The sequence below is a fragment of the Motacilla alba genome, chromosome 2 (assembly GCF_015832195.1).
Source record: "Motacilla alba alba isolate MOTALB_02 chromosome 2, Motacilla_alba_V1.0_pri, whole genome shotgun sequence".
Taxonomy (NCBI): Eukaryota; Metazoa; Chordata; class Aves; order Passeriformes; family Motacillidae; genus Motacilla; species Motacilla alba.
Window position 1 is genome coordinate 124,201,447 of NC_052017.1, and position 72,089 is coordinate 124,273,535.

A 72,089-nucleotide genomic window follows, 5' to 3' on the forward strand; every position below is an offset into this window, starting at 1 on the left:
GACTGCATTTTTTCTATTAAGCTGTGTTGCAGCAGCTTACTACAGAGAAAATTTTAGTTTTCAGCTTGAATGATGACTTTGATATAAATATGAAATGACTAGAAAAAACATCCTTTAGTGATCCTCAGCATTGCTTGATGTATATTTTTCTTGACTTCTCTAATCTTATAAGAATATCTTATGGAAAAGGGTTTTTCTATAATTTTTTTTTCTCAACTAAATGTCCATTTGACAGATGAAATAGTTAATTCCAAGCATATGGGACAATGACCTTGATGATTAGAGGTTTTCAAAACATATCAGAAAAAAATCATAAATAAATTCAAATAATTTAATTGTAGGCATGTGTTGGTCACTGAAACTTGAGTGCAAGGTTTTTGGAACTACACACAGATAATCTATTTATTCATACAGACACATACATCTTCTTCCCCTTAATTTTCTTTTATTTTCACTCAGCCATGCTGGTCTCTTGCTATTCTTTCCCTATTTATTATTCCAAGGAGTTGAGAGGTCTTGTACTCTGTGGAAAGTATCCTTAAAGATCTGTCAGCTCTATTCTTCTCCCTTATTTCTGAGGGCAGTTTCCCAGGGTTTCCTATTGACTAACTCCTTGAAGACCTGGAATTTTGCTTTCTGAAAGGTCTGGTTGCTGAGTTTACTTTTCACTTGACCTCAGGTCTGTGAAACACAGCAGTGCTTGACCACTGTGGCTTCATCCTTTGTACTTTTGCTCAGATCATAGGAAGGACAAAATTGGCCAGTAAAGAGAAACAAAGCAACTCTCATTCTTACTCTTCCATAAAGGCTATTTTCTTTTAGAGAGACCATGGGGATGCTTCAGCTAGGAAAGCAAGGCTTTCAACACAACTTTTGGAGTCTCACCACTGTCATCATTGCAAAGGACAAAAAAACTGAAGAGAGCTGGAGACTGTAGAATCTTAAAAAAGATTGTCAAATAGGTGAGGCAATCAAGAACAAAATTAGGTTCTTATGATATATTTTATGATTCACATTTCACTTGCTAATTCATTTACTGGGGAAAAAAAAAGGTGTATTCTTAATACGATTATATAATGATCATGGAAGACAAATTACATGACTAACATTTTGCATCACAAACGATGCATAGAGCTTTGATGGTGTTAAATATTCAGAAAATAAAATCATGCTGTCAGCTCAAATAAGGAGTAAACATATGCTTTAGGCAAAAACAACATAGAGGACATAGTGATGTAAAGGCTATAGAAATAAGACATTAGTTATACTGATGAAGTAAAACCAGCAACGGCTTAATCATAGTCATTTTAATCTGAACCCTCTCTGTACTTTTTTCTGTCTGAAGAGAATTTTCTTGGTAAATTCATTTGAAAACACTAAAATTCACAAGACAGGAATATTTATGTCATAGTAAAGTTAATATAGCAAGTGATTTTTAAGAGATATACTACATAGTGTTTAAATTTATTTTATATATATACAGCATCTTTATTGCATCCTTGAATCTGTGATTTTTGCAGTCAAGAATGGAGATTAGCCTCTTCTTATCATGGAAGGATAAGATTTAAAGGACCATGGTAGGTCATCTTGTTTAAACTCCCTGCTCAAGCAGGGTCATCCCAGAGCATGTGGCACAGGATTTTGTCCAGGTTCTTGAATATCTCCAATGAGGTAGACCCCAGAGCCTCTCTGAGCAGCCTGTTCCAGTGCATGGTCACTCACACAGTAAAGAAGTTCTTCCACATTTGGGGTACAACTTCCTGTGCATTAGTGTCTGCCCATTGACTCTCATCCTTTGGTTTGGCACCATTGAGAACAGCCTGGCTCCAGCCTCTGGAAACCCTCCCTTCAGATACTGATAGACATTGGTACTCTCTAAGTCATATCTTCTTAAGGCTCAACAGGCCCAGCTCTCTCAGCCTTGCCTCATAAATGAGGTGTTCCCATCCCCTCATCATCTTCATAGCCCTCTGCTGGGCCTTCCTCAGGAGCTCCATATCTCTCTTGTACTGGGGAGCCCAGAACTGCATACAGCACTCCAGATTTGGCCTCACTAGGACTGAGCAGAGGGGCAGGATCACCTGCCTCAATCATGTGCCCTTTCTAAAGCTCCCCAGGACACCACTGGCCTTCTTTCCCACAAGGACACATTGCTGGCTCATAGACAGCTTGCTGTCCACCAGGACTCCCAGGTGTCTTCTTTGATGATCTACTTTTCAGCAGGTTGGCCCCCAGCCTGTTCTGGTGCCTGAAGTTATACCTCCCCAGATGCAGGACCCTGCACTTGCCCTTGTTTCAGGATATTCCTCTCTGTCCATGTCTACAACGTTTGAGGTCCTGAACAGTGGCACAGCATTCTGGGCTATCAGCCACTCCTCCTTGTTTTGTATCATCAGCAAACTTGCCAAGGAGACATCTGCCCCTTCATCCGACTTACTAATGAACAAATGATACGATACTGGGGCCTAGTATTGAACCTTGGGGGCCACCACTAGTGACAGGCCCCCCACTAAACCCTGTGCTATAACCCTCTGGGATCTGCCATTCAGCCAGTTCTCAAACCACCCCTCTGTCCACTCATCCAGTCCATACTTCCTGAATTTGCCTGTAAGGATGGAGTGAGAGACAGTGTCAAAAGAGAGATGTTGAGAGACATTGCTGAAGTTGAGGTAGACAATATCCACTGCTCTCCCCTTATCCATCCAGGTTGTAATTTCATCGTAGAATTAAATCAGTGAGGTTGGTCAAGCATGATATATCTTTAGTGAATCCATGCTGACTACTCCCGATCACCTTCTTGTCATCCATGTTGATAGAGAAGGCCTCCAGAGAGATGTGCTCCATCACCTTTCCAGGGTTAGAGGTGATGCTGACAGGACACTAGTTCCCTTGTTCCCCCTTCTTGCTATATTTGAAGACCAGGGTGATGTTTGCTTTCCACCAGTCCCAGACACCTCTCCTGATCACTACAACCTTTCAAAGATGATCATGACTGGCAGAGCTATGGTGTTTCCACTAGCTCTCTCTGCTCTTGTGGATGCATCTCTGCAAACAGTTCCTCCTGTCTGTTTCTCATACTGCGTGTGTCGCTGTACAGCTTCATAGCAGTATTTGATTGCATCAATATCCCAGTAGGAATGCAGAGATATCCCATAGTGTTGTAAGCCTTCTTTTGTTATAGGTCTCCCCTTCCCACACCTAATCTCTGCCTAGCCTGACCCTGTTCCCAACCCCCTTCAAATCTAGATTAAAGATCTCTCAATAAGCCTTCATAACTAGTGCATGACCCCTTCATTTTCCAACTCCTTTCTTTGTTATTGTACATATAGATCAAGAAGTGATTCATTACTTCAAGAATTACAATGAACAACAAAGATATAAGGCTTTTAAAGAATATATTTTAATGAAAACTTCTGCATTCCAAAATTTGATCATTTCATATGTACTAGGACAGACTATGCTAAAATGTTTAGAGACTACAATACCCCCAAATTACACATTCATTGCTTTCAATACTGGGCTTTTTAATATATTAGTTTTTCAGCATAGTAGATCTACTCACTAAGCAAAGGAAAAATGTTTTTTGCATCAGGCATTGGTCTCTGTTGGAATCAAGGAGTTATTATTGCATGGTATAAACACAAATAAACATCTGTTTCTTTTGTCCTCATACAAGTAATTAACACAAAATCAGGAAGCACATTTCTCACTGGAGGAAATCTTGCAACCTTTATATGAATGAGATTTGCATTCTGACATTGCAGTGCTGTTTTCTAAAATTCCAGATAGAAAAACCTTGCACCAAAACCAGAACAAAATGCACAAGTTATAAGCTCCCTTAGATTATATATTGGCATGTCTTATCATAAATTATCAAAATATCATTGCACATTGAAAGAGACTCCTCTAAGTGCTACAACCCATCTCTTTAGAAATTCTCATAATATTTCAGAATTTAACAGATATCAGAGTATTACTAGGGTCAATCTTTCTCCATTTTCCCCTTTTTTAGTGTTCTTCCCTGGATAAGGGATTACTTCAGAGATGCCCAGCACCTCTTATGAAATGCCTGGCTTTGTCTTTGAGATGTAGAGCCTGTGCTTAATGTGGTGCAATGCCCATTGTAAAATTAGAGAGAGAAAAACAGATAGATTTTGCTACAGCTGTAGGTGACAACAGTTCTTTTTTACTAACATCTCACATACCTCGTCTATCATAGCTAGATGGGTTTTGGAAATATGTAAGCTATAGTGAAGAATCTAGTGAAGTAAATGAAAGAAAATTCAATTGGTTTTAAGACATCTTGGAGTGGGAAATAGAGAATGGCATCATATATTTAGGCAGGTGTTCCTAATACCAGTTTGAAAGCACAGAAGAATATATGGCACAGACAGTGAATTTACATGGCTAAACAGAAATCTAGTGATGGAGTAGAGACCTCCTTTGAGCCCACCCTCTACTCTCATTCATCCGTTCTCTCCCCTCCTGCGAATGTACGGACACAACATGAAGGAAGCTTCTGCCTTGTTTTCTGTGAAGTCGCAGACTTAGTGCTTGTTCACAAAATGCCTCGAAGTATTGCAACATTACCAGGATTTTGATGGAGATGCTAATAGATACAACTGACCTGAAAATTAGTATTTTGAAAAATTTCTTTCTTAGCAAGCAGTCCATTAGTTCACCTCTTTCAGGTAACCTCAAATACCTTTTGAACTTTGAACTTGTTTAACAACACATGACATGAGAGAAGTCAGAAAGGAGGGTTATTTTATACATGTAATGAAAATCAAAATAGTGTAATGCAAAATGAGAAAAAAATTATGATTACACACAAAATTATTATGAATAATAATTCATAATAGTGAAGATAGTATGTGATATTATCAAAAAGTTTATACACTATCAAAAATAATAAGTACAAATTATTACAGTATAAACAATTGATCAAATTCACATTATCTGTCCTAAGTAATCAAACTCATGCAAAATTAATGAGAAACTTATGTTTTTGTACATTGAATAATTGTAAAATCTTTTGATATTTATCATTGTAAATTTTATACTTTAATGTGAATCTTCATAATTTTTAGTAATACCAATAGAGATGGAAAAAAAAATTACTTTGATAAAGTAACTCCTTTCCAGCTTAAAAAAAAAATCCCAACAATGATAGTTTGGAATATCTGTCTGAGTATAGCTTGTGAATTCTCACTATTTCTGTCAATGCATTAAAATAACAGCCTAGTGAAATATAGTTGGCTTTGAACAGAAAGTCTAGTCTTTGTGGATGGATATTATAAGATGTGTCTACATAAACAGGAATAGGGGACAGCTGTTAACCAAATTTGTTTTTACCTGGTGCTTCAAAGTACATTGCAGGCCAGTCAAGCAGAGAGATCTTCAAACAGAAGTTTTGTTTTTCTTAACCAGCTCACAGAAATTTGTGTGGGAGAAAAGAAATGAGCACTTTTCATAGCAGGAGCTATAGAATAGAATATTTTCAGTTGGAAGGGCTGTAGCAGTGGCATAGATTAGGAAAAATGTTCTGACTTAGAAGTATTCTGTTACTCTAAGCAGAATCAAGCAGTACTACTTCCAAACAATTACGTCAGTAGTTACTCTAATTCTGATTATTCCGTGCAGAATTTTGTATTACCATTTTGCTCTGAGCAGATAACATCTAAATTCAAAATGGAAATTCAAAATTTTTGCATATTTTGAGTTTCTGTTAATAATGAAGCAATAGTAGTAGTTTTGGGAATTGTGTCCCTTAATCTCAGTGGAATGTCAGCTGTAGTGGTTATTTTCTACTATCATTATTTAAGTTTCAGCTTTAGATTAAAGTTCAATGAACGATGCTAGAGAAGTGAAGACTTATTTATGAAATAAAATGGCAAAACTAAAAAGAGCTGTAACTAACCTTGACGACACTAGAGATGGATCACAATTAAAGCTTTTCACTCTAAGGAAACTTGAATGATAAATTTTTATGAAGAAAATTTGCAAAGAATGCTTTCAAAAATCTACAAATATACAAGTTGATTGGAGTAGGAAAGAGGCATTAAATAAAGAAGCACATAGAAGAAATACCATTTTTCCCAGTGTCTAGAAAAGCTGTAAGTTGTGTTTTCCAACAGGCTGGTTATCACACATAGTATTATTTAAGAACCCCATACTTCAAAGCCAAAGTTCATAAAGCTTAGCTAGACATTCAAATATAAACAAACCTCTCCTATCCCTGAGTTGTACTTTGAAAAGCACAGAGAGCTGTTTTCTTCTACCGTAGGTCATCATGCCATTAGCCTTCTCTCTTGACAAGTTGAAGCTTAGGTATCTATAGACCCTTCAGACACGTACCAGAGGCACAATGGAGTACAAATTAACTTCCACCAGCTGAGCCTTGGCTTAGCTGCTGATCCATTAGGATAGCCACATGCTCTGGCAACAAGAGGAAAATGTATCTATCCCCATGAAAATTCTTGCTAATACCAAGATCAGAAATAATGAAATTATTCTTCAATATTAGTTCTTTATTACAAATTTTAAAAATCCTTAATTTACTGGCTCATTTCGTGAGGTCATAGGATCAAGTTTGAAGTAATTTTTTCAGTAGCATATTTTTTTGTCTGACTGTATATTAGGCAATAAACTATATCTTCCAATATATCCAGGTTTTGCTATAACAGGAAAACAGAAGGAAAAAAGTGGGGAAAATGCACATAATGTAAGAAAAATGCTTTTTTTTTTTAACTACCAAGTATTGTCAAGTACAAACAATAAGCATGTTGAGAGGTCCTAATGGCCCTAAACAGCCTCACCTGGACCTGCACCCACTTCCCTGCCCATGGGCTCAGTCTCATTCTCACAGGTTTTTTTTCAGCCGTACTGTAAATAGACCTCTGTTCAGCCTGTTCCCTCTCATTTTTGCCTTGTTGATCAGATTTTCTGGGTTGACATCAGGTCTTTTTTTGTCACCTTACTTATGATCATTGTGTTGTTGGCAGGACTTGTTTCTGTCACCAGCCCTGCTGTCCTCACCTTCCTTGAGCACAGCAGGGCCTTACAGGAGGGGGCACTGTCCTTCCCTGTACTGGTGTCACTCAGCTCCCTGTCTCTGATGCACAGGAAAGATGCTGCTCCCTGACAATAAACTGTTGTACCTTTCCTGGGAGGTTTCAAGAATTAGCAAGGTTTGATTTTAACCAATATTGACATTCTTTGAAAGCTTCTCTGAAAATAATAGTTCCTATCTGCGATTATTCTATATGGTGTGATTGCAATGTCTTTGAAGTGTTGTACTTGGCTATTATATTTCCTTTTGAAAATCGGCAAAGTTTGTATTAGGACAAGAATATTAATATGACAAAAACATTAGTATGAATTACAGAGAGATGGTGGAGAAGAGTGAGGGATGGGAAGAAAAAATGAAGAAGAGGAGGAATGGATTAGTTAGTAGGTCATAGGTGCCTATAAAAATTGGGTAAGTGGGAACAAACAAGATGGGGTAGAATTATTTAAAATTACTAAAGGTGGTAAAATCAAGAGTAATAACATGAAACTCAGACAGGAAATAATAATTTACATATTAATAAAAAATTGTGATTGTGAGGTCCATTAGAAAAAGGATTAATTTGCTGAAGAATATGGTTCTGTTAATATTTCCTAAGGTGTCAATGAGACTAACATAACACTTTACCACATTGCAAAGGAAATCTTTTTACAGAAGAGTGAAATTAAGATAGAATTGATTTGCAAACTACTCTTCTGTTGTAGTATAACCATGGATATTTTGCTCAAGAAAATGAAAGTAAAGCTTCTTTGGTTTTGGTTTGTTTTTGGTTTTTTTTTCCAATGTATTTGTTCTAAAATCCATTTCCTGATTAATATGATTCTGTGACACTTTTTATAGTACACAGCTCCTATATTTTGTGTTTTATGATCCCTCTTGGATATTATTTCTAAATATTTTATGATAGTAATTGTAGATTATCTTCCGGCATCTGTTTTTCACTTAAGAAAATTAGAACTATATTCAGTTCAAGTCAGTACACAGAAATCTGACTTTCTTTTCTCCCTACTTTTGTTTCTTTTAATTTTGGAAATTAAATGTGAATCTCCAACACTTTTATAAATATATAATAATTTACTGTTTAGATCAGAAATAAATATACTTGAATACTTTAAGTTTTACCTTCTTATCAATGCCATGATGACTTGTTTTGTGAATCTGTTTAGCAGCTCAAGTAGTAAAATTTTTAACGATATTTTGTGAATATACTGCTTCATATTGAAATGTTCCCTTGGTTTAGAAAGTGCAAGCCTGTGCTAACTTTACTGAGGTTAACTTGGAAACTAAATGATGTGTTAATCATGCATTAACTTCTGAATTATGTTCCTCTTTTAATTCAATAAATGTATGTTTTCCTTAAATATTACCTAAATTCTTAAATTAAGGTGCTTGATTCTTTCAAGAAATCATTACAGTAGTGTTTCTCTGGAAGAGAGAAGACCATAATAAAGCATGGAAAACAATGCTTTCAGTTAGAAAAGTAGAATGCCTTGAGAAGATTTTTTCAAACTCAAGAAGGTGTGAATTAACCTATCAATGGCCCCTGGTGAGTAGGCTATAAAGAAGCAGTGCAATGAGGTACAGAGGGATCCTAGAATTTCTGTTAGTATTTGGTTTGAAAAGAAGAACTATCAGAAAGGACTAAAGGGTCAAAGTTTCGTAACAGTACCAGCATATCATCATCATCAGAAATACTGCATCTGGGTTTGTAATGCTTCAAGAAGTCACATAAACCAAACTATTTGGAATTCATACATTATGGCGTATGGGAAAGTGCTGCTGAAATACTCCAGGAATGGTTCCCAAACACTTAATTAATTCAGTCTGTTGGAAAACTTTGGTAGAAAAAAATTCAGTGCAATTTGCCAGTTGCATCTGATGAAATGTCCCTAATACCATGAAAAATTCAAGTACTGACTTTGCTCATCTACGTTTTCTTAACTAAACTAAAGTTACCTTGTATTCAGATACCCAGCTTTAATAGACTAGCTGATTCATGGTAATATATTAATGTGCTCATGATATTTCACATGGAATCTGAGCCTTAATAGCAACAAAGAGTAAAAAAAATAAAACATTGATTTTAGGCAAAAGACATGCTTATCAAGCAAAACATACTACTGATGATAAAAAAATATATTAAAACTTTATATAAGACTCAAAGATATGCGACCTAGTCTTTTTCAGAGTGCTAGAACCATCTTACCAGGAGAGAGGTTATGGCAAAAAGCCTGCCACAATTAAAGCGCTGGAGGACTCTCTCAAGCTCATGGTGCAATTCTTAGGACTGTCCTGTGCAGGGCCAGGAGTTGGCCTTGATGTTCCTTGTAGGCCCTTTCCAATTCAGGATATTGTATGATGTATATCAGACCAGAGAATTACTCTTTTTTTTTCTATTTATATTCCCTAAGAAGAAATGTGTCAGAAAGCAGCTATCAGAATATTAATAAAATAATTAGGTCATATGACTTGTCTGCATGTGTGTGAATGAATTGAAAATGTAACCCAATTCAGACCTGTAGGATAATTAAAGTACCTAGTGCATGGGCTTTACTGGAGATCTTGGAAAGAAAAAAACGGACTGGTTGTCGTCCTGATTTTGACTGGAACAGAGCTGATTTTCTTCTCTGTAGCTGTGTTTTGTATTCAGTATGAGAATAAAGTGATAACACACTGATGTTTTGTCTGTTGCTAAGTGGTGCTTGCCCTAAGTCCATAGTTTTCCAGGTTTTCATGCTCTGCCAGTGAGTAGGTGCACAAGAAGATGGGAACGAGCATGGCCAGGACAGCTGAGCTGAACTGGCCATAGGGATATTCCACAGAATGTCATCCTTCGTATGTAAACTGGCAGGGAGTTACTGGGAAGTGGGGGGTTACCAGTCAGCAGGTGGTTACAATTGTAATGTGCCTCACTTATTTCTCTTGAGATTTATTTCCCTTTCCTCTTTTCAAATTTTTTTTTGTTACTACTACTAATAATAATTTTGTTTCAGGTGTTAAACTCATCTTAACCCACTAGTTCTATTTTTTTTCTTTCTTGATTCTCCTCCCCAACTCATTGGTAGGAGAAGGGAGTGAGCAGCTGCATGGAACTTAGCTCTAACAGCTGGGGTTAAAATGTGGCAGATGTTTGCAGGTGGTGTCATAAAGAATCAGTTCTGGAAACATCTTGAAAATGTCAGTGATGATCAAACTTTGAAAGTACAATAAAGTGTATTTATGACATGAATTTTGAATCATCTATACATAGCAAGATGAGATAACCTATCTTGGAAGCTGCAGTAATAAGATTGAAGTAGATTGTGAAAGGGTAAAGTTCAAAGTTTATATATTTGAGATTATTAATGAGAATTCAGAATGGACCTACAATCTAATCCCTTGAAGGTAAGGAAAAATATAATTAATCACAAAAGCAATACAGCTATGAATGAGGAAAATATGAGAACAAAAGACAAATAATTGCCAGTAAAAACAAAAGACAAATAATTGCCAGTAAAAGAACAAAAGACAAATAATTGCCAGTAAAAATGGTGAAACATTATTTTGGAAGAGAGCTGTTTTGCTTCTCTTTCTAAATAAGTCAAATAACAAATTTTGACTGAAACTTCTGTCACTGCTGCACTGCAAGGCAGAAAAGGTCTTAATCAAAATGACAAAATAAGGCTAGAAAGGGAGCAGAAAATGTATAACACAGAGGTCTCTCAACTGGGAATACAAGAACACAGTACTCATAAATTCAAGTTTACATCCTAAGAAGGAAAACATTATTGGTTGTAAATTTGGTTTTGTAATGTTCTGAACAATGAACTCTATTACAAGAGTGATATGTATCCTAAAATGGGTCTGCACTGGGCTATTGGCTGATCTCTGAGTTTACATATTTTTTTGTCCTTTGACATAATTTTTAGCTGTTACTTTGATAACTATATGAAACAGTAAAGTTAACTCAAAAATATTGTTAAAATGTAAAAAATCATCTACCTTTAAAAATTATTCCGTACTAACCTCATTATTCTTGAGTGCTATGAAATCAGATTTGTGTCATAAATATAGAATTCATGAAGAGAAAAGATCTATTAAAGAGCAAATCATCCAGATTCTGAAATACAATACTGTCATCTGAGACAGATGTGTTTAAATATCTCATTTCAATTTGTTTAAACTGCACTGCCAGTATATGAATGAATAAATCCATGAGCAAATAAAATAATGAGGGAATTTTCTTCCGTAAGATCAAAATCACTAGGTGTGAAATAAAGACTCTTACTTCCTAAAATACTTTTTTTTTACCTCAGTAGTATGTATGTATAACATTTTTATTACAGTAAAACCTATATTTCACCGTAGTGCAGTACATGTCAAAATTTATACAAAATTAGCTCATAAAATCCTTTCAAGTCATATGTTATTTTTGGTAGTGTTCAGATGTTCTGTGAGACAGAAATAAGCAAGAATCAGGAGTTTGTCATCACTAATAAATAAGTCTCTTCCTGAATATAAATAAGAAAAGGTTTTGTTCTGTTTTATATAACAGCAAACAACTTTTTGGAAGTCTGCCAGTTTCCAAATTGATTACAATTAAGTATTTTAAACTCTAGAAAGCAGGGTCTCATTTAAGGTTGTGTTTGTGTGAGTGCATAAAGCCAGAGCCAGATTTCAGTTTTGCTAGATTGCTTAGAAAATAGCAATATTTAAATGTGATTGTGCATAACTAGCAGTTTTTCAGTTTACGTAGATCAATGTGGACCAAATCCTGACATCAACACTCTGGAAAAATATTCACTAAAGTCATAAAGTGGGAGAATGTTGTGGTAGATTGTGGCACAATGAGAGAATCTATGGGAAGTTATAGCAGGCACTAGAGGTAGTTAGAACAATGAACTCCTTGAACTCCAAGGATGGAGATGAGATTAAATTTTGATATTCAATGCCATGACAGGTTATGAAGTTAGGTCGTTAACTATTAACCCTCAGAAATGAGTACTGACCTTACTACTAAGCGTGGGTTCACTATTCTGTTAATGAGCATAACTGTACTGATCTCCTTGGCTACTTGATGAGTGCAAGAATTATAATATTGCAAAATATTTTATAAAGAAATCTATTAAAATTAAATACTGTTTTTATAATTTTCATAACTAACCTATTTTAAAGTCTGCATTCAATTTTAAGAATTAATCTAAAACTGTACAATTTGAAAATTCACTTCTAGTAGTACTATTCTGCTAAACAAATGGACATTGATGACATTAACTAGATAAACAATGCCATATATCAAGTAAGCTTTGAAGAAGTGCTGCTCTTTCTACCCATTTAATCCTCTGAAATTCAGAGAATATAAGATTTTATGTGATTTTCCTAGGAAAAAATATATAGGTACTTCAGCTTTCCAAAATCTGCTCTGATTATAAATACTTCATAAGTAAATATACTGCAAGGTATTTAATCAATATATGGCAGAGAAGAATGGTTTCATACAGACAGCTATAGACAACTTTCAATAGTGACAAGTTTTCATTTATCATGTTTCCTTTTATAGACTACTCTTCTGTCAGCAGGAGGTTCAAATTCAAAGTTTTCTTGTTGCTTTAAGGTCTCAGACTAAAACTGTGAGATATTCTTAGGCTGTTTATATACAAATAAGCAACAATTACGAAGAAGCAAAATTATTCCAGAGCTCTGCTGTAGCTATGACAACCACCTTCTACTGTACTTCATTTAGATAAATAAATCCAACAGCTAATAAGAATGAGTTTTAACATATTTTATTCATGACAGAATTTCTCGAATGCTATTTTCTTGCAAAATATATATACAAAAAATGTATTACATCTCCATTAAGAGAAAGGTTTCTACCAGAAATACTGTGTTCTCTAACTCAATGTTCAATTTTAGCTCCTGCATATGAAGTTAAAAATGCATTGTGTCTTTGTTCTTTATTTTACTTAGTGGGAAAAATGGACTTTGGCAAGAATCTTAGTTCTAGTGAAACAAATCTTTCAAAGTAGCTCACCAACTTGCCTTTGGTATATCAATCTCCTCTATCTTCTGATATAACTTTTACATACATATTTTATATATATTCACGGCCCAGAGAGGCAAAAAACAGAGCAATTTATAAATTTAGAAATTTAAAAATATGCAGTGAAATCAGGTCTCTGTTAGTGCTGTTCAGTGCCAGTTTATGCCTATTTACTTCAGCATTGCCATCATCCCACTTATACATGTCAAAAATCCTTTTCCTTTTGTTCATACAGATTCCTCCCTGATGCCACGGAGAAATTAATCCCTGAAGGATATTTACTCAACAGAAAACTCTCTTACAAAAAAAAAAAAAAAAATGGATAGCATGTGTCAGTTTCAGACAAGACCTAAGTTTAGATTCCTAACTTGGGTCAATGGAAACGATTCCCCATAAATACTCTCAGAAGAAGAACATAGTTCACTACTCTTAATCACCTGAAAGTCTCTGAAATTGCAAACTTTTTTCTTTAAAGATTTATTCATTAAATGTGGAAATACTTTTGAAACTCAAGGCTGTGAACCACACTGAAATCAGAAGGCAACTTTCCCATTGACTATAACATACATTAAACTGTCAATTGATAATTTTTTCCTATTTTTTTAATATTGGCTTATTATCTCAGAATCTATGGCATAGGTAGAAAAAGAGTGTTTATATAATACTGAAGTACAAAAAAACCTCTTGTTCTCAAACAGAAAAATAATTAGATATTTTTTATGTGCCGCCAAAGATGCATGTGAATTATTGTTTGAAAATGTATCATTACAGAGCACACTAGAATGAATATGAATAATCGAACTTTACAAATCTTCATGAGAAGATCAGGAAAAAAATTTTAAAATATTACTTTGAAGTGAAATGAAGTTCTGAAACTCTCAATTCCTCACACCATTAACTCAAACAGGCTTTGACATAGAATGCATGGTAAATATATGACTTACTGTGCCTTAATTGTTTGGAGTTTTGTATCAGGAGTCTAGGTGGGCAAATCATAAAGCACAAAGTTTATAACTAAACATCTCTTAAATTTTTCTTGTCTGCCATCTCCAAGAAAGGCAGTATTATCTCAAAACACGACCTAAATAAAATATATGACTTTTTAAATAATGTTCAGTTGCTTTGAAGCAGGATTGAGTGTCATCCATTCTTCATCTGATGGCTTTTCATATTGTAAATTAAATAAACATTAAATACCCCAGCAAGCTTTGCGAAAGCACCCATAGTGCTAAATCGTTTATTGTATTCCTGTGTTTGTTTTGGGTGACATAGAGATAGTTTTATTCACACTAACTAATGTGGGGCTTTGTTTTGATTTTTTGCTAAAAAAATGCATTGGTAATACAGGGGCATCTTCACAATCACTGATCTTACACAGTGGCAAGGCCTAATTAAATATATGTTACTTTTAAAAGAATACCAAATTTCAGGTAACACATACCTGAAATATTTTTATATCATTCCCAGTTCTTTTTTTTTTTTTTTGGAAAAAAAGGAAATGTATATGATAATATGATAGTTGCACTAATAGTCTTTAACATTCAGCTAGAGTAAATCTAGTAAGGATTTCACATTCTTTAGACCACCAGAAAATCATTGTTTAATACAGTGGTATACTTATTTTTTAAATTACCTGGCTTTGTACTAGAAAAATCATCTGTTCCAAACTCCAAACTCCTAATTGCTGAAATCATGTTGGTTTTGTGTGAATATTGCAAGACACTGAAAAGAAATCTCAAGTTTCCATAGCAATTGTTCTGTGCCACAAAAGAATAAACTGGTCAGAATTTTTTTTTTCAGGCAAATTGAATGTACTATTCAGTCATTAACAGTTTTCATCATTTAGGGAACTGAGAGAAACATTTTTTTTTTCCTTAATGCAGCCCTCCTTCCAAGAAATACTGAGCTATTTCACTTTGATATTTCAGTCCACGGCAATTCAGAACACTCTTCATCTCCATTTTCTTTTAGATGCAGAGTTCTTGTTTTGAAAATAACAATCTTATTTTTAGTTTTGTTTTTCTGAAATTTAATATGTTCTCTGTATAGATATAAACATATATAAAAACAAGAATGCAGATGTATGTGTTGTAAAAATGTATAAATATGAACTGAAAATAAACATCAACTTTTAATTACAAACATGTTTCACAAGGCTGCTAATTTGTAATTTGTTGTTTAAATATAGACCTTTTTAACTATTCTAAAACCTGCTTGAATGATCTAGTTATACAACAGCTGAAGTAGCTGACATATTTGAGCAGAGTTCTCAGTTGTAAAACTGCTATCAAGAGAGTTTTGTGAGAGCACCTCAAACTTTTGTTTTGAATACCTTTTCTCCACATTGGAACTGAAAATATTTTAAGGTTTTTCAGGAGGATGTGTTAACAGAGAGATATGAAGTATTTGCAGTCATTTTCAATGAACATGATATCCAGAGCAGTGAATTTATGATGCTACTCTTTAATTTATGATTGCAAGAAAAATAACAAATAATTCTATGCTATTCATTATTATTTGTAAACATCTCTAAACATAAGGTCTGCTTTACTGCTATTACATTGATGTTTTGGTCAATACCATTTGTCTAACTTCTAGATAGAACCTGTGACAAGTACGTATCTATGAAATCTCTAGGAAATATGTGCACAGTGCTCAGGTTAGAGGGTTACTGCTACCCCTGATACCCCTTTGCCAGGTCTGCCTAATCAACAGAAGAGATATATTCTCAACTAAACTGTTGAAACTTCAACTAATGTCCCTGCTATATACTTATCAGATATTGGGCACAGAGATATGTTTAATTTATTATTCTTTCACACCTAATTAAAGTCATGAGTTAGTATACGCAACAGAATATTTCCTGTCAGAGGAGTTAATTTGAATACAGGAAGTGACATAATCTGACATGTGATTTATCTGCAAATTCTCAACACATTCTGAAGGAGACTGTTTTAAATGCTCACTTTAAATAATCTGTCTTTGTCACCAATCTGTCCATGCTCAAAATTATTGGGTTTTGTGAGCAAAATAAGTATGTTTCAAACAAATGCATGAAAGTACAATCTGATATCATGCTACTTGGAAAGAGTTTACTCTTTGTTGTGAATAGGAAATCTCAGTTACTAAGTCAGTAGCTTAAAGAAGTGCATACATACCATTGTGTGTTTTCAAGGAGTTTTCTGAGGAAATGATTCTCTGTCATCCAATTATGTCTTTGTGATATTTTCTTTAGTTTTTTAGGAGAAGTTTTGTCAAATGCATCACAATAACATTAATAAAATGAAATTTAATTGCACACCAATTACCCAAAAATACCTGATTAAGCAAAATTTCTAAGCAAATGCTTAAGATATTTAACGGAGATGGCATTATCATTTCTGGACCAGAAAATGGAGATGTCAGTTATATGAAAGGGTTTACCGTACCTCATAAATGTATTCCTATGACAGAATTCACTTAAATACATTCTATGTAGAGGAAAACAGTAATGAATGTGAAATGTATAATTACAATTTGGACCTTATGGAATTGAAATTAGGCAGTATGCAAAAGCCACCTGGCACTGAGACTATGTACACTTGCTATTGCTATCTTGAAAATGCTTACTGTAAAGAAAAATTGCCAGTTTAACACCAGGGACACACCTGTATGGACATAAGTCTAGTGAGAACTGGTGCCATTGGACAGCTGGGAGATTATTCACAAAGAACAGCTTGTCAGAAGGCAATAGAGATAAATTAAAAGGAAAGAAAAGGCCACTTTGTTCCACTTATTGTTGAATACTGACTGAATTCATGACATGCATGAACTCAAAATCTGGCCTATAAACAGTAAAAAAGGGTTGTCAAAAAAGATGGGCTCTCCTCAGGTCTACTAGCAAAATTTTGAGAAAGCAGAGACCAGGACCTCATCTTTTCTTTATCCCTCCCAAAGACTATCCCTGGATTTTCTCATGAGAAAGAACTGCTGGAGTTTCTGCTGAAGCATGAGGAAAAAGGTGAACTACCAGAGAGGTCTCAAGGAATATTCAAATTTTATTGGTTCATATTTTCAAATTTACTAAGACTTGGAAACTTTGCAAATGCCAGACATAAAAATGTCTTCAAGGCAGATTTTGAATATCTGAAGTTCAGAAGCATTCTCAGAAGCATGCTAATATTGGCTTTGGGCAGAAATTTTTATGAATATTCTTCTAAGAGTTCTAGCCCATAGCCTAGCAATATTAACTGTTGCCTGGGAAATAATGAAGAAGAGATACAGGAAGTCTGAATTCAGTGACAAAATATCAATGCATGCAAGAAATAAAAATTAGTTTACAAATAATGGCAAAAAAGCCGATGCAGACACAAACAAAAGTCTTTAGAGCTGTGCAAAACTTGTCAGAATTTTTTTTAAGAGGCAGCTGTTTCTTAGAAAATATGATGTATGAATTCCAAACAAAGGATCAGCTTTCAAAGCTTACTGAAGTCCCACTAGGATATGGATCATTCCATGAACTAAGTAAGATTACTGTTAGGAGAAAGGTCAGCCCCTAAAGGACTATCTGTACAAGACTGTGTTAGCACAGTAAAGCCTCTGCAGTTCAGTGACTGCTCACAGAACCAAGTATTTCTGTAAGGTCTTAGTTTGTGAAATGTCTGGAAGTCTAAGATCTGGCATATACATGCAGTTCCATTAATTTATGCATTTTTTTATAACTCTAGTGATTGATAATTTGTGTTGTTGTATTGTGACATGTTTGAAAATGAATGGAGGTCCAACATCTTTTCCTCAATAAAAATCTCAACAGATATATGTGAGCTATTGCTGAGCACTTATTTACTTTCATAGTCAGTGCCTTGTTGGAGTATAACTTAGACTGTAAATTGCTCTAAGATATCTTCAATATGAAAGATGCTTTATAAATCCAAATTGCAATCTGCTTCTGCTCAAATGAACATAAATATTAAATCTGTGTATGGTAATGCATATGCTATAAAATTATATTGATCCTGTTTATATTTGGGTTAACTTACTTCTGACATCAATCTGAAAAGAAATGTCCCTGAAGTTGTTCCATAAAACTGCCATACAGTGTCAAAAGTAACTAGCTCAGACCCTGACTGGATGCTCCATCTTCTTTTCAACCTAATTGATATTGGGAAGGAAGCTCTGAGGAAGTAGGAGAATGATACCTGTTCTGTGAAACAGGATTCGTGATAGCTTTACAAACTAGCAAACACAGATTTGGAGTTTTCAGAGTAGAAGATGATTATAGCTTTCACATAGCTTTCTTAAATTCACTTGACATTAAAAGCAAGAAACAATTTGTACAGAAGCTTTTAGAACCTACTGATTTAAACAGAGTCTATTAATGGTTGCAAGAAACCTGGTAGCCACTGATGATAGTTCTAGGAAGTAGTGTGCTTAGGAAGGAGGTATTAGAGTTGGAGTCAAATCTGCATTGGTTATGTATTTAATTCTGACTATTTAGGCAATAGGAACCACTTTTTGTATTTAACGTGTTACCAAGTAAGCTGATTTGGATTAAAAATTGCTTTTTCTAAACAGATTTTCATTCAGAGGCAGGAGGAGTGTCAAAAAATAGCTGTGGACAATTTCCATAAACCACACTAATCATTTGGGGTTTTTACTGTTTGCTAGTGTGTTTTAATGTGGGGAAAGGTTAAAGTTAATGGTTTTTGCAGCATTACAATAATGTACAAATTACAAATATAACAGCTCTTGTAGTCTAGCAGAGCCTCGCTATTGAAGATCTTAAGCAAAACTTAATAAGTCTGTGACTCTCCTGCTTATTAAATATGTATATGCTTTTCAGAGGTTCCTAAAATCTTTTAGGACAATGCTAAATTTAAATGTTGAAGACTAAGTGAAATGCAGCACCTACAAGTGCAAAAGTAGAAAGGACAGCATTGAAATATCTTGGCTTAGTCACATCCAAAATTTTTGCCTCTGGTAATCCTGAAGATACATAAATATTGCCTTAATTAATTATATTATGGTTTCACAATTTCCCTGCATTATCAACCACAATGCTTATATGCATGTTCACAGTCTAGTTTAAGTCTGAAGAAATCAAATTGACTTAGTTTCCAGGAGGGGTGAGAGCCGTGGAGACAATACTGACTAGCAATATTTTCCTCCTCTTTCAGCACTTACAAACAGAATGAACTCAAACAGTAATTTATTGTCTGCCATGATTTAGGAACAGCACTCCCACTTCAGTGTTCCCACTAATTTGAAAACCATGAACTGCTCCCCTCCTCCCCCCACCTCTGATGGAAGGCAAAAAGCAGAGATTGTAGGTTGAGGTAAAAAAAAAAATACTGGAAACAGCAATGAGATAAGAAAACAAACACTAACAGCAACACTAATAACAAAAATGTACAGAGAGAGGGTTATTTGCATGCAAAAACGTTCACCAAGCCCTGGAAAATAAACTGTGGGCAGACCATCTGCAAAACACTCTTTTCCCTGACAGGAAGCCATGCCCACCTACCTCCAGGAACCCAGAGTCTCTTGCTTGCATCCCCCCTTACTTGCAGTGATGATGTGAGGTGGGATAGAATAACAACCTAGGCATGCCCACTTTTCTCCAGGCTTCACTTCCTCATGGCCTACAGTGATAAATTTGACTCTGTCCTTGCTAGAACCAGGACATCGTCTTGACCTGCCTTACTGATCCATAGCGCTCACACTTTTTAGGCCACAATGTCTTGCATATACTTCTCTGGCTTCCTGCCCCACACTGTAACGAGAGTCACAGGTACAGCTCTTTCCCAACATCTTAGCTGGTGGGGGTGCCAGCAGAGAAACTGCTCTAGGGCACCAAGGAAAACAATATATATGTCAAAATGCAGCTAAGAGCATAAATACATCAACAGCTCCTGTGCTTGTAAATTTAAAAGCATAATGTCTAATCTGTAAATGCCAGAATAGAGATGCACTGGATGTTCAAATTTAAGGCCATCTCTTTGGAAAGCTCTGAGTACAAATGTCCTTTTTTTGAAGACTTTTATTCAAGCTAGAGCATAAAATTTTGCATCAAATCATGGGGCACTCAGCACAACATCCTACTTTCTCTCCTCTCTCAGTTTAAATGGACTCCCTTAGATGTCATAGAGGTTAGCAGTGGCAATCAAGCCTTACATGGGAACCTGGGGATATAATTATGTAGAAATCATTCAGTAGAAATTACATCTCTGCGTTCATTCTTGCTAAAGGACAATTTTGACTTGTTTGAAAACAGGCCGAGGTCAAAGGAGTAGTCATCTCTCTTGAACTACTGTTTTGGCGAACTCCAACATGAGTTCAGACCATTTTATCAAATCAGTAAAGGTATGGTTAACATAATGAAGTCCTGATGAGAACACCTTTCTAAACCTTAGGGTTATGGCAGCTGCATAAAGAAAGGGATAAAATGGTTTTTCTCTTGCAGTATTGAGGACATGGATGCTCTTAGGTTCTGTCAGTGAGAAGTGAAGGAGGTGTGGTCATTTCATCTCTCTTCCCTAGTAAATGTGTTTTCCCATTCTTTTCATTGCCTAGGAGAGGAAGGAAAGGGAGGGAGACAACAGGGCTGTAGAAGTGGAGAAGACTTAGTTTCTTGTTTTATCTGAACATTTTTTCACATGCCAGCAAAGGAGAATGGACATTTGGTAGAGACTGGTTAAGGAACACATGGAGTGGGGATAGAAATAAAACAAAGTCAGCGCATGGAATGAAAGATACTTTGCTCTACTACAGACTCAGGGATTAGGAATTAGCTACCAATGAATGAAGTAGCTGATTGAGACTTGCCAAACATCTTTTCATGGGAGCATGTGAGGAGAAAGACAAGCATGAAAGGAGGAAAAGTTCTGAAAATTATTTGGTTCAGGTTTCCATTTTTGTTTTGATTTTGATAATTTTACTTTTAGGGCTTTGGGTTGTCTTTTTTTTTTATTTTGAGTTTCTTTTGTTCAATTTTTGGGGGGGCTTTTGTTTATTTGTGATTTTTTGTTTGGTTGGGTTTTTTTTTGTTTTCTGTTGGTTTGGGGTTTTTGTTTATTTGTGTTTTTTGTTTGGTTTTAACAGAGATATTAATACATATCAATATTTGTATGTATTGAAAGCACCACAGTGAGAGTTCCCATGTCCTAATTAAACAGACTTAAAGCACAGACAAGTTTAGGAATCAAAACTAGTTGTAGAGGAAGCCAGACTCTCCAAAGCTACTGCAAGACAGCAACACTTCTGCCATCTTGAATACGAGGAGATACACATAAAACTCCTACAAGATCCCACTTACGGATGCAAGCACCAGGTAGGAATTTTAATGAGCCGTGAATGATTTTGGGTAGTTTGTAGATGAATTCTAGTGATTCATTAATGATAGTTTATCTGCAGTGTCTTCTTCAGTCTGGTCATGTTTGTTAGATCTTGGCCATGTGTCCAAGCTAACAGCCAAGCATATCTTAACTAGTTTGATAAGCTGTAGGGAGAGAATGAATTATTAAACAATGGCAGTGGCATTGTAAGACACACTGCTTTTCTAGAATGTCGTAACACAATGGGTATATTCACTTCTCACTGCTGTCTGAAGTTATCACAAATTTATTGAAAAAATTACAGTGAATTACATTAGGAAATACTATCAGTATGTAGACTGATCACATAGTGATCTACAGCACAATAATGTTAAGTCTATAATTCGTGTTCTATATCTGGAATGTTAGTCCCTTGATGATGGCTTTTTATAAAGTAACTTAGAATTTGATGACTCATTTACCCCCATCCTCTCTAGTTTTTCTATATATAGTGGACATAGACCAGTAGAAATGTTCATACCACTTTTATAAAATTAGCTTAGTGACTATTCATGTACATTTTTAGCTTTCTCCTTTTGGAACTTGGCTCAAATAATTAACCTTAACAATATGTTATGGTGCTCTATTATTATTATTAATTGTTGTTTGAAAAGGAAGCCATTTCACCTAGGCAATCCTATTTATGGATTATGGTAACTGAAATCACCCAATGACAGACAAAAAAACCCAGATTTTATTTCATTTGATTAAAGTCAGGAGGATGCTGAAGCTACAAAGATAAGTGGCCCACTGCTAATTGTGGCTGTAACAGGTTAATTTTATCTTCTCTTAATCAGGTATTTGCTCAAGATTTGTCTCATTTGTCATGCATCAGAACAAAGATAGTGTTAATTCCATACTAGAAATCATTTAGTCTTTGGGGGAATATTTTAATAGACCTCCAAAGATACTGTTTGTCTTCTGATGTGTAATACATACTAAGTAATTATGAGTACAAAAATTGGTCGTGATGGAAGCTGACATGTCTTCATGTCTCTTGATGGAGATGACTTGTTAGAGACTCAAATATCTTGTCCCCAGTTAGCACTGAGCTGAAGTAAATGTATTTACATTTATATATAAATACATTTAGGCACATTAAGAATTAAGAGCAGTTGGCTAGAAGCATTACATCAATCATACTATGGTCAAATCCTCCCCTGATTTACACCCATCACTCTTATGCAGAGGATTCACTGTGTGCAAACATGGTGCTGTTTCATCCTCTGCTAACAAGTGAATGAAATGATCAATCTTGTAACTGTTGTCAAGAATGATGAATTTATAAGCACTAAATGTTATATCACCCTTATTGCAGTTTTGTAGGTGCATGCATCAGGACTAGTCACAGAATTGGCCTCTAAAACCAGCATGAGTCTATTTAGATTCCTCTGTTGTCTCACTCATTTCAAACTAGTTTGGTAAAATAAGGATTTAGGATTTAAGGAAATCAGTGATAACTGTTAACATCAAACAGCACCAACCATCTCTACTGATTCTTCCTGAGCTTTAATACATTGGCAGTTTCTTTCCCTCCTGTGGTGCAGGGGGTCAGGGAATGTTGGTTACAGTCTCTACTGCTCCTTCCTCCTCAGGGGAAGGACTCCTCTCACTTTAGCTTTGCTCCAGCATAATATCCCTCCCACAGGAGACTGTCCTCCGTGAACTTCTCCAGTGTGAATCCTTTCCACAGGCTGCAGCTCTTTGTGCAGTCTTTCAGCGTGGGGGTCACAAGTTCTGTCAGCAGACTGGATCCGATGTAGGTTCTTCTTTCCTTGGGCCCTCAGTTCCTGTCAGGACCCTGTTCTAGGATGAACTTCCAATGGGGTCACGGTCTCCTTTGGGTATCCTTCTGCTCTGGCTTGGGGTTCTCCATGAGCTGCGGGCGGATCTCTGCTCCACTGTGGAACTTTATGGGCTTCAGGGGCACAGCTTCTTCATCATGGTCTGCTCCATGAGCCACAGAGGAATCCCATCTCCAGTGCCAGGAGCACCTCCTGCCCCTCTATGTGCACTGACCTTGGTGTCTGCCGAGTTTTTCTCTCACATACTCTCATCTTCTCTCCTGCCTGTAGTTGCTCTTGTGCAGCAAATTTTTCTCCTACTTGATACATTATCCCAGAGGTCCTACCTCTGTCACTGAGAGCTCAGCCTTGGCCACTGGCAGGTCCATCTGGGAGCTGGCTGGCACCATCTCTGGCACATAGGGGAAGCTTCTGGGTACTTTTTACAGAAGCAACACCTGTTGCCTTCCCCCATGACCTGAACCTTGCCTTGCAAACACAATGCATTAACAAACTGCCCTTTAGGTCCAGTGAGTCTGAGGAGCGCTACTCCACAACTTTCAAACTTTATCAGTCAAAATAATGTAGGCTGTGGCAGAAGAATGTATAAAACTAGCCCAAACATGATATCATGAATGGGGAAGGAAAAATTCCCACCTGGAGCATGATTTTCTGCCAGTGAATGCCTCAGTGTGCTGGTGAAACCTTGGAACTGGCCCCTTCTGTCCCATTCTGCTAACTCTAGACTGAAACTACCAGCAATAGAAGTCTGGGAATAGGAAGAATCTAACATTATATACAAGGCTTAGAAACTTTGAACCCTTTTGTTATATTTTTAACTATTTTTAATGAGTTATCTAGATCTTAGTTGAGTTATTTAGACTATTGTACTGCTAAAATACTAACTGGAGTAAGAAAATTTTAGCTCCATCTATATGTGTGTTTCCTTTTTCTCACGATAAGATTTTGAGAGCAAAAACTATTTCAGCCTCAAAGGTTACTTCTCCAAAGGCTGAAAATCCTAGAGATGTTTAGTATAGGTTGAATAGGGAATATTGTTTGAGAAATGTGAAAAGAGATTTCCTTACACACACTTGTAGGTTTGAGTTCATCAAGTAGTGCAGTGTGCAGAGAGAGATGTGGGTTAGAACATCTGATGGAAATTTAGAAAGAACTCTTTTTTTAGGAATAGTGTTTCCATACCACCGAGAACATGGTTTTTTATTCTGCCAGTGCATAATGGCTTACACAAGCCCCAAAGAAACCTCTCCAATCTTTGAATCCTATCCCCTGTAGGCAGTCATGTAATATAGATATAGAAGGATGCTCAGGAATAATTTCACAAAACACTCTCATAAATAAATTGAAGACCCTCAGTACAGAAATCTAAAATGCTTTAGAGTACACAGAAGACAGCAGAAACACAAAACAGTCTGAGCAAATGTCCTGTTTATTACCAGTGTAAAATGAATGTCCTATGTAACTGTTTGTTGAGCTGCTTGGGTGTTCAGATCCTATTTCTACCATAAAGAGTAGATTGATCCAAAAAGAGGTTATTTTGGAATTCCTAAAAACCTCAGTCTTCTTTATAGTGAAATCAGAATATATTTCTTCAAAGAAGGAGATATGTTTTCCTTTTCAGTATAGATATGACAACATAATCCCATGAGTGGCTTTAAGCCACTGCTTTGTCTGGGTTTTGCATGTGAACAGCATAGGAAGAACAGTTACCTTCTGTCAAAATAATGTGGGAGGCAACTTCTTATCAGTGTTTGTCATGTCTATGTCTACTAAATGAAAAGTTCTGTGTATCTTCTACATAAAGTCAAGAATTTATTGTGAATATAACTGATATCCTGGCATTTCAAGTCAGGAAAGATATTTTTCTTGATCTAAGTATTAAAAAATAACATCAATAGAGAAAAACCTCTACATAAAACTACTAATAAAATGAAAATTATAATGCACACCCTTCCTGTTTTTTTATCTTTTTTCTTGATCTTACTCTCACTCTTCCACAACTCCTTTTGAGGTGGGTAGCTTCTGACTAAGTTGGGGTTTAAGGCTCATTTTTAGTTTAAGGTGACTGGGTACTGCAACAAGTTATAAGCCTCTGGAAATCTTTTGGGAAAATATAACATTCAGAAAGCTGCTTTCTTCATACTTCTGTAGCTCCATATTACATTTACTTTATATGGTGCTTTTTGCTTATGTTTTGTACTTCTTCATTGCTCTCTTTCTTACCCCTAAAACTGCTTGTCTTGGTCCTAGTTTGTATTTCTTTTAACTGACAATGAGTGAGCTATGCATTGCCATGTGTCAAATTCTGCCCTAGCTCTTATCACCCCATTCATGCTCTGCTCTCTGTTGTGTTCTGTGCCTTCATTTCACAAGACCCGTGTTCTTTCCCTGGTATTGCATTGCACTGTATTTCTTTATGCTACATTATTGCACTAGAGATTTAAATCTGTCTTTCTGCCTCGAGAAACTGCTCATTACAGATATCCATATCGAACTATACTGGTGCAAGGCAAAAATAGAACACTAGAAAAACAAAATAAACTTTCTCTCACAGTCAAACACAAGCCTTACTGTTAGACTATCACAGGTATGGGAAGTGACCCCAAGCTCTTTTCCTCAAGATTGCTCTCAATCAATTATCTGCATAGCCTGTATTTGTGCTTTAGTTTGTCCTGACCCATGTGCAGGACCTTGCACTCAACCTTGTTGAATCTCCTGGGGGTTGCATGAGCCAACCCCCTAAGCCTGACAAGGTCCCTCTGGATCCCCTCGTTCCAGTGTGTCAGCTGCACCCCACAGCTTGGTGTTGTTGGCAAACTTACTGAGAGTGCACTCAATCCCACTGCCCGTCTCACCAGTCCCAGTTTTAATCCTTCCAGGGAGGAACACTTTTCATTCCAGCACACCAGTCACTATGTCCCTGTGATGCTCATAAGACCTGCAAATGCACGTCTCCAACTCCTCTTGCTTATTCTGCATTATACATATGTTATTATAGATATTTTAGTTGGTACTCCCATGAAACCAACTTACTGGCTGGAGTGGCTGGAGTTCCTTTGGGCTTTTCTTCAGGTGTTCTCTTATTGACCTGCAGTTCCACTTCATTTTTTGGGCATCATTTTCTGGCACTGGTATCAGAGTGGTAGGAGTGGGATGGATTGAGGATCCTCTGTCCAGCACTTTGAAGATAAAATGGGCAAAAGAAAGCTGCTGGCAATCAATGAAAAGTTCTAACAAAGCTAGTAAATCCCAGGCCTTGAAAACTCAGTAGCCAGCCTATGGCCTGTTACTAGCAAAGGCAGTACTGCTCTGCAGTTAAAATCTTCTCTCGAAATCTGGCTTCTCCTTGCATTTATACCATTAGGTACTTTAACATTCCTGGGCATGCTACAGAGCAAGGAGCTGAAACTGAGCTCTGAAGTGGTCTATAGTATCTAAATGATGGATACAAGCCACATAGTCCCATCTAAGTCCCCCTCCATGTTTTAAGCTGCCTTTCCATATTTGAAAGACTTTTGTAGGCTTTTGTGTCATATATTGCAAACTCTGTCTACATGTCCTGGACAATCAGTGCATTTAAAATAAAATTATGTGTTTAAGCAAACAAATGAAACCATTAGTGTTAGATATTACACTTATCCAGTGTTAGAGAATCAGTGGAGCCTTCCCTTGCATAAAAGGACACTCAAGGTCTCTGTAGCAAGACCTAGAGGTTCACTGACTGCTCTCAGGGAGCCTAAACAAGTACCTCTTGTACATCTGCTTAAATGTATGTGTCTTTCTAGTATTTGAGGTGAGCTGCCTCGTAAGAGAAATATTTTAGTTTCTTTGTTCATCAAAGTGTCAAACAGGCAAATAGGCAAATTAATTCCATCTGCTGCATTCATCCACCCTACATTCTGAGCACTGCTTTTATCTTTATTAGGAAAAAAACTCTTCTGAAAGAGGTATATATTCCATGGAAACTTTCATGAAAGCCTTTTTTTTCCCCTCAGTTCCATGTGTCAATGGAACTGTTCTGTCATTCCCACGCAAGCACATCTATGAGCCCAGGGTTTCAGTTAGTTTATACTCTACTAAAGATGCTTAGATTTATAGCTGCTACTAGTGCTCTGCAGCTCTTGTTTACTGCTTTGCTTCTCTCTGATCTGTAAGACTCATGCAACGTCCTGAGAATGGAGGAATAAAGCAGCAACACGCAATGACTGACGTACACTGATTAAAATTTCAGTAAGTTTATTAGGCAAGAGATGTCATCAAGTAAATTAATGTAAATGAATAATTACTAATATGCCGATTCATTCCTACTACTTAGATAACAGTACCTGAGTTAGATCTAAACTTTCTCTATATTTGGTTACATTTTAACAGCTGCTTCTTTATTTGTGATTCTTTTACAGCATGATTACTTTGGAACAGCAATTTCTCTTAAACAAATTCACAGAAAAAAAAAATCAATCTACATAGTCTTTTTTTCCTTTTATCTATTTGTAGTACGTGATCAGATGAAGTCACAGATGATTACATATGAAGATGTCATTTAAAGCTCTGTAGTGATAACCATTGATTTCAAAGGACTTTGGGTATGTTTCTATCTGTATATACTAGCTTACTGACTTACATGAAGAAGTTATTTGTCTTCAAAATCTTGAGTAGCTCAGCTGTTCAGCCTTAAGAATTCTTATTTATCTTCCAATCCTGGGCATTGTTTTGTGACTGCTGCTCTCTGTGAAGAGAGCTGCAGCCACATTGTTTCTGCCATCTTTCCTGCTAACAAGGAAATTCTGGTGACCAAAATCCCTGTTTCATTTATGTCTATGGAAGATACTTTGAAATAATCAATTGTGCCAGAATTAATTCCATAAGGACATTTAACTTTGCTGCTGTTGCTCAGTTCATCCACCAAGTGATCTGTCCACAAAATAAAGTGATAAACACATTCAAGTCAGGAAATATGGTAACTAACCTAATTTGTGGCTGGAAAGCTTCTAGCTTTCAAATGCAGTCACTCTGTATCTGGATAAAATATTTGGTATCAACTCTGTTTTGCACAAGGAGACTTTCTTATTTTCATGATTTGTCTTCCTCTTTGGTCTTCTACACTCAAACCTGGAAACAGAACTTGGTTAAAAATGTCAACAGTAAAGATAATACCCTATGAGGAATTTACTACCACACTACATAAAGAACAGTTTTAATCAACCTTGGAAAATTACACTGCATCTATACATAGGAACCTCCTCAAAATCATTATAGACTGCAAAAAGAGAGATTAACAACTACATTTTAATTTGGTCCTTATGGACTCAGAGCTATGTTTGTAATGGTTTACATTATAAATAATTATTTAACATTTATCATCACTATAAAGGAATCACAGATTTGGATGCTTCTGTAGGCCAGCTTTATTTAAGTATTCTGAAGGAGTGTTGGTTTATTGTACAACTAAATAGAGAAGTGGTGGTGGATCATACATAATTTGCTTCCTTATATGTGTTGTCCTGCGTGTTTTCTTGTTACACAGTGGCAAGAGCCAATTCACACACTGAGGTGAGGCATTTCTACTTTTTATTTGTTTGCCCAAACTAGGGGGTTAGGTGGTAACCCACAAAAAGCTGGCCCCCAGATCATCAAAACTTTACATTATTTATACACAATAACAAATAAAGACAACAGCAGTAATTTATTGCAGCTTACATAACTGTTTCATTAATTGTTGCTCAGAACTCTGTTTACTAGCTACATCTTTCACTGGTCACCTTCTGGAGTCAGTGGTCACCTTCTCCCAGTGCTAGAATTACCTTTACCCCAGTTTCTGCTCAGTTCTGCTGACTTCACTCCTGGTGGCTCTTGTCCAGACAGCCCATTTTTCTTGGGATTGTGCTCCCTTTTCCTTAAAACAAAAGGTTAGTCAAGCATTCAACATCCACAATGCTGTTGCTTAATCATAACTATCCAGTTGCAGATACTGATTAACAACTTAAAAAAAAAAAGTCAAGTTCGGTTCAAATTTTGAGGGGCTAAATATCATATAGATTGCAGATCACAGATGAATTTATCTCAAAACTTCATTTAAAGTTTTAAATGTATAATTTCACTCACAGTTGAGTGTGACTAAATACACTCTAGTCACATAAGCTCAACTTCTCTCCCTCTCTTTGGTAGGACAAACTTTTATTTCCCTAGCAGACAATATTCACACATTACATTCTCCTGCTCTTCAAAAAGTAATGTTTGTGAAGATCTGATTGGTTAAACTAAGCTAGGAACTTACCACACTATGAAAAATCCCTCCCTGTCTCTTCCTTTTACTTGCATATGGAGGTTTATAGTTCATTGCAGTTTGTAATGTTTGTTCACTGAAGATAAACTGATGAGGGACTCATGTGTAATAAAATATGACAGAAAGGAGCTATATTTTCCTTAGTTTTCAAAAACAGTGACAGCAATTAAGAAAAACATTTTCATTTTATTTTAATGGGCTTTTGCCGGGATTCATTCTGATCTCTACCTTCATTTACTACTGGCCTCTCCTAAGGCAATGCCAGCTGTCAGTTGAAGCCAAGGTAGAGCTTTAACCATAGAAAGGACGTGTCAAGTCATCTGTCATTCACCAGAAAAAACAATGGAATTTTGAGGACTGCACTTCCATCTCTGTTGTTGTTTATCCTTTGAAACTTCATTCATTACTCTCTGTAACTTTTCTGCAGGTGCGAGGATCAGCATCTTCTAAGTAACCATTGTGTCAGTCTCTTGCAAGTAATTGCACTTGTGTTCCTTCCTGCTGCATTCCTTCTACCCAGATTGTTTCCTTCCTTCTAAGTTCAAAACATTTTTGACCTATCAACCAATTTTTGCCAAGTGGTGGGAAGCTACAAAGAAGGTTTGACATGTTGAGGCTGGGTAATCTCTGTGTATGGAGTTATGACCTTTATGGTTCATTACAAGTGCACTGTGCAGAAATAAACCAGTAAGCTATGTTGGACAATAGAAAATCAGGAATGCAGAAGAGTTAAACCACTTTTTATCATCAGTTCAGCTTCTGCAATTTTTCAAGTACATAGACAGTCTGATAAAACTCAGATAAGGAGAGGTTTTCTGCTTTGGAAAATGTAGTGAGATTTCAATGTCCCACTTTGTGAGGGAGAGCTGAGACCTTTCAAAGTTTTGTAGCATTTTATCACCAAAAGAAGCATTAAAACTATGGAACTGAATAAAAGAAAACTATTTGCTATTAATGTGTCACATTGCATTGCAAAATTCCTGGGCAATTAAAATTTTCAATGTGCTTTATTTTTTAAATTATTATTTTCTCTGTACCCAACTAAAAATCATAATTAGCAGTAATATTGAATTATATTGCAATGTAACTTATCTGGAAGGAGTTTTATTATCAGAAGTATAAAATATGTCAGATGCTTAAAAGAGATCTTTCTGACAGCTTTAATATAAATCAAATAGATTTTAAACACTTCTTCACAATACACGTAGTAGATTTTCATGGTAATACAGCAGTTATCTTCTGCTACCTCCTTTATAAAAACATAACATTGCTGAAAATAAACTGCTGAACCATATGTTAAGAAAAACTATCATTTCCTGGATAGCTTCAAGCTACTGAGACTAATGACTTTTTAAAAAAATTTATCAATATCCAAGAGATGTGACATTTACATGTTGTCCTGTTGGAAATTGGTACTGGAAAAATTATGGACATGGCAGTTAACACATTGAGAGTTTTTACCTGGTTTCTTACTAATCAAAAATATATCTTTCAACAGTTTGTCCTCGGGAAAATCTTTTTAGGAAGTCTCATTTTTAAAAAGGAAATAATTTGGAAATTGATGCCTCCATCTGTCTCATTTTTTTTTTTTCTGGATTTGTGCGATAAGTAATTTCATTAGTTGATCCTTTGTAGCTAAAGAAGACAAATGGCCTCAGGATAATATTTCTTCCACTAATTTAAGTTCTGAGATACTGGAGATTTAGTGGTAGAAAAATCTGATCTGGTGTGTTAGGTGCAAGTCTTTGAGAAGTTAACAACAGACAGTCTTAAATCTTCCAATTGAATGATAATTGAAGCTTAATAAAGATCAGAATGATATTACATTTCTAACTAGGCATAATTACTTGAGAATTATTAACAAAACTAAAATTATGTCTATAGCTTTACTTCTATTAGCAGAACAATTACTATGGACAGAAAAATTAAGTGAATTAAGATATTAAGAAAAACATCATGCTATGAAGACAGAAGGCAGTTGCCAGTCCCTACTGAAAATGGCACAAAAAATTATGTATTTTTTCTTTTGGTAGAAAATAAACCAGTATCTTTCCACAAGTTCAGTGCATTTCATACATGCACAACAATATGTACTGAGTAAATAAAGCAAAATATGTGAGTGCAGATTTTCCATAATCATCCCCTCACATAATAAATATTGTAATTAAAATCACAAAGCATTTAATTTAAAAAAAATCAAGTAATGCAGTTCAAGCAGAGCTCTAACAGCACTGGACCTAATTTACTGGTTTTTATTTTCTTTAGCAAGTAATAATTCTATTTTTTTTCCATATGCTTCCCTACCATTAAACAATCTAATCAACTGTGCTTCAGAGCGTGATGTTAAAAGGGAAAATACCTTAAGATTACAGGGCTAATACACTGAAGTAGAAGACAATATATTTGATTTCCCCTAAAGCTTAGTTGTCAGTGTAATGTTCTTTGCACACATATTAAGTGTACATGTAGAGTTGGAAAAGAAAGACTGTAGGCTCTACTTAATTTCTACCACTGCTTGAGACCAGAGAATACTTTTGTGGCATTTTGCAGGAATAGATAGGAAATTTCCATCCACTAAAAGGGTTTTAGCAGTGCTTTCAGTAAATGTTTCCATTTACTGGCTTGCTTGAACAAATACTTCTTAAAATGTCCTTAAGTCCTAGATAATTTGAGCAGAAAACAGCAGGGGATGAGAAAACAGTCATAAATATTTATATCTAAATATAAGCAGCCAGTCCATACTGGGTGGCAGTACCTTGTGCATACAGCACACCAGCAGGTAAGCCCTGGCAGAGGAAGATCACATGTAAAGGTCTTAGCACAATCAAATTTGTCACTGATACCTCTCTGTGGGGTTTATAATATTTACAAATTCCCAAGTGAATCACCTCACAGAATTAAAGGTATGTTGTAATTCAATTCCAGCACCAGTGCAGCTTTGATATTCTTGCATTTGCATTTATCTACACCCTCATTTCCACATGGAAAGATGTGCATGGGCTATACTCATTATCAGCTACTCCATGCTGTTCTACAACATGCAACTAGAATCAGCCTCAGGTAATGAAGTCATTACGTCTGCCTCCATTTGTTACCATAATCATTTAATTACAGAACTGCAGCAATTTGCTCTGGTGGAAGACTTGTGTAGATTTTTTTCATAGGAGCATATGTGATCATTGTTAAAAGGCCAAAGAGATTCTCTAGAGCTAGAGATTAAATTCATAAGAAAACAAAATAAAATGACAACTAGTTCTACATTACATGATAACACAAGTTAAGATATATTTTGTGAGTTATATATGATATTAATATTATGAGAGGGTTAGTGTACTTAATCAGATAAGTCGTATCTTAGATAAAAACATTTTAGATAAAAAGATATGACAGATATACACATGAAGATATATTTATCTGCAGAACATAACATCTTCATATATCTTTGGTTCTTAATTTAATTATTTTTAAAATAGAAATTGTAAATATACATGCACTTTTTTATTTGGCAACCTCTTAATTTCCTTTCTGCATATCGAATAATGGCATACTTAATCAAAACAATTATTTAAATTGCTCTAAATAAGAAAAAAAACCAAAATCATTGACATAACATTATCTTTAAAAGCAAGGAATTTTTTGAAGTGAGTTGAGTACTTCCATTTGCATTTGTCATATTCTATTGTTCTGTAACAGAAAGTCAACATAGTAATGGACTCGAATTCTTGCATAGTAACCAAGTTAGGCTGGCACAAATGAATTTCAAGAATTTGAATTTTAAGATAATAATCAAGCTAGGGTCCAAGGCATTCTTCATGCCTGTCCACTGCATAATTATATATTATTAAACTATTTAATATTTTTATATTGTTATTTTGAAAATACCTATTGCAATGTGCTCGCTCCAGAAAATGAATGCATATGTGAATATTTCTATCAGACACAACTGCCCTTATTGCATACTCCCACTGCTGTCTGTCCTGGTGAAGGAAGGCTGTCATGAAAGTGCAGCGCCAAGTGCACCATGAAACTGTAATTTTGGGATGCAAATGAGCCATGAGATTGGTGCAAACTCTCCCTGACTTTTGCTAATATTCATGGTCATGAACAGTTCTTGTAGATTTTAAAAAATGAAAACTCCTTCCCCACTTCCCTCCTCTTGCTGAAATCGAACTAAATTGTATGCATTTTGTGTCCTGTATTGCCTCAACACCTTCTTACATCTTTTTCCTGCCTGGAATATAAAATAGATTTTAGAAGATTTAGTATGCACATACTGTACTTTTAATGCACTCTTTTGCATTCTTCCTTTGAAATGCCTATGATTTTTATATAATACACTATTACCTTGCTGTCATTCCTCTTATGTTCAAATTAATGAGATTTTTTTGTACATGCATCCGAATTGCTCGATATTTTCTGATAGAGATGCTTTTAAAAATTTTCATGTCAATACAGACGTACAAGTTTTCTAATAATAATATTTTCATCTGTGACAATCTTCAATATTGCATAGAACCAGTGCTGTAAGAAAAGAAAAATGGAAATATTTGCTAGTCTTCTAGCTTTTGCAGATCTATTGCAACGAAGAATTAATTTCTCCAGATCTAATAGACTAATTTAGTACTTCAAAGCATTGTATTTAATATATAAGACTCATTTAACAAGCACTAGTCTCTTCCTAACAATGATTAATGATAGGGTATATAAAATTGGATCAAACAGTTTTCTTGTTCTTTAATTTCATCTTTATTCATGGAAAATGCTGCTTAACTGCTTAAAGGTTTATACCTACTATCCATGTCTACACTTATAAATCTGTAAAAGAAAGTTTAATTCTTTTATATTGTTAACCTTCTTCCTTTAAAATACCGAATGGAAATTCTGATATTTGCAAATGAACCTACTACATACATATGTTCTCATTAAATCCTAAAGAGAATAGTTGACTTTTTATCAAAACTGAATATATTTATTACAATAATAATAACAAATTTATTTTAGGACCACACAAATTTTTCCTCAAGGTAGCCTAAGAAACTTCAGGATAAATGGAAATGATGCACAGGAGAGGCAGAAGAATTTAAAGATAAAGAAAAGTTTAAAGGAGGAGAGAGGAAAAACATGAGGTATAGCCTTGAGATACAGTGGATATTACAAAGGTCCTGACATTTAGCATGGTCAGACATTTACATTTTAAAAGGTATGTCAGATAGCCCATATTTTTAAAGAAAAATGCAAGTAATATAATAATGGTAGCTGCAGAAAGTGATAAATATTCTTTGTGAAATGGAATTATCTTCTAGAAAAACTTCTGAAGCTTAGGTGTTTAACATCACATTCTTTTTTCACTGAAACCTCTTCACCAGGAAGTAGTTAATCTACTGTAATATACAGTTCAGTCTGATCCTGTATACATTTTCTCATTTTAGGGATTGAGGTACTATGAAAAATGTTATTTTTGTTTTCCTCATGTTCATGATTGCCTCACAATGACATAATGAATAATTAAAAAGTCTTAGTTACATAATTAATAATTTTAAAGTCTTATTTAATATGATACCAGGAGACAGACTCTTTGCTAGGGAAATCAATAATCCTGCTCTATCTTACGAAACAGTGTAATTGTAAGGATGTCTGTAAGTCATTCTAAAGTAGCATTTTAGAGAATTGCTTATGACCCTTAATGTGGCAAATAACTTCTGGTATGGTTTTGTGTCAGATATACATTTACCTTCTGATGGGTGTCTTCCAAACATTCTAGAGTATGTATAGTCACTAAAAACCTGTCAGGATATCAGCTGTTTCACCCATTCTGATGGTGAAGAGTTTTTCTCAGGATGTAATAATTTTTAAGGTTTTAAGAAAAAAGTGAGCAATGACTTAAATAATATATAAAAAAAAAACCCAAACAAAAATTAAATTAACCCAAAATAATTCTGGAGAAGAGAGGGAGAAAAGTATATTTTGAGAAGAATAACTATGTTGAGATTTTAATAATTTGATAATTTTGCTTTTAAAGTTTTTGGGATATTGGTGCTTTTTCATCCCCATTGTTTGAACCTTAGGAAGTGGGAAAACATTCCACATTCCAAGGGCTTTCATATGTGATATTTGTGTGGTTTTTTAATTTTGCTTATCATAAAAAGGAATCTTTTATCTTTAATTAAGGTCCTTGTATTTCAGTGGCTATATGGCTCAATGACATCATGGAATATCTCGGCTTTTTTTTTGTTTGCGTCATTTTGTTTGTTTGTTTACTTCCTTACTGATGAGAAGAGATTAATATCACAACATGGAGAACATTACATAATGAGTGAACATCAGAAAATGAGTGAATCACACTCATTTTTGCTTTCATAAAAACAGTTCAAACTCAAACATTTGTCCCACAACTGGTACTTATTTTTGATTGTCAATCAAATTTTTAAAAATCCCATGTTTTTTCCTGTATGAATTAGATAGAGCTCTCAACCCCTTCTTTCCCTCAAGAAGAAATGCTTTCAAATAATTTCAAAGAATGAGAAAATTATAAGAGTTAAGTTTCTAAATAAAGTAATTCAAGCAATTCTTTAAATAATTCTTTGTATACATCAAAGTTCTCAGACTGCTGATGGATCAGCAGACATCTGTGTACATGTTTCAAAATATTTCTGCATATTTCTGCATATTTCTGATTTCTAAAACTCTTGTCTCTTTTTTTATAATTGATGATGTTTTATTTTAAATAGCTGTTAGAAGACACCTGTAGCCAAAAAATATTCAAATAAGTCTTTTTATACCATAAATGGTTTCCAAATGGTTTTATTATGGTATGTAATATGATATCTCCTATATTATTTTGAGAACCAAGGAAGCATATTTCTGTACAGTGAATGACAATAAAGAATATGAATGACAGTAAAAAAAAATCTAGTTGTATTGGAAACAAGAACTATATCATTAACCAAAAAAGATATATAAATATTTGTCTCGTAGTTTTTATATTTTGTTGTGCAGTATTTTAAATTCTAGTAAAAGTAAGATATAAAACCTCTCATAAGATTTCCCATTGGACAGCTGAGACTATTTTTTTTTTGGCTTCTGAACTTCAAATCAAGTCCATTGTCAAGAGTCTCATTACTTTTCAATCAATCTACTCATGGAAGTGGTGCTCTAATATGATCAATGTGACTCCATTTAACTACTTCTAAGCAGAGATTTTTATAAATAAAGGTCCATTCAGTTCTGGATCATTCCTTACTTGTGAAATGTTGATTCTTTCATAGTGCAGGTAATGTTATGTCAACATGAACTTTTATTTTTTTATCTGTTTTGCTTTTTTTACCACTTTATACAATATAGAGATTATGTTTAAATATTGTAAAATTCTAGTAAAGAAAAGGTATATGATAATTTGTTGGAAGCTTCCCTGAATAACATTGCTGGAAGAACTAAAGGAGCTCGTATAATTTTAGATTTGTGAAATTATTTATTTAGTTTTTGCAAAAACTTTCTCAAGCATTATTAATTTCAAAATGTAAAATGCTGTAACACTTTTTCTGGCAAAAATACTACCTTATGTAGTCCTATTGCCTCAACCTCAAATTTTAACCTATAATTTTATATTAATTATTTACAATACACTTTTTATTTTGTCTCAGAGGGATCCATTTTACCTGGCGTGAGATGCTGACAATGTAGATCTCTCCACATCAAGCCACCATCGTTTCTCTTGACAGAAAGTGCAGAGGAAAAAATATTTTTAGAACACAGCCACAGCCCACCTGATTTATTTGAGGGAGTTTTGTACTTGTTTTATATGCTGAATCAGACTCTAGAAATGGCTACTTGTGCCTTGAAATTACAAAGAGTGTTTTGCTGATTAATTCAAGTATCTGCACTTCTTCTGCACAAAAATCCATTTTCCATGTCCTGTATTCCACCTCAAATCCAGACTAGATATTGTTGATTTTTACTCAGCAAGATTAAAAAAAATACTATTCTCTGTGGAGTACATATGCAGGAATGGATCTTGGTTGCTATAGTAATACTAATTCCTTCGGATTTATCTTCAGGTCTAAAAATATATATGAAGAAAAAACCGACAAAAACTTCATCTATATTTAGAATGCTTTGCTTGTACAAACATAAATTATACAGTTGCTGTGTTTTCCCTGTGAGCTTTTTTCATATAATTTTTCTCACTTTTCAAATTTTGAAATTTTTGAAATAATAACATTATAAATTTTAAATCAGGAATAAACATTTGAAGAATCTCTTTTAGGTGTGTTTATGGACTTATCTAAACAGATGTGGTTATGGCCATTTTCTAGGTTTTGGTTGTTTTTTTTTTAAATATAATTTTAAATAGTTTTGATTTGGTTTTCCATGCATCAGCTTGACCTCTCATATGAAAAGAAAATTCTCTAGCTGTTCATTGCTGTTAACAAAATATAGAGCTTACAATCAAATACATGCTATCTCTGATCATAGAAACTGGTACATTATGCATTTTAAAGTGAATATTTTGTATTTCTTTCTAAATTAAAAAAGAAATTTTAAACTAATTTCCATTTTTTTTTTCTTTTCAGAACACATCCTGATTCATGTATATGGTGTAGTTGCCAGTAGATTCCAACAGTAGTTCACCGTAGTACCGATTCTCTACTTCTTCCTCTTTCCAATAAGAAATAAATAGTGTTCACAATTTACTGCCAGCTAGGCAATGCTATTACTTTATTTTTTGGTGGCATAAATATTTTGTATTTATGGTACAACTTCCACAATCATTGTACATGTTATCATTGTGTATATGTAGGCAGAAAGCCAAAAGTAGTAATTTTTAGAGTTCTTATAGTAGTGACACAGCTGACACTAATAATCTTCAGATCAAGAAACTATAATGGTCCTGAGTGAACAATCAGTAACGTCTGTCCTCTAGCCCCTAGGACTGTGAAAAAACACAAAAAAATCTCCTGGGATGAATGAACAGAACATCTGCATATGAGAAATGTGAAATACCCATAACAAAGTTTCAGCAGAAGTTTTGTGCCTAGTTCTTATCATCCTGCCTCAAAAAATGGCATGGAATAACTGAAGAGAGTAAAAAAGATTTTAAAAACGAACAACCAGAGTTTAGAAAGCATGGTGTATGAGGAAAGATTGGAAAAAAGTGCTTAGCCCAGAAATGACAAAAAGGTGGATAAAACTGTTTTCATGGAAATGGGGTAAATGCACTTAAACTATATATAGATGCAAAGTCTTTAGTATCGGTGTAACAAAATGTTTCTGATAAAAGTGTTTAAAAACCAGAATCTTTAGCTCAAAGGAAATTAAAAGATTAAAAATTTTTTGGGAGTGTATTTGTTCTGTGTCAAACTTGCTTGAATAAGATTGCTATAATGGTTATTCTACACAGAGAGGACCATGACTTTCACTGATTTATCATTTCTAAATTCCTCTCATGTTCTAAAATGTAAAATTATTGTGGAACTACTTTTAAAGTCCTGTCTGATTGTTTATTATAACTTAAGCTATAAAATAGGCATAATTTAAAATGTGGTATTTGTTTATTTGAGATAGTATGTTCCGATTTTCCAATGGAAAATGATGCCTGGTGATAAATGGGTTTGTTGTTGGTTTGTTTTGTGAGAGTTACTCTTTGTGGTATCATTTGTCCTTCAAGATATGTTTTCTTTACAGTATCCATTTGTTGAAATGATTCAGTAAATAACTTCTACTATCAGTTGTCTCTGCTGCCTGAGAAAAAAATTATGAAGAGACCACTGTTTCCCAGTCCTGCCTATTACTGCCCGTGTGTTTATTTCTGCAGCACTTAACTGTATTGTGAATATGCATCTGAAGTCTAAAGGCTGTATCTGTTTAAGTCTTATTAGGAAACTCACTTTCTTCTCCCCGGACCAATGCTTAATTCAAACCTCACTGTTGAGCAGAATGATCATCATATATTATGGTTCAAATCAAGGTCACCTTTGAATAATGCATATTGAAACTGAGTTATAATCTTTCAGGAATGTTTTAATGTCTTAAAAATGGTAATGCATTTTATTTCTGGAGTGGGAAAGAAAAAAACAGAAAAAAAATGAGAGAAATATAAATTTTTTTACAAACAAACCATACTTTTCCAGTAAAGGTTTATGCATTCTTGCCAGAGTGTTAAAGTTAACCTCTATTTGGCTGAACCAGAAATACTTTTGAAGAAACTCAGATTCCTTGGTACGTGATTTAGGTGACTTAGAAAGAATGAAAACATGCTATTACATTGTTGGCTCAACAGTAAGATATCTTCTCCTATCTCTCCTGGTTGACAGGTGCTATGCAGCTTTTCAACTGTAAAGTGCCATCAAGTTCTGCTCCCTGCAAGGGTTTCAACAGAGCCTTGGCTGTGTGTTCCCCTTTTGCTCCACCCTCCATTCCATCCCATCTCCCTTGGTGGGTGCCAGTGAGACTTTAATCCAGGGAGTAGCAGCTGTATGTTACTCTATAATTTCTGTATAACTTCTCATTTTCCTCTAATTTTACCCCCAGCCATCTTTCCACAATAATGAAAAAAATATTTTCATTCTGCATAATTACTTTTTACTCTAAAAATCTTCTGTGATTGCTACTAAAGAAATCAGTAATGTCATGACATCTGTGAATTGAACTCTATTCTGCGGTCTTAAACTCTCTGGAAAGAAAGATTGGACAGACAGTCTTCATCATGACCTTGAATTGTATCAGGAATATTTGGACTGTGAATTTTATTTCCCCTCTCACACATTTTTCAAGGCACTGATGCTTTATCAATGAGAAATATTACCTCACTGTATATTTGCTTTCCTCTGCTTTATGAAGTTTAAAGTCAACTAATCATCACAGAAGTTTGTTCACATTTTTTAAAGACTCTCTGAACTAAAAATGTGGCTTTTTAAAGTTCAGTTGTCATTTGGGAAATAAGTACCTTTTTGACTGAAGGCTTGAGTTAACAGTTTTATGCTTCAGCTGCTAAAACTATGCCAAATATATGGGTCAAGGATTTTATTACAGGAAGATTAAAATCTCATTAACATCATGTTTTAAAGTTGCCCAGTCTTAAACGCATAATAAAGAAAAAAAAGAGCAGATTTTAAAATTCTATTTACCCCATGGATATTTATATTTACTCAGATACATTTAATTTAACAAAGAAATAGATGTTATTTTAGTAGAACAACCACTCACCAGCATCTGATTTTCTTGCAATACACAAAATACATTGCAATAATCAAATCCGATTCTGGTACCACATTCCACCATTACTTGATAACTTAGTGGCCATAATATTTCAAATATCGTAGTCCCAATACAATGACATACTATCTGCCAGAAAATGAATAGTTGGCTGATTCTATGTTGAGTACTTATTCCTTCACAAACAACTTTATCTCTTGGATCTGTTATTCAATCCCAGTTGTAGACATTAGAGATGTACAATCTGTAGAATGCAACTGAAGTCTATCATATTTCTAAAGCTACTTGGGAAGAATTTTGTGAAAGGAGAAAGTGAAAAGTTCCATAAATGACCTTGCACCACAGGGGGAGAACAAGGAGGAGACTTTCTGTTGCTAATGGAAGATAATACCATTTAGAATTGCAGAATAAGAAAGCCTGGTTTGTTTTCTTTTAATGCATTATACCAGCAAGACATTAATTTTCTAGCATACTAACTGATTTCACTCTCAGCTAATGGCTGATATTAATCAAGACTCCTTTGTCTTTTTTTTTAGTGCTTTCTGAAAACCTCTGATCAGTTTTTATTTTTTAAGTAGTTTGATAGGTGTTAGTTTTCCAAATAATTTGATTTTGATGACAACAAAAATAACAAGACCACATTGCTTACATCATAGTATAGAAGTGGCATTAACTATATATAAATAAATATTTCAACCAAATGATGTTGTTTAATTATCAGGAATTTGATGTCACATTGACACCTTTTGAATAGCTGTTCCTAAAACATTTAGTGAATAGATCTGTGAATTAAATTGCTGAGAAAAAAAAAATTTATGACAGAAAAGAAAATATTAGAAAGAAAGAGATATATTTGTAGTGATAGCTAGTAGGGAGCATTTTCAGATTGCTGATCATGAGAAGAAATCCCAGCATGAAGCAGAATATTACTCTTGATTCCTGATTGACAAATCCCATTGTTTTTCTGTAAACATCATACCATCCCTACCAAAGTTCCTAAATATTACCAAGATGTTTGTGCTACTGGGTTATTGAAAACAAAATAATCTACTTCTTAATATTCCAGTAAGATTAGTAACATATTAGAGTTATGAAACAATAAGAATTGGCTCAATAATACTTATATTTGATTCCTAGTAGTTTTATTATTCCTTCAGAAGTGATACAGCATGACTCCTACATCTAGAAAAGCATTTATTTCCATCTCAGTAGCTCTGATGAGCAGATTGGGCATAATACTGAACTATCTCAATTCATTAGTAACATGTTCCTTTTGCAGCTTGTATCAGCTACATGAGGGCTTGAGGAATAATAATAGTCTTGTCCTTAGGCCTGTGCGAAGTCTGATCCTTAGAGTCAGCTATTTGAACAGTTCCTGGGTGACAACTTCATTGTCATGATTGTGAGCCCTGCCTGAAGCACTTGCATCCAGATTATGTGAAATAGTTGAGCAGTAGACACTAATAAGAATTACACAGCTGCTAGGATATATCACCAATATCTTTCTTTTTTTTTTTATTCATACTCTGTCATGTTTGCCTTGCAAAAATCATCCGGCCAGGCACATAGACACACAGCTTACAAAAACAAAGGTGTCATCCTCAGAAACTGATAATCTATGTATCAGTTGACTACAGTGTCAACTATGACTCATTAACTATATTCAAATATCATCATGTCTTGCCAAAGAGGAAGAAGCATAAATCTGAGTTCATAATTAAATAAGATTACTCAGTGTAGTTACCACGTCACTGGTGGCCTGCTTTATGTAATAACAAAAGGTGGCCAAAAATAGGAGATTTTGATCTTAATTCAGCCTCTATTCACCTAAACATTTATATGCTTATATGAAATATGGCCATCCTAAAATAGAGGAATGGAGCATCTCTCCTGTGAAGAAAGGTTAAAACAATTGGGATTGCTCAGCCTGGAAAAGAGAAGGCTTCATGATGGCCATCCATAATCTGAAGGGAATCTACAAGAAAGATGGAGAATATTTACAAAGCATGCAGTGAGAAGATAAGGGGGAATGGCTACAAACTGAAAGAGCATAGGTTGAGGTCCAGTATTGGGAAGACAATCTTTACTGTGAGTGGTGAGGTACTGAAACAGACTGCCCAGTTAAAATGTGGATGACCCATCCCTGGAAGTGTTCAAGGCTGGGTTGGATGGGGCTCTGAGCAACCTGGTCTAGTGAAAGGTCTTCCTGCTCATGGCAGAGGAGTTGGAACTGGAGGATCTTTAAGGTCCCTTCCAACCCAAGCCACTCTGTGATTTTAAAATTCTAAAATTAGGTGATGGCTTAAATAACAAAAATAAATATAAAACAAAGAAACACACTAATGCCAGTGAAATGTGTAACTATAGATAAAATAATTATGAGTGTTTGCTTCTTGTTTTGTAAATTAGCAATACAAGGATTTTGCTCTCTACTAATTATAAATAATCAGAAGTTGAAGTTGATTTTATCATGTGAAAAAGGTATATAAACTTTTTATGCAGTATAAATACTTTTTATATTTTGTACACTCATATATAGAAAATATATCAGAGATTCAACATAAAAAATGAAATAATTATATTTATTTATAACAATGTTTAAATTTTAGCATTTCATACATTTTGAATTCTTGATTTTCACACTACATGTCCTTTCAGCATTATGAAGCAACGCTGTCTTGATTTTGATTGATGATGTATTTTTGCATGACAATGAATAAAAAGTTCTGTAGAGCATTATTCTTCCTCAATAAAATGAAGCTTTTGCAAATAAATATTAATGAATTTTTATTCTAAGTGCTGTTTGTTTCATTTCATTATCATAATGAAGAACAATATTGTGTTGTTTTTTTTTTTAAGGTGACCTTGCAACATCATTTACAAAACTATCACAGCAAAGTAGATTTCTCTGTCAAATAGAATATTAAGTTCTCAAGATAATTAGGATGAGAAATTATTGGAATCAGCTTATGTGCTTTAAGTATTTTACCCATAGAAAAATAGTTAAATGTGAAATAAAACATATACTTTCTTCTAAGACTGGGAAATTGCATAAAATTACAGAGGTAGGCTTTTTCACTGGTCTTTATATCTTCTCCTCAGAAGATCCTTTCTTCCCACTGTACTCCTACGTAACACCAAACCCTTACATTTACCAAGGTGCACTTCCAAAACAGTGAAGTCAATCAGCCAGTGCTGCTAGTTTTCAATTCTGAGCTTTATAGGAAGAAGAAATACACATAGATATATGGGGTTTTCAAAGTCAGGGTGGCCTGAAAAACCTTTTGGAATATCTCAGCACTTCAGGTTTTTCTTTCGAGATATTTCCATGCAATTAGTCTTCAGTTGGAAGACATTTATTTGGTCAGTGCTCTTCTACTAGATGTCCCAAGTGTCAATCTGTGTGCTGCCACATGATTCAATCAAATTAACAAAGATATGTTTGTCTCACCCAGGTCTATTTTGAGCCTCTGTTTGCAAATAGACCCACAGACACACAGACACACACACACACAGAGATACACTTAGGCAAACACAAACCCCAACACCACCACCCTTCAGCAATGCTGAAACAGCATAACCACGAGATGAAGGTGTGTTTCACATTTGGCACAGCAGTTCAGTATTAACTCTTGGCAACCATCCTTAATTTTGAGTTTTCCCTCCATTTGTAACTGACAGAAATAAACACAAAACAAGAGAAAGCCAGACTGTGAATGCCAACATGATGTAATAAAATTAATTTGTGCTTTAGCTTCACAGAAGTTCATAAGGACAACAGTGTCCAAACATCCTGAGGCTGACATTCTGGTAACACTTTTTTTGTGACCTGAGCAACTGTGGAGTACAATCTTATGAGTCCAGAATTCCAGTGAAATCAAAGGGAATCTTTCTTTCCCATTGCTTTCAGTGGTTTGATGACCCTAATCTTTGTTCATACAGTCCATGGCTCAAAGTCTTCTATGATGTTCTGCATAGAGCAGTGAAACCTGTAGCAGTAAAAAAAATACACAAACAACTTGAAACACATTTTTTAGTGGTGTGATCCATATAACCAAGAATTTCAAAGAGTAAGTAGAAGATTTTAATACTTGGGCCTCACATAGCTTTGACCTTTCTTTTTAACTTTCAAGGGCAAGCAAAAACCCCACCTTCCTATTGGTCTAGTGGAAGCTACATATTACAAAGTTCTCTGCCACAACTTATAGGACTCGAAGTCTCAAAAGCAGTAATGCAGTCTAGCTTGAGAAAATCCTAGGTATTGAGTTAACCGCTCAATTTACTTTTTATGGTAGTTCCCGATCAGCATCTAGTTCCTAATACTTCATATGGTATTTAAGGTTAATTTTGCTTCAGGAAGAATAGTTTTCAGTACCAGAGGGTGCTGATAATAGGAACCATATAATTCAAGGTAGATGAGTAATGTTTCTGCAAGACAGAAAGGAGAGAAAACAAAAACAAATCTGTGTAGGACAAATGCCATGTATGTGAAAGGAAGATGCTTTGAATACTAAGTGTCTAGTGAATTAACCTCTACAAACATCCTTTCTTAGTTCAGAAGTATTTCTTAACAAATTACATATTTTCAGATTTACATAGTATTTCATTTTGTAAAAATCTTTGATAGATCTTGCAACTGTGACAAGCAATGAGGAGATATGATTAAAATATCCACCAACTATTTGCAGTGTTTATTGGAAAACATATTACTTGCATACTTATACAAGTAGGATTAATACAAAGGTAAATAAATCAATGTTTTGTGCAGCTTTTTGTGATTTTAAAGGTTTTTTAGCCTATTTTTTCTCACCTGTCTAACTAGAGAGAAGCATGGGTTTTAATACCTTTATGGACTGGCATAAAATGGTGAAATCTGCAAAACTGCATAAAAAAAATATCCTTTAAATTTTTTTAAAGATTTTTTCGGTAAAAAAAGTGTATTTATAACATGAAAATATAAAAATTTGGATTATATGTGGTATTACATTTTGAAATGTTTTTAATAGTCATACTGATTTGCTATTATTATAAAAAGACACATTGTGTTAGTGTCAATGTTATTTTGATAGTTGGGTAGCCCTTGGGTTTCTTATTTGTTCCTGAGTATCCTCTCTGAATGTCATAGCTATAAAATTAAAATATATAATCATTTAGCCTTATGTACTTTAACAGTATTGTTTTCAATTTGTCAATGTAGATCCTTCCCGAGTAAAGTAATCTCCAAATATTTTCTGTTTTTTTTTTTTTCTTAAAATGTGGTGTTATGTTGCTGTGAGCCAGAGTGTTAAATATTTTGATGTATTTATATACATGTGCCGTGTGTATGTATGTATATATTTATATATATTTATATATATATATACACACCTGTATAGAGACATACATATATATATATAAAAATATATATATATATATTTATATATATATAGAGAGAGAGAGACAGATAAAGCAATCATTTTTCACATCTTTGCTTCTGAAAATATGTACAAGTTTAGGCAAGAATAAATTTGGAAAATTCTCAATGTAATTTTTTTTTGTTTATAAGCTTTGAGACTCAATTATTAGAATTACAGTATAAATGCTGAAAAAGAGTAGTTGACTGCTGAGATAACTCATTCCCTTTTAATTATTTTTAATAAACACCAATAGCACCTAAATTGTATTTGCCCAATTATGTTCCTCAAGAGAAACTCTATTTAGAGTTCCTCAAAAGAAACTCTAAAACCCAATTTATCAAACACAAAAAACATCTGCATAATTCATTGAATGACCACAGCAGTCAGTAAGGTGTGGTAACAAAATTATTTATTATATTGCATTTCTCAAAATCAAGCAAGTGTGTATAATTTTTGAAAATATCCATAAGAGATGAAGCTGAAGTGGCATATTTCCTTAAAAGTTTAAATTCAATCTTTGTGAATAGAATGTTCCAATGTGTTAATAATGACTTCTTTCGGTCTTCTGTCTTATTTTTTAGGTCTGAGTATATCTCTGACCATACAAGGTGCTTTATCTGGCAGCTGAAGCAAATAATAGCAAAATTTACAGAAGAATTTACTGCATTGGTTGCTAAGCCATTCTCTGTCTCATTTGGTCACTGAAGCGAGCCAGGGCTCAACATCTCAACACTGTGACTGTGTGGGTTTCAGCAACCTGGACTTTCAATATGCTTTATTGCAGAAGTTTAATGAGGACACATGCCTGAAGTCTTTTCTCTGGTAGAAGAACTCTCAGTTTTTACCTATGCAAACTTTTCTGTTAACCTAAAAGGCCTATGGTTTTTTGCTTAAGAAATGGCCAAATGAAGACAAATGGAAGTTCAAAATAAATATGGCAAGACTCAAGTCCTGAGCGCAAAGAATGAAAATCAGCTATCCAGATATTGATGATCTCATTTAACTGATCCATCACATTTACTGTACGCAAAATAGAATGTAAGTCCTCAATTCCAGATCCATAATTAAGAATATTTCTTTCTGCATTGAAGATGGGAAAGGCAGCTTGAGATGAATTAAAGTCTTTCCAAGGACTACAAGTATGAATGAAGTCAGTGCTGACCATCTTTCAATTGCTTTCCATATCAAACAGAAGTAATAAAGGTGCAAAAGTATCACTGGTGCCAGCAAAATATTTTGGGTTTCATCCTAAAAGGCACAGACCACTGTTACTGTAAAAATACTGCTGGACATTAAGAAAGTTAACTTACAGAGAGAGTGTTTTTTACCTCCTAAATCCTTCCTGAAGTATCTTTATTATTTTTATGCCTGTCATTTCTTGCCCGAGTTGTTTTCTACTCTTGGCCTCACTAGGGTAGAGATACTCTGCTTATCTTAAAGCATGTTTTTAAACTTTTTAATGCCTGTTTGCCAGAAAACTCTGGAATGCTCTGTAAGTTCAAATATATGAACAAAATATTTTATAATTACACACTAGAGTAGTTGATTGCAGCACATAAACCCATATTCTAACATGGGAAATTGACTCAGCTGGTTTATTCCTCCCATTCATTGTGCGTTCATTCAATTCACCAGGTCTGCAAATCCAATCTCACCTAGTCTGCCTTAAGTAGGGGTTAAACCTTGCCTATAAAAATGAAGCTGCATAATAAATAACATAGATTTGTGGATTTCATAACACTAAATTCTGAGCTGTAAAGACAATTAATTTGTAATTACCAACTTACTCAAATTAAGGATAGGTTTTATTTCCAGCTTTCCTTTCAGTTACGTATGTAAATGTTATAGTTTTGAAATATTGTGTTAATAGTCTTAAATCATTGCCTTAAAATGTGTGAAAAGAATTCCTCATCCTATAGAATTATTTCTTTTGAGAATTGTGTTTTGAAGTCATGATTGGTTCTGGAAATAATTGCTTTAATTTTAAAAACAGAAAAATATTTATGAGCTCTAAGAGAATTTTAAAATATATTTCTTCTATTTACCTTCTTCATCCCCTTCATGAGGGGGTTCACCTGTCAGAATCAAACAGTTATGTGAAAACTCAGGAGTGATATATTATTAAGAAGTTGCACCTTCTATATTCATCTTTCTGATTAATCAAGCTAGGCACTGAGTTTTTTTGCTTAAAAGTGTGCAAACATTGTATCAGTGTTTGCCAGTAGCTATATTATTTCATCTAATATGAAATTTTCTTGGTCTATCTTCTTTTGGAACTATATTTTCTGGTCTGTATCTTCAGAAAAATCCAACCAATTATTTTTAGTAACGGTCAATGGAAATTCAGTAAGTTGTGGTAGTGGTCAATAAACATGTCTCTCTCACTATATATTTCTTCTAGTCTAAATCCATGGAAGAACAAATTCTAAGGTTTTTGCCTTTTTTTTCATGAAAAATAAATGAAGAAAAAAAGTTGTGGAGGTTTTGGGTTTTTCTTCATCAAGATTTTGTTTTCTGCATCTCTATAGTCTAGAAGCAAAACACCTGGCAAAATTAATTTTATTAAAGTGAATGGATGAAATTATTTTAACCTTTTCTCATAAATTATTTTAAAGTATTCTGGTGACTTCTTTTTTTTTGCTCCATTCAGTATATTATTGTTCTCTGAGAAAAATTGGATGTGGAACTTGTGCTTGGCATTTGAGTATTGGTCATACAAATGGCATATTCAGAGGTACTGTACTAGCTATCACCCTGATAGAGATATTGTTATTAAACCAATGCAGAGGACAAGTGATCCTTGCAGGAACATGGTGTGCAATTCACTTGTACACTAGAAGCAAAAATTAGCAGCTGAAAACTTGGATATTACAAATAAATTATTTAGATTCATTTTCTTTGACAAGGTAAGTTCCCTCAAATTAAGTGTTCTGAAACCAGAGAGTTAATGGGCATAACTTGTGTCTTCATAAGCCTTCTGTAAACCTCATCTTCTCATGCTGGCTGGTTTTTCATTATGCCTTAGTCTCTTTGCTCCTGAGTTGGAGTTTGGTTGGGTTGTTTTGGTTTTATTTTGGTTTTGGTTTTTTTTTTTTCATTTCTTGCATTACATAACCCTTAAATAAAGTGTGGAAGAATGTTCTGCTTTTGGGAAACAAGCAAAAAATATCCTATGAGTCCATATTATTTAAAAAATTAAAAGAAATAGAAGCAGGAACATGGAGGACTCACTAAACAATCTAACATTGGCAGTGGAAGCACTTCAGGGAGGGTGAATAATAAATTCAAGAGCTGATTATTGTTTAGTGCAGTGTGTAAGGTAGCAGAAAGAATTACAGAGAAGCAGAAAAAAAGCTGAAATAAATCAAAAGTTGCCAGGGAAACTATCATATTTCACCCCTAGAAGAAAATCAAAAGATAATACTTTTCTGGATAAATTCTTCTGGGGATTAAAAAACCTGAACATAAAATGTTCTGAGGAAAAAAAATATTCTGTTGTGTGATCCCACTACATTAAGAGGAAAAAGATTTGCTTACCAGGTAAGTATATCCAGCAGCTTCCAAAAACTCCTTGTTGTATCAGTTGTTTCTCCTCTTAGCAATACCTGTGCTAGCTAACCACTTTCAGCAGCCATAGTAATTTTAGTAAGTAACTGATTATAAGTAAGTAGTAAGCATAGTAAGCTACTGATTATAATCACCAAACTGTTTTGGGAGGCAAGAACCTCTGAAAGAGAGGAGCTAATTCTCCAAAGTCAGATCAGGCTGCCCAAGTTTAACTCAACTCCATCTAAAATTTGAAGACTGTGAAACCTCTCTGAGCAACTTGCTTCATTAGTTTATCACTCTCATACAGAATTTTATGCAAATGACATACATGGATGTGATGATATGCAGGGCACATATGCAGGATTTCTGAGATCAGATCACTCAGCAGTTGCAAAGATTTACCACAAATTTAAAGAGTTAAATGTATTTAGCTATCTTCATATGGCATCCCACATGATTTCTAAATTACCTGTGTTATTCAGTATCATAAATTGATGACTTACATTTTTGCAATAATTCTTTCAATAATAATGGCTCCAAAAAAGGCATGAATGCTCAATTTATCTCCATGTGTAGTAGGTGTTATGCACACAGATGATAACATTTAGTGTTAACTCTCCAATTCTCATCGGAACCAGTGAAAAAAAATAAGGGAAGATCAACAATGGACAGCCTCTATGCTATTGCAATGAAACAGAGGATTAGCAGAGATCAATGTGTTTTTCTTACCCTCAATAAAATGTGTAGGAAAGCCTAGTGGGGCATTTGGGCTTCCAACGAAATTAATAACTCAAAGAAACAGCGATGAGAAATATACAACTTACTGAAAGGAATTCAAAAGGCCAGACATTAGGTAGGATCACAGTTGAAGAAAGAAAAGCATAAATCACAAAGGCCAAATGCATTTTAGCAAATTTTGTACTAAAGTTATTTTTTTTTCTGTTATTGGTCTTTGAATGGCCTTAAATTATTACTGAGAATGAGTTTGTTCCTTCCAATTCTTAAATCTTAGTGCATCAGTTCTGTGAACAGCCCTGCTGCACACTGCTGAAAGCCAGAAGGAAAATATCCTTTATAGTGTTTCAGGAATATTTTATAGCCTGCAACAATACAAGGAAATTTATTACATTGGTTTCTGTTATCTAAGGGTCATATCTGGAAAATTAGAGACAGTGCCACTTGAAAGGAAAAAAGTTCCAGTCTGATGATAGAAGTGTCTCCTCTCTAAGTGATAGTTGATACCACTTTCATATGCCATGGTGCATTGTTCTTTTCTCTAATGATAATATGTGAAAAAATAGGTTATTCATGTCCACAAAGTTCTGCCTATGTTGAACAGAGAGTGACATTGACATTTTGCAGTTTTCTGTTGCATAAGCCTGCAACAGATTATTTACAAGATTTGATTTCCAGAGGAAAATATGTGAAAATTTGTATGGTTTTAATGGTTTCCAGTATGAACTGGCTCAGGCACACTAATCCTTTTCCAGACTATTCCTTTTCTGTGTGTATACAGTGCAATAGTGCTCAGCAAATATAAGATGTTTATAGACTCAATTTTTCTACCTGTTAATTTAAAATGAAAATACCTTGAAAAAAATTCTTATTTGAAGCAACATTGGAAAATGTTGGGTTGAAATTGATGTTTAGCAACCAGTATTGTGTGGACCATTACCTCTTTTGCATGACATTCTTCCACTTCTAATCGCTGAATGCATTAAAATCCATTTATATTGTGATTGAAGAGCCAGGTATGGAGAGAACCGAAGAATTATATGGCAAAATTAGACTCCAGCTTAAGAGCTGAGCCAAGCATAAAGTATTACAAGTCAGGTTTTTTCTATTAGATGATATCCTCATGTTAAGCAAAGTTGGTCAGTTGCACATCCAGACAACTACATACATGACACAGAGTGATGGTGAGAGAGAGTGCAGCCAGAGCACAATGCTGGAAATGCATGATTCAGAAGCCTGGCTGGAGTGGTGTCTGAGCCAGAGCTGGTTGTCTGAATATGATGCTCACTGTCTGAGCTTTGACAGATAATCGCATTGCACTGGGAAATGCTAATGGAAGGGGAATGAAAGGACTCAGAGTCTGACTTCTTGCAGACTAACTGCTCCTTTTCAGACAACTCAAAATATATTTCACTCAAAATATAGTCTTGCAATCAAAGATTTTTTCCTGCTGCTAAGGAGGCTGTTTGCAGATTAGGGAAAAAAGGATATAAAGAAATAGAATTTTTCCTTGTAACCAAGGAATAGGGATAGACAATATGTATTCTGAGATGCATTGGGGAAGGCAAATCTGTCCCTGTACCCCACTCTTATGAGACCCCATCTGGAACACTGCATCCAGCTCTGAGTTCCCCCGCAAAGGAAGAACATTGGCCTGTCAGAAAAAGGCCAGAGGAGAGCCATTAAGTTAATTAGAGGAATGGTGAATCTTCTTTTTGAGGAAAGACAGAGAGAAATGGGATTGTTCAGCTTTAAAAAGAGAAGACTTCAGGGTTCCTGTACCTGAAGTGAGCCTAGAAGAAAGATGGAGAGGGAATATTCACGCATAGTGACAGGGCAAGGGGGAATAGCTTCAAGGTGAAATAGACTAGGTTTAAATTAGATATTAGGAACAAATTCTTTACTGTGATGGTGCTGAGACACTGGAACATGTTGCCCAAACAAGGTGTGGATGTCCCATTCCTGGAAGTGTTCAAGGTCAGTTTGGATGGAGCTTTGGTCTAGTGAAAGGTGTCCCTGCCCATAGCAGGAAGGTTGGAACTAGATGATCTTCAAGGTGCCTTCTTGCCCTAGGTGCTCTATGATTCTATGACTTTGCATATATGTTTAGACCTCTGACTAATACCTCATTTTAGTTCTCTCTCTCTCGCTCTCTTGTTTGGATTAACTGTTTTCTTGGTCTGTTCCATGTGATGCATGGAGGATTGTTAAAGCTTAATCCATCAGAATTGGAGATTGATCCAGAGAGAAGTGGTTTTGAGTTCACTGAAAACAAATAATATTAACTGCATATAACAATTTCTTCCTTGGACATTGGACTGATGATATTGTGGTTATAGGCAGTTCCTGAGACCCATGAAGATGGCAGCTCTCTTGAAAAGTAGCAAAAATAAATGCAACTGAAAATATGTCCATTAGTAACCAGAAAGACAGATATTCTGAGAGGGGTATTAAGTACCTGTAAACAAGTTTGAAAAATCTAGGCAGAAATGTTGAAGTCTATTTATCAACATTATTAAACTGCTGAAATTAGGGACACAGGAAAAACCAGCACCTTATGAAAGCAATAAATTAGATTTTTTTTAAAGAACTCAAGAAATCATACTGATATATTGAAAACAAAATTTTCTAAGTAAAAACAAGTGAATGCAAAATTAATAATTATGTTGTGTTACTTTTAGTTTTCAAGGACAATTTTCCACTTTGGAGGGAAGGAATATTTCTGTAACAAGCTTATTCTACAATTGTAAGGTATTCATTTCCCTTTCATATCCGGAGACCTCATCTGTACTAAACAGAGTTTCATTCTATTATTCTGAAGTGCATTTTTTCCCAGTATCATAAGTGTCATGCAAAAAAAAGTGTGGAAAAGTAAGTGGATGTCAGCTATATCAAATTTTTTTTTTGAGACCATGGAAAGTGTCTGGAAATATATATATCCTCTTGTTTTCAGCTACAATGAAACAATCACAAATTTCCTTCTTCTAAAAATGAACTTAAACCTAACAATCATCTTTGATTTAACAAATAATATTTCAGCAGTTCAAGACTTGCTGATACAGGGAATCTTTAGAGTGTTAGTAGCTATCTTGCCTCTAGAAAATGGTCCTTTTTAAACTATCAGCTTCATCTCAGAAGTAATTTAACTTTTATTTCAATTTTCCACTATCCTTCATTCATGTCTTTATTAGTATGTTCTCCATTTTTACTACTTTCAACAGTAATTAAGCAGTCACTAATTTTAGATTTTTTTTTAAACTATAGATGTATCTGAAGAACTAGATTATTAGGTGTAAATTGATGCTGCATTGAAATGTAAATTCAATTTACATGGACTTAGGGTCTGTTAACTATTTACGACAAAAACTGAAAGGACAAACCCCAAAATTTGCAGCTAAGTGCATTTCTTAGTGGTAATGATTACCTTCACTCCTACACTGCTTTTTCTATGGGGATGAGAAAGGGTCATCTACAAAGTACTGGTGTACATTTTCAGAAATCCATGCCCCTGAAAGATTCAGATATGTCCCTGGATGCGCAAGAGGTATTATGAGATATTGTAAGAGGCAATATGTGCTGTCAAGCTGCCCACTCACCAGCTTCCCTGTACATTCACCAAAGCATAGCAGGGTCCCCTTTCCCTGGAGGAGGGGCAAGGGATCACAGGCAAAGCTGCTGCAGTTTGCAGCCATCTAATTGAAATTCACCTCACTCACCTGTGTAGGCTTAGAGGTGAATAAAAGAGATGGCTTGTGATTTGCCCTGCATTCATTTATAACTTATGTGTTTCACCATTAGAAAATTGCTGGGTCCTTACAGAAAGAATACAGGCAAGTGATTCCTGATTACACCCTTCCAGCAGAGACTACTGTGCTGTTTGTTATGTCAGCAAGTGAGAGAGAAGAGGAATAGGATAGTTGAAGACAAAAGTCTCTTCCAAGTTCCCTTCATTCAGATTCATTAAAAACAGAGTTAGACTCTTTCCTTACTTTCTGCTGTCATGTAGGTTTTCTTCACTAGGAAATGGCATCCTATGTGGAAACACAATGGTATCCTTGGCGTTAGAGTACTTCAAAGGAAAAAACATTCCTGCTTTATTCTATACAGTGAAGTTTAAAGCAATAGCTTAGTAAAGAGCTTAAAATCCCTCACCAGTAGTTTTGATAGTTTACTGCAGAAGTTTGTTCTCAAGAACCTTAAACAATGTACTTTGTGAGGAGAATCTTTCTGTTCAAAAATACATAGGGCATTTGCAGAGTAAGAAAAAGACCTATATAGATATTTGCTTTTTGATGTAAAGCCAGTATATTTGGGAAAAAAATATTCAGTTTTTTACATCATTCTTGGGTAAGAATTATCTGAAGAAAATACTGAAGTTACAAAGAAGTGTTCGGAAAAAAGGTTTTTTTGCTCTATTTTATTTTGTTTTCATTGCCTAAACTTTTTCATCCATACATATAGCTGTTTATAATAATTGAAAAAAAAAGGAAAAGTTTTCATGTACATCAATTAAAAAAAAAACAACAACTTGATCACCGCTTTAAAGGAAAAAAGTTTTCCATATGACTTTTGTACTGCCCAGAAGTGGACCCAACACTCAAGGAGTGTCCTCACAGAGTTTGAGTAGAGGAAGACACTGGCCACCTCTGCTGCAAGGGAACATTGTTAATTGTTAATTAAAGAGAATAATGCTAATTTTTAATTAAAGGGAACAATGTTTAATTTTGTGTCCACTAAGATCCCCAGGTACTTTTCTGCAAACCTTATTTAAAGATGGTTGATCACTCAGCCTTTACTAGAGCATGGGTTTATTCCTGTCTAGGTGCAGGACTTGAGATTTCTCTCTGTTTAACTGAATGAGATTCCTGTCATCCCATTTCTTCAGCCTGCTGAGGTCTAAGTGGCAGCACAGTCATCTTGCGTATCAGCTGCTCCTGCCAGTTTAGTGTCATCTGCAAACTCACTGAGAGTACACTCTGTCCCATCACCTTTATGTGCTCTGGCATTAATGAAGATGCTAAGTAGCTTTGATCTCAGTATTGACCCCTGGGTACACCACTAGTGAATGGCCTCCAGCTGGACTCAGTGTCACTGATCAAAATTCTCTGAGTCCAGCAGTTCAGCCAATTTTCAGTCCACTGTAGTGTCCATTCATCTAGTTCATATAAAATCAGTTTCTCTATGAAGATATTGTCACAGACAGTGTGAAAAGCCTCATGAAATGAAAGATAAAGGTCTCACTCTTAGGCTTTCATCCGCTGACCTTGTCATTTCACTGAAGAAGGCTGTCAGGGTAGACAGGCATGATTTGCCATTCATAAATCAATGCTGACTACTCTCAATCACTTTCTTGCTATGAATATATTTATAAATATTTTCCAGGATTAGTTACATCCCCAGGGATACAGATGAGGCTAAAAGCAGTGTAGTTCCTTGTGTCAACCTTTTTGCCCTGCTACGAGATAGGGGTGATGTTTTCCTTCCTTCATTTCCCATGAACCTTCTCCAGTTGCCATAACTTTTCAATTCCTTAATCAGAACAGTTTTCAAAGATGATCCATATGGCCTTATAATGAGATCAGACTGCTTCCTCAAGAGCCCATATTCACAACTCCTGTAGAGGTTGTAGTGAGGTGGATATTTGTCTCTTTTCCCAAGTAACAATAAGACAAGAGGAAATTGCCTCAAGTTGCACAAGAGGAAATTCAGATTAGATATAAGGAAAAATGTCTTTGCTGGCAGGGTTGCCAAACATTGGAACAGGCATCCCTGGGAAGTGGTGGAATCACCACTCCTGGAAGTACTGAAAAGACATGGCACTTAGGAATAAATTGGACCTGGCAGTACAGAGTCAACAGTTAGATTTCATTATCTTAAAGATATTTTCCAAGTTAAATTATTCTATGACTTGCATATGGCCAGTTTTTTTAGGTGCTCCTTATTTTGATCCTCTGAACTCCTCTGAAGGGTAAATCTCTTTCCTGAGTGAAGTGTGTAGATAGCTCATATCTCACACTGAGACTGCTCTCCTTCAGACAAACTGTTGTTATCTATTATTAGAATCATAGAAACTTTGGGGTTACAGTTGAAAGAGTGTATTGAAAGTGATAGTCTAAAAATGCTCATCTCTATTATTTAAGTCTTAGTATCATAAGAAAGACTACTCCTCAGGTCTTACTACATCATACTCCATAAGCCAGTGTATCCATCTAGCTTACCAGTTCTTCCCTTATCAGAAGTTTCTTCTTTTCAGAATCCCTGATGATCAAGTACAGCTTTATTTCAAGAGTTTTTCCACCTCATCATACCCTTGCTTTCTTTTGCCTATTTCTTGTACTAAATTAAGTCAAAATATTCACATGAAAATGTCAAAAGGTAAGACTATATTGCAGAATTTATTTTTGAGAAGTTCAAATACATAGTTTTGTAGTGTCAAGGCCCAAACAAATAAACAAACCTATGTTGTCCAGAATAGACTTGACTTATAACCACTTGGGATATTTAGAATGTATCAAGTTTTTTTCTTATATTTGACATTGCATAATTTATAATGAATATTAATATCAAGTCTAAATAAAGTTGAAGACAAATTGTGTGGCTTTTCATTAAAAGACAATAGCAATATCTAGGAAATAATAATGAAAGACAAGTTTAGTCTTTATAAAACCTATCTGTTTGCTAAAATCCTTGCATGTATCCCATGTTGACTGCAGGACTGGATCACCTGGCTATGAAGCATCCATGCAGAGAGTTGGACTAGATAAACTCCGTAGTTAGACATCCATCTTCCCTCTACTTCAACAGACATTGGAGTGGGGGGATAAACATATTTTGTAAACTCCAAACAATTTTCTCTCTATAGAACATGACCATTGTGCTCACACAGCATCTTGAAGGAACAAATAAAATCTGTGTCAGATCAGCAAATATTCTTTTCCACAAGGATACAAACCTCATGTATACATTTGTAACCCAGATAAATTTTTAAACAAAGGCTGAAAACCAAAATATAGATATTTTGTTTTTCTTGGGAGAAACATTTATCTCTATACTAAAAGATATTATCCTTAAGAAAACTTTATTTAGAAGGGTTTTGCCTTTATTTTCCTTCCTAACAAACTATCCACCAATGCATATTTTGCAATTTTCAGATGGGTGTCTGATCATAGCCACTTTATTAATCCCACATCCCTGAAATTAAGCTTGGCTTTTTCAGAGCTTCTTTTACTAAGGATGGAAAAATAGCAGCCTAGTAAGAAACACTACTATTCATTTTTAAATGCTTAAATGATTGCTCTGCTGAAATAATGTTAAGCATTGTATCTTTTTCTTTTTCTTTTTTCCCTAAGGAAATGAAAGCACTTCCTTGCAGAGGAAGTGCTGAAGCAAAGAAAATTTGCATGAATGTTTGAAGCAGTCTTAGCCTCTGCTGTCACTTGGGAAAATAATCCAAACTATAGATGCTTAAAGAAGGTCAGCTTGGTGGTATATATGACAAAATGCAACATGAAAAATGTTCTGTATTCACCATGTTCTTTAAAATCTGTGACATTATTCAAAAGAAAGCTGTTTTGCTTGTTTGAGAGAAAATAAAAGGTTATTCTCTCACAAGCTCTTATCATGACTCCAGCCCCAAACTATGTGGCCTTCGACAAATAACTTAATTTCTCCATTTGAAAAAGAAGACTGTTTGGGGTTTTCAGAATGCAAAATATTTTGAATACATTAGTAAAATATTTTGTTTGTTTGTTTATTTGTGGGTTTTATCCCATTTTTGTCTATCCTATAACATTTTTTCTCTTTAATTTTTTTTCCACTTCCCAGTGAGAAGTGTTCATGATGTTGTATAAAATCACACAGATTTTCCTCAAGAATATTTGTCCACATGTAGACCTACTGTTTCATTTCAAATGATGGTAGATGGACTGTATGGCATGTCCACAAGTTCCTTTCCTAACTATTTCCCCTTTGTCTTCTGGAAGTAAATGTTTCCTTTTGAATAGAGCAAACAATATAATGAACAAGGTGACCCGATCCTTTTCTCTAGGAAAAAACCTGAAATTACTGGTAAATAAAGTATCCTGACATTAGAAGGTTGCTACTTTTACAAAGATCTGTTTATGTTTCTAGGGTATAGATTGCATATAAAATTAGCAGATGGCTTGCTATATGTGATGGCACAGATGGATGTCTGTATTAAAGGATTTTAATATATCTGATCTTGGGCATCACTCATTTCATAAAAAGGAAAGCTTCCAGAGAATGAGGGACTTGATTGATCATGAAAAATGCTAGACCTTCTTTCAATGTCTTTCCATTGACTTTGAGATGCAAACAATGGTTGCAGGGAGGACTACAGGTCTTGAAAAATGCAAAGCATTTTCTGTTTGCATTGAGTTCTTGAGGGTGTGTGGGCAAAACTGAGATTTCATGCTCTACTCCTGTTCTTTTATTTTTAAATAACTCTGTTCCTTGAGGATCAGAAAAACATATATTACATGTCCTCTAAAATCCCCAAAACCTGGCAATTTGTTTTTAGAAGGATGAGACACCCCAGGATTTTAGTAGATTATCATTTTATGGTAAGTATTGATAACTTAAAAATAATCACCTATATTTAAATCTATGACATATGTTACCTTAGTTCTTGAGCACCAAGGGCAATAAAATCTGTTCACAAAACATAGGTAGCTTTCTTCACCTACTGACATTGTTTGTTAATGAGCTGGGAAATAAAGTCTCAGACATGATTCTCTTTTATATTTTCTAAAAAATTTGGCATTCATACCTGTAATCACAAAAAATAATCACTCTATGCAACTGCAGATTGAAATTTCACAGACGTGAGTGGACAGGGCAGTCAAATTTACTGTTATGAGGATGCTTTAGAAATGCTTCATTATTGATGCTGATGTTGTTATCCTTGAATCCTTCCCTGCCCCATCTGTACTTATCTTTCATTTCAGTGAATCTGAAAGCAGCCCTGTGCAGTGGAATGGTGCCTATGTAGAATTCTCTCTACGTACAGAGTTTTCCAAACCACTCCCAACTTCTGTGAAATGAGGAGGAATGATTTCCAACAAAGCTATTGGTAGAAAGCACTGCATAGAAGAAAAATACTTTTGCTTGGTAGAAGATTGAAAATATTGGCTTGACAAATAGTGATTTTTTTTCAGTAGGTGGAACTTCATTTGGAAGGTGCTGGATTTTTTTTTTTCCTCAAACTTTGCCTTTTCCCTTTATTTTATTTTTAGGGGGAAAATACAGCATAAGCAGAAAATGTGAAGTATTTCAGTCTAATCTTTTGAGACAGGCAATTTAGACCAAAGACCCAAGTTAAAAGAAAGGTTAACTATTAAATATTTTCTCCTTAAAGGTGTTAATGCCAAAGAATACACTTAGTTTTAGCATGAAAGAAGTATGGTAATTACACTATTAGCTTCTTCTCCATAAATAACATCAGTTTACAAGAAATGGATTTATTTTCTTCTAAAATAGAATTTCATTGCAGTTTTTCAGCTGACCTTGCTCCTATTTCTGAAAAAAGAATTGTTTCCAAGCAAACTTTTTAAAAGTAAATTAATGCTTTTAGCTCTGTGTGTTTAGCTGAATCAGCACAAGTATTGCTGAGCTGATGACACCTCCTATATACTTAAAGAAGCTGAAATCCAGCACTTAATGATGTCTTCCCTAATCTTTTGGCAAGTGAAGCAAAAGGTAAAATTTTTCCAAGGCTGCCGTTGTAGGAAATTGAAATCATATGCATCTATTTTCCTAGCACTATGTTTGTGCTAATACAGTTTAAAACGATCAGTAAAACTTACCATTTCCCAGTGTTTATAAGCCAGATCAAGACAATTGTGCAGAGGTGAAAAATCACCGTGGAAGTTTCCAATGGAGCACCAATCTCTCTGTGACATTTACAAAGAGAAATAAATGCTGTGCTTTTTTTTGAATGATAAAGGTGAAGAAGAAAAAATGCCTTTTTTCAGTTTCCTGTATTTATCTTGTAAGAAATTATTTCTGTAGAGCATCCTCATCTAGCAGCAATTGGGAATAAGAAATCCATTACTGCCACCACAGAAGATTCAATAAACTGGGCTGAATTTACTGGACTTACAGAAATATCTTTCTTTTTCTTACATATCACTGCCAGTGAAAGCAAGTACCAATATTCTTAAGATTTATAGTAAAATCCTAAAGTTGTGTATATCCTGAAACTCTCTCAGGTAATGGTATGTCAGCTTTATCCTGAGTGTGGTTGGTATGGCTTAGTAGCCATACCAAACCTGAGTATGGAGTTGCAGCCATATTTTTGTGCTTGGATATTGAGACAAGTTAAGCACAGTGGGCATCAAACCCATTGAAGAGACAAGGATACCCCAGCAGTAATGAAATTCAGAAGTTTGGCTCATTCATGTTAAAATGGGAGTGTGACTGTGGAAAACTTGATCTAATGTGCGTTGCAAACCAATGCTAAAAGTTATCCTTTCCTCACTTGATCTGTGGTATAAAGTATAACTTTAAATACTGCAGCTGGTTATTTTGCATCTCACCAGGATGAAGAGCTGTCTTTACAGCAAAAGAAAAAATACACATATAGAGGAAAATTTTTTAATTTCTGCTCCTATGCATGATTCAGATAGAACAGAGCTTCCATAATAGTTTCATTCTACCTTATTTTCCCTATTTGTCTCTGAATTCATATTTACTCCATTGTAGCTCACCATTGCAGTCATGGACCCCAGTTTTTTCACTAATTTAACAGTGAAAGGTTTGAGGGCTTGTCAGATCTTTTCTGGATTTACATTTTCTGTCCTTGAGCTCAGTACAGCTGATTTTAGTTCTTGGAACAAATTGTCCATTACTTAGGTAACTTAAACCTAAGTTCAGCTTTGTGAAATAATCTGATTTTAGTCTATAAAAATTACATCATATTTTATAAGGTTTTAAAAAAAACTTGAGGGTCAACAAGAGAAGAAAGTGGACAAACAGACTAAAACACAAAAGAGGAACTACAGCCAAAAGAGAAAAGAAGTCCAACAAACCTCTCCCACACTTTGTTTAATAGAGTGATACAGAATTATTCACAAACTGAACCAACCTTATAAATGACATTTGATGATGCAGATGCCTACACACTTCTGTACATTTCCATCTAGGCAACAATGGCTTCCTTCTCTGCTAGAAAGAGTCAATGTGGGCCATGGAAAAGCTGTTGGTTTATTTTTTTTCTCCCTGAAAATTTGTAGGCATCTGCATTACCAAATGCAATGTTTATTTATGACAAGAGAAACTGGACCCAAAATGGTCGTGTGGACTAATTCTCTACTGTTTTAACTTGTTTATAAAGCAGGTCTCAGAGTGCTGTAATGTAACTATTACCTTCTGTCAAAAACCCTTTATTAAATTAGAGTATATTACATTTCATAACCTGCAGTTCAGCACTGTAACTGTTATACCTCATATAGACCCCAGAAATGAGTTTGTGTGTGGGGAAATAGGGATTTTTTCAGAATATAGGTATTTTCTTGGGTACTTTTCATCAGAAGCTCTGAATAATGCTGTCTGGTAAGATTTTGTATTTCTTGGCATTTGACTGACCTGGCTCCATTTATTAATCTGAAACATTAGATCCCAAACTTGCCGTGAGATGTGGATACCCCAAAAGTTTGATCTGCAGATGCCATTACATATTGTTTTCTCATGGTTGTAATTTTCATTTGATATTGAATGATGGAGAATCCCTATATGAAAACAATGTGTTTTCTTAATTAAAAAAAGGTATTATTTTATGTTTGTAAAACTGGAAATATTACTGCAATATGGAAGTGTAAAACTAGAAAATGCAGGCATAAAAACCAAACAAACTTGATTTCAAACTATGTAAGCAATAGTTTTGTGGGGTAGGAGGGGTTATTTCTCATTTATATAAAACTGAGATTCATTGCACCCCTTGTGATTATGACACCCTTGTGGACTGAGATCTTGTCCTTCGGCAGTTTTTTTCAGAACATGAAGAAATTCTGGTTGCTACCTACTGCAGCAAGGTCCTAAATGATTGAACTTTCACGTAACTTAAGGAACCTTTCTTTTGGATCTATGTAATATATGTAGTATGTCAACTTAATTATGAATACCTTTGATGGAAAAAGAGGGACTTTAGAGGTCTGATTCTGATACTCCTATTTATGTTTCACCCTTAAACACACTCCACTAGAAACCACAGCATCAAATCCTTAATCAGAGCAATTGTTGAACAGTTAACAAAATGGAAGTAGTAAATCAAATTGGGTAGAAAGTCAATTGAGCTACAGTTATAAATTTACACTGTACACATTCTACAAGGTGTAGTGCCTAAGCTTTTTGCAGCAGTCTTACCTCAGTCTTATTCACATGACATAGAGACTACAAATTTACTAAGGGATATTTTTAATCCTTCCTAGAGATCATGCATGATGTTTTAATACTACAGAGAGCAACCTTGCCGTTTGTGTGGAATGTGCTGTGGGTTTTTTTTTTTTAATTTTGCTATATTTTGACATTTTGGGGATGGATGCCACCACAAAGTTGTTTTTTGTTTTTTTGTTGTTTTTTTTTTTAAAAAAAACCACGAGAAATTCTTACTGAAGTCTTACTGCAGTTCTACAAAATGTTATTGGAATGAGAACTACAAGCCAGGTTCTCCACAACAGTAAATTTATATTAGTGACCCTGCTTCAGGCAAGTTTCTGTATTTGAAGCTGGAAATCAGAGCTTCTGTTCAAAATTGTTTTGTAGTCATAGCTAGTGGCAGTTTGTTTCTACATTTAATTTTTGTATTACTGAACATTTTTCTATGAATAAATGTTTATTAAAGAGTTGAATTTTTTACTACACTTTCAATATTGTTCATTAAATATCTGATGCTAAGCTTAAAAGTTTTTGTGGTTATCTAAACACATTTTTTCTTTACCATATTTTCAAAATGCATATTTTTTGTAATATTGCAAATGTGTTCAATTTTGCATTGAGTATTTAATAACCTTAAAGAATTCCCACAGTTAACAGACATGTTTCTCTTGCATGGAAAGTATTGCTTTACGGCTATTTCACTGACTGGAAAAAGGCTAAACACATGGATTACCTTTGGAATTAACAAAGTCTTTATTATTCACTCTTGAAAAGGAAGGTTAGCCAAAATTTTGTGCCCTTCTTCAATAAATTGAATAGTAGAAGATCACACATGGTTGAGTAAAACATCTAGAGCTACATAGTAGTACTAACAAAGTTTCAGATAGTATAATTTTAACTATGAAAATGAAAAACTTCATCAGTTTTTAATGGAAATTTAAAGAACAAGTTTTCATATAACTCAGATATTTAAAGCTTAATATCAGAATTTTCAATTCAAGCAAAGCAGGAGAGTCATCAAATGAAACCAGTTTTCATCGACATCTGACACCTTGTTTTTCTGATCAAATTTTGATATCTCCTAGATTGTGTACATTTATTCTGTGTTTTATAAGCTCTATTTGTTCAGGAAAAATAATTGGAAATGTTCTTTGGGTGTCTATGAGCTGCAGCATGATTCTGCATTTAGAAGAATTTCTGCCTAGTTTGCAGTATGAGCATGTTTGGGCAAGATCACATCACAATAGGGAGGATGCTATAATGAATTAGCTTTATTTCTCTTCTAGAAGTCTTCTTTACACATAAATAAAAGTTATTAATGCAAGAAAATTTGATGGGTCCAAGACTTTCTTATTCTTTAGAAAGAATATTGCCTCATTCTGCCATGTATCAAATTTCTGTTCTAGCATTGCCGTATTTTAGGTGGCACAAAAGCTGGCAGTAAAAACCTTGTTTTAAAAATATTTTTTTATGTAATGGATTATGTATTGTCATTGAATTACAACTAGAAGATAATAATAAGTGCAATGAATTTTTTGCTCTTCCTATAGGTTCATTTTAAAAAGATACATAAAAGAATTTTTTTTTTAATCAAAGAAAATAAAGTATTTAATGAAGAAAATATTTGTTTTGGAGCAGTGTTTCTAAGGTAATAACTCCTTTCCAGTATTAAACTTTATCCCCATATTTTCTGGAAATTTCAAAGCCTGTTTTACATTGTATTTCCACAGCATATGATTCCCTGTTTTGCCTTCTCCCCCTCTGCTTCCATTTTCCTTTCTCTGTCCCACTCCTGGAAAATGTTCTCCAGCTGAACTGTCCTACAGATCTGTTTTCCATCCTGGATATGTTTTCCTTGCTCTTCCATAGTGTCAGTCACTCCTTCTTTTAAATTCAGACTTCTGAACATAAATGCTCCTGTCAATCTGACAAGTCATTGGCACAAAAATATCAGATGATGATGTTTTTTATTGTATTTCCAATCATTTCGTCTTAAAAGGGGGCTTATGGTAGGTGTTCAGAACAACTCCAATTTTTCCTTTGTTCTCTTGATTCTTCTAGGAATCCCACCTAGATAAAAGTCATTCCTCTGTGATCTCTTCTTAATGTCTCACTTTGAGGAAGAATATATTTTTCTTTTTTTATTAACTGTTTTAAGTGATCAATATGATCTGTATCTTCCTGTTTATATTAGTTTTCTATTCTGCAATATTCTAACAAAAATAGTAATTGACTTTCTTCTCACTATCTCTTTGTGTTAAGAAGCTTGTTTCTCTCTAGGATATCTAATTACACATTCAACTTAATTCTTTTTCTAATGAGATTAATAGCACTTGCAATCTAATTTCATAGTATTACTTTTGTATCAAGATGAACTTCAGAAAACCATGTTCCTTTATACGTGTTTTAATATATCTGTTCCTCTAAAATTGAGCATGAAAAATACATTAATTCATTTTCAAAAACCCCACTAGATTTTATAAAAGCTAACAAAAATCTAGACTCACACTAAATTCTCAAAGCTATTAAAATCTGGAATGTTTCATCATATCTGGGACTACTTAAAATATTTTTTTCCTTGTATTTTCCCCAAAACCATAATTTGATGGATGTGCCTGAATAACAATTTCAGTCCAAACAAAAATTCAGATGGAAAAGAAAACTCACCCATCTCAAAACTGCAGCAAAGGGTTTAGAGGAGTCCTTGTGATGCACAATGCTTCAGCACAATGCTGAAGTCTCATAATTTGATTCCTTTCTGGCTCTGCGAAGATGGACAGAAGGAAGAAACTCACTTTACAAACAAGACATTGTCCAATGAGGGATCTCAAATTTTTTTTAAAAGCCCAACTAACCAACCAACCAACCAACCAACCAACCAACCAACCAACCAAAATCAACCCCTTATCCCAAGGACAAGACAATTTCATTTGGCTTTTATAATATTATAAAGTTGTCTGTTACTGGGAATTTTAAAGTAGTTGCTAGTAACATATCTGTTTTTTTCATTGAATGTCTATATTGGTCGTTGCAAGCAGCAAATACAAATACATGATGAAATACTTGATTTTCTTGACTTGGACTCCTATATTATTATGAACACTAAAAATGCTTAAATATGTTTACAATTCTGTCATACCCACACAAACTTGGCAGTAGTTAGATCAAATTTAAGCAAATATGACCTACGTAGACATTACTGCTAAGCCAAGGAATATGGAAAGAGGAGATGGATATTTGGGTAATCTAAAGCATTGCAATCAGATTTGTTAAATGTAGGTCATAAATCCCAATACTGCTATAATTATACAGCAGTTTTAAACCATTTGATAAATAGGTCTCTCTCTATGACAAAGCTAATATTATATCCAAGGGAGACCAATGCTTGCTCAGGATAAGCAGCAAGTGAAATGTCTACAATGTAGGGGAAAAAATACATATATTCAAAGTCGGTAAATAAATAAGTACTTTTGCTTTTTCTTTCTTCCTATTTCTGTAGGATAGATTGAATCTCATGTACGAAGCTGAATGTGTCAAATTATGGAGAAGCTAATAGAAACTCGGTATATTAAAAAAATGGAAGTTATTTGACTGTGTGAATCAAACAGGTATTAGAAAATTGCTGTACAAGCTCTTGTGTGTTATGAATTTAAAAAATAACATGAAAGAGGAGAGGATTTATAAAATAATAATAATAAAATTACTAAATATGTCATAGTTGATTTTCCTGATGAGAAAGTTTGAGTGGACTGGGCATTGTTAGTCTGCAGAATACATTACTAGAGTGGGGGGGAAAGTTAATAGTTTAAGGCAGTGAGATATATATTATGTAGACCTGATACTAATTCTGCCAGAATTTTCTAGTAGGAGCAGAGTACAGCAGATAAGCTTGCTGTGTTTCACGTTTCTGAGTAAAGGATTTGGGAGAAAAGCACTGCCTGCCTTCTATTTTTTTCTTTCTATTTAGACAGTAGTTTCCTAACAGAATCAACTGTTTTTTTAGAAAGGCTTTGATTAGGAGATGATTAGCAGTAGTGTTAGTATAACTAATTAGTATAACTATTTATAGTACTAATGAAGATGAACAATTGAATACTTCTTCAGCAGCAGATGAATAATGTTTATGTTCTTCTATGGGCAGAGAGTTTCAAGAGCGTGCAAACCTGGTCTCAGCAGATGAGCCAGTGATCTACAGCCTCCTCCACCCCAAACACAGCCAGAGCTGATTTTCAGGACAGCTGCTGAGTTTGGCTCTCTTTTGTAGCGACACTCTACCTCCTTAGACTCATTTACTTCCTAGACCTGAGATAGTTGGACAATTGTGTCATGTTAAGCCACTGAGTTCTCTTAGGTGGCCTAACTCACACTCCAAAGTTCCAGTCAGGAGTCATATTCAGATAGGGGCAGGCTTCAGTGGCTGCAGCTTCTTTGTACAATTTTGCCATAATGGGCAAAAAGTCCTTCGTACCAATGTTTGAGCCATTAGCCATAACACTTCGGTCTCTCACAACCCAGAGTTGGAAGGATCCCATAAAAATCATTCAGTCCTTATCTTAGGCTCCACACAGAGCAACCTAAAAGTTAAACCATATATCTTAGATTGTTGCCAAAACATTTCTTGGACACTGACAGGATTGAGGCCATGATGTCTATGAGAAACCTGTTCCAGTTCTTAGCCACTCTCTTAGTGAAAAATTTTCAAATCCTTAACGCTGCTCATCCTAAACAAAGACTTGAATTTCAAATGCTTCAAATTCAGGCATACAGCAATAAAGTGAGTTTTTTCAATCCCTCTGTTCAGATTCTTTAAAACAAACAGATCCAGTTTGAATACCATTTTATGCAAGGTGAGAGTTTTAAAATGAGAAACACCACTCTACAGGAAATTCTATGAATTAACCAAGAATGTCCCTCCTTTTTGACTTTATGTGTATGATATTCTGTGTAAATAATAGTGTTATATTTTTTTAATTGAGATATTTTCAAAACGATAGAAACTACTTAGACTCTAAATTTTTTCTTAGCTCAACTACATTTCTATATATCTGGTCAGAGTCACATTGCAAGCCACTAGCCTGTAAAAAAAACCAAAAAACCTAATTTAATTATTTAATTTGATCCCTCCATAGAACCACATGCTGAAATATCACAAAACTGAGTGACAGAAGTTTCTACCTTAGCTCTTACTGTCATAGCTGAATAATCAATTTCAGTGCTCAAATTTTGTTCCCTACTTTGTTTTCCAGGTTATATATCCCTTTTCATAAGATGATGTTTCCTGAAGAATTAGGTTATTGTGAGTTATATTCTAGTAAGTTTGTATTTTTGTTATATATTCTCCTTAATATCAGTTGAATATATTACATTAAAATTTGGAAAATGTTTTTATATGGAGCTCTCTTATCATTTGGGACTCATACTCTGAAAATCATTCTTCAGGCTTGAAACCTTCATGCATTTATGCCACTGTGGAACTACAATAGCATCAATATGTCATCAGTGCTTATTACAATCTAATTCAGAAATATGTAACTGGACAGAACTCAAAGCACATTGAGAAAATTCTCAGAAATATCAGTAATCTGGGATTTACAAGAAGAAAAAGATAGTATCTGAGAAATCCTTAGAGATGTCAAAGAAGAAAGCAAGTTATTTTGAGTAAAATAAATTCTTTAGTACCCATTTTGCATCTTCTTAAAAATTCCAGTGCTGTTTTAAGCATTTTGTTAAACAAATATATGTCACAACATCTAAATAATAACCCACAATACACCTGGGATGGAGTTTAATAAGATGTGATCTGTCAACTATTCTGACAATACAAGCAATGATTGAACTTTTCTTTTGTTAATATAAGTCTCTGAAATCATTGCTACCAGTCTGCACTTGTGATAAGAAATGCCAGTTTTGCACAACTGTTGACAGTTTCCCCAGGAGATGTATCTTATTAGTTCCAGGGTTTTGGTGCCTACCGACCTGTTACTGGAATGGTGTCATTGGAGTCCAAATGAAGTTGAGCAGAAAGGACAGTAATACAACTGTGGTCTTATTAGAAAACCATATTCAACTTTAAATCCAGTATAATTAGGTTTGTTTTGATATTGTCTTTCCTTAGTGGATTTGTGCCTAAGGGCCTTCAAGTAACTAGCAAGGTTGATTAGCTACAAATGAGAGAATACTTCATAAATCAAACATTAAATTCTTTTTTGTAATTGCTTTGAGATTTTGAACCAGTTTATTATCATGGAATGCACAGAAAATAATTTCTGGCTCATCTCTGTGAAAATTGAATTTCTGAAATATTACTGTTAAGATTTAAAATACTATATTCAAATAACAACTCTTACCAATGCTCCTCAAAACAATTCAGTTTGTTAAATATTTTAATTGAGAAACAATTTGACATGTAGTACTGTCTGATTTACTCTTAATATGATGAGCCTTATTGCCAAAATTCTAATTAGGTTCAGCCTATCAGCCACGTTTGAGATTAATTGTACTCCATGTGGCATCCTTACCAAGATTAGGATGATTACTGCAGGACTTAAGCATAATACTCTGTCCCTTCAAGCAAGAGCTTACTCAAAAAAGTAAGAAGGAACACGTCCTTAAAATTTGCTGATGCGCGAGGCTGCTTCTCACAAGTTTCCCATTACTAATGGAATTACCAAAAGCATAAGTCTGAATTTCTCTGATCTTTCAGTCACAGCAGACTCACCTGTGTGTCAACTGGTAACACTAAAATTGGTAAGAAATATGACCTACATTTCATTGGCCCTGCAGAGAGAAAGCAGGAAGGAGACAGTGCATTCTCCTGACACACAGGAGAGTGTTTTCTTCATTACTGTCAGAACTTCCACAGTCTGGACTCTGCTGCCCTAGAGAAACACTGACAGCTTCAGGACCTCACTTAAGACTCCACTTGGCAACATCAGAGGATGGCACTGTAAATAATATTTGGAAATATATTATTTAATTTGATGTTGCCAAACCGGCTCTCTATTTCTGTCCTGCACTGATCTTCATCATCCCTCATAAATCATCTTTGCAGCCAGGCTCAATTCTAAAGTAGACATTGACTGAATGAATAATTCCTTCTAACATAAACATCAAAATGAACCATCCCTTCACAAAGTTCAGCATATATAGGACAAAAAAATCTCAGAAACTGGGATGAAAACATTGGATTTGAGCTCACCAATACATTGTAAGAAAGCTGTCATGTCCTGCAAATCATAAGGAATAAATGAAACCCCAATTACTTAAAGTCTACCATTGAAGGAAAATACCATTTCAAATTCTTCTGCCCAAATCTCAGAATGCGGCTGATTGCAATACCTTTGTTTCTTGATTATTCAGCATACTTTTTGGATAATATTTTTTGCACCCATGGAGCACATCTGCTGGGCATAGCTGATCCTTTTTTGCATGGGAATTACCAACAGATTTTATGGTAGCAGTGCAGGTTGGACATCTTTCCCTTAGAGTAATGACAGGCTTGAAAGACAAAAAAACCTTCTCAGTTATGGAAGAAACAGTTGGGAAAACTTGATTATGAAGAAAGAACGCAAAAACCAGGAGATGCTAAAGCAAGTGTCCTGCATGTTTGCATTTCCAGTGCTTGAGGAAATGAAGGACACAGTTGCTGAATAGGTATCATTTGCAATGGTAATCTTGTGTCCCAGCTCATGTAGTCCTTCTTCCAGCTTTTAAAGAGACATCTGACTCACAATTTTCATTCTGCTTCTCTGCTCTTCTCTGAATAGCAAATTCTTTTGAGAAGCTTCTCTGCTTCCTGACATTGTTTAAAAAAAAGTTGCAGGTCTGCTTCTCATTGATCTGAGAGCTATTTCTCAGATTTTTAAATTTTAATATTATTTTTGAGCTGAATTCAAATATTTTGTGGATACACACCAGAAAGAACTCAAAAAAAGCCAATTGTAATACTTGATCACATGTTTTGGCCTATGGATTTCTTTCAAATTATGCTGTTTCAGTAGGTTTCTCATGACTTTGTCCAAACACTATCAGCATATGGGTGAAAGTGCTCAGGATAGCTTATGGCCACATCCACTATCTTTACAAGCCAATTATTACTGACAAAAAATGTCACAGAAACTTATTTAAAAGCTGGAGAAAAAAACTTGATCTAAACAACAGTTCTAGAAAGCAGACAATACACGCCATATAACATTCTTACCCCTGCATCTCCAGAAACTTGCATCTAATATTTCTTGAAGCTGTGTTACTTATTTCTTGCCAAAAAATGGAGTCATTGTTATACCAATATGTTCTAAAAAATATTAAATTTAAAATTATAAAAAGAAAATTACTTTATTAATAGCAAAAAAGTGCAGCTATTCCTTTTATGCCCATATATCTTGATTAATGGATGAACAATTGTTTTGACACTGCTCCATATTGTAAATCTCTGGGAACCATAGTACGAGCTATACAGAAGGAGATAGAGCCTAAGGAGTTTCTGGATAGGCTGCAGAGACAGGGTTCTGTTTTGGTGTAGGATTAAAGTTTGGGGCAGATATGCATAGTTCATTATTAGATCCTGCCAGATACATATTCTATATAGGTAGGTGTAGAATTTTCAGCTGTTTATTTATATCTGAGTCTCTTCTTTGATTGCAGCCAGGGTGGTGATAAGACTTGAGAAGGGTTATGATGGTTATTTGAATCTCATTTATTCCAGGTGAATTTGAGAGTACTGAAATCTAAGGTTTTCTGTGTAGTTTCTTCTAGATATTTTGAGATATCTCACATTCCAATAAAGACGGATGCTGAATTCCAAAACTTTGACATTATTTACAACATAGACTCTCTAGTTCCAGGCGGCCTTTGTGTTAGGATATTTCAGAAAACAAACAAAACCACACAATTGGCAAAACTGTCCTTAAGCAATTGAAAAAATCTTTCTGAGAATTTCAGCTCAAATATGATCCTACTATGAGGAAAATGAGTAGCATTTCTGTTTGTCTGCATTTATAAAGAGAGTGTGGTATCAGCAGATAGGACAGCTCAAACAGTCAAAACTTGAGGCTTTGAAGTCAAATTCATACACTGCTGAACATCAAAATCATACCCCGATGATAAGTTCACTTAATAAACAAGTACAATAAATACAGCCCAGAAAATTGTCTCACTTTCTACTTTTGGGAAGGAGGAACAATAGTGTTTCAAAGTAATGAAAAAAGATATCAAAAATCATAAAATCATAGCATGACTTGCATTAGAAAGGACCTTATCCCTTTCGAGCCCCCATG